This window comes from Oncorhynchus gorbuscha, linkage group LG04, assembly GCF_021184085.1.
Source record: "Oncorhynchus gorbuscha isolate QuinsamMale2020 ecotype Even-year linkage group LG04, OgorEven_v1.0, whole genome shotgun sequence".
Taxonomy (NCBI): Eukaryota; Metazoa; Chordata; class Actinopteri; order Salmoniformes; family Salmonidae; genus Oncorhynchus; species Oncorhynchus gorbuscha.
This window is the reverse complement of record NC_060176.1, coordinates 41,343,467-41,415,228: the sequence shown is the minus strand read 5'-3', so window position 1 is coordinate 41,415,228 and position 71,762 is coordinate 41,343,467. Positions and strand designations below refer to the sequence as shown.

Below are 71,762 nucleotides of genomic sequence, written 5' to 3'. Positions count from 1 at the left end.
CGGGAGGCCAAAACCCCCCCAATTTAATACATTTTAGAACAAGGCTGTAATGTAACAAAACATGGAAAAAATCAGGTCTGAACACTTTCCGAATGCACTGTATATACAGCTGAAGTCGGAAGTTTACATACACCTTAGCCAAGTACATTTAAACTCAGTTTTTCACAATTGAATCCTAGTAAACATTCCCTGTCTTAGGTCAGTTAGGATCACCACTTCATTTTAAGATTGTGAAATGTCAGAATAATAGTAGAGAGAATGATTTAATTCAGCTTTTTATTTATTTCATCACATGCCCAGTGGATCAGAAGTGTACATACACTCAGTTAGTATTTGGTAGCATTGCCTTTAAATTGTTTAACTTGGGTCAAACGTTTCGGGTAGCCTTCCACAAGCATCCCACAATAAGTTGGGTGAATTATGGCCCATTCCTACTGACAGAGCTGGTGTAACTGAGTCAGGTTTGTAAGGCCTCCGTGCTCGTCCACGCTTTTTCAGTTCCATTTTGAAAACCCATTTCCGACCAAACTTTAACTTCCTGACTGATGTCTTCAGATGTTGCTTCAATATATCCACATACTTGTCCTCCCTCGTGATGCCATCTATTTTGTGAAGTGCACCAGTCCCTCCTGCAGTAAAACACCCCCACAACATGATGCTGCCACCCCTGTGCTTCACGGTTGGGATGGTGATCTTCGGCTTGCAAGCCTCCCCCTTTTTCCTCCAAATATAACGATGGTCATTATGGCCAAACAGTTCTATTTTTGTTTCATCAGACCAGAGGACATTTCTCCAAAAAGTACGATATTTGTCCCTATGTGCAGTTGCAAACAGTAGTCTGGCTTTTTTATGGCAGTTTTGGAGCAGTGGCATCTTCCTTGCTGGACAGCCTTTCAGGTTATGTCGATATAGGACTCGTTTTTACTGTGGATACAGATACTTTTGTACCCGTTTCCTCCAGCATCTACACAAGGTCCTTTGCTGTTGTTCTGGAATTGAGTTGCACTTTTCGCACCAATGTACGTTCATCTCTAGGAGACAGAATGTGTCTCCTTCCTGAGCGGTATGACAGCTGCGTGGTCCCATGGTGTTAATACTTGCATACAATTGTTTGTACAGATTAATGTGGTACCTTCAGGCGTTTGGAAATTGCTCCCAAGGATGAACCAGACATCAACAGGTACACCTCTGATTGACTCAAATGATGTCAATAAGCCTATCAGAAGCTTCTAAATCCATGACATAATTTCCTGGAATTTTCCAAGCTCTTTAAAGGCACAGTCAACTTAGTGTATGTAAACTTCTGACCCACTGGAATTGTGATACAGTGAATTCTAATTTAAATAATCTGTCTGTAAACAATTGTTGGAAAAATTGCTTATGTCATGCACAAAGTAGAACCAACTTGTCAATTTGTGGAGTGGTTGAAAAAACAAGTTTTAATTACTCCAACCTAAGTGTATGTAAACTTCCAACTTCAACTGTAAGCCCTGCTAAATGTGGAAATTTGCAAAGGATTTCTATCTTAACACTTATATCAGAATGTATATGGAATTTTTGTTATTCTGTCCTACATTCACTAAGCTGAAAAATCTACAAAAGTATTTTTTCTGTAAATTATTCTTGGACCTTAGTTCTTCAAAAGAGGTAAGTGTTTTCTTGATATAGACAACCAATGATCTGTATCCATGTATTTTGTCACGAAAAGTTGCCGACTGTGCATGTAATTGACAGCTTTGGAAAGAAAAAACTCTGACGTTTCCAATATATTATCTGTGAGTGCCCCAGATCTAATGCTACAGGCGAAACCAAGATGAAATTTCATACAGGAAATGCCCCAGATTCTGAAGGCGCTATGTTCCAATGTCTCCTTATATGGCTGTGAATGCGCCAGGAATGAGCCTGCACTTTCTGTCGTTTCCCCAAGGTGTCTGCAGCATTGTGACGTACTTGTAGGCATATCATTGGAAGATTGACCATAAGAGACTACATTTACCAGGTGTCCGCCCGGTGTCCTGCGTCGAAATTATTGCGTAATCTCCAGGTCCATGCGCGTTCCATTTCTTCAGAGGAGAAACCAAACAGCCACGAATGTTTATCATCGATAGATATGTGAAAAACACCTTGAGGATTGATTCTAAACAACGTTTGCCATGTTTCTGTCGATATTATGGAGTTAATTTGGAAAAAAAGTTTGCGTTGTAATGACTTAATTTTCGCGTTTTTTCTTACCCAAATGTGATGAACAAAACAGAGCGATTTGTCTACACAAATAATCTTTTTGGAAAAACTGAACATTTGCTATCTAACTGAGAGTCTCCTCAAATGAAAACATCTGAAGTTCTTCAAAGGTAAATGATTTTATTTGAATGCTTTTCTTGTTTTTGTGAAAATGTTGCATGCTGAATGCCAGGCTTTATGCTATTCTAGGCTATCAATACTCTTACACAAATGCTTGTTTAGCTATGGTTCAAAAGCATATTTTTAAAATCTGAGATGACAGTGTTGTTAACAAAAGGCTAAGCTTGAGAGCTAATATATTTATTTCATTTAATTTGCGATTTTCATGAATAGTTAACGTTGCGTTATGCTAATGAGCTTGCGGAGAGAATTACACTCCTGGATACAGTTTTTTTTTGTAGCCAAACGTGATGAACAAAACGGAGCGATTTGTCCTACACAAATAATCTTTTTGGAAAAACTGAACACTTGCTATCTAACTGAGAGTCTCCTCATTGAAAACATCTGAAGTTCTTCAAAGGTAAATTATTTTATTTGAATGCTTTTCTTGTTTTTGTGAAAATGTTGCATGCTGAATGCTAGGCTTAATGCTATGCTAGGCTATCAATACTCTTACACAAATGCTTGTTTAGCAATGGTTCAAAAGCATATTTTGAAAATCTGAGATGACAGTGTTGTTAACAAAAGGCTAAGATTGAGAGAAAATATATTTATTTAATTTCATTTGCGATTTTCATGAATAGTTAACGTTGCGTTATGGTAATGAGCTTGAGGCTATAAATAGGATCCCAGATACGGGATTGCTCGTCGCAACAGGTTAAAATAGCAATCTGATTTTCGTTTTTGATATCCTTGATATCCTGCACAATAAGTAATCACGCCCGAGTGAGATCAGAGAGCTTGTCAGCATGACGGAAAACCCCTTTTGACCAAGAGTGCATAAAGGCTTGGAAGAGAAATCAACCTTTAGACCACTTTCAGAGGCATTAGCTACATGTTAGAAAGGGTTGAAACTTTGAACCTCAACACAAGGTGAAGAAATAAACTCACTTTTCTTTAGACCAGAGAGAAGAAGAGCTGCAGCTCATGTCCATTGTGGTCCGAATCCTGAATACCAACACGATCTAATTAGCTATCCTGAGTATGGTATCTAGGAAAGTGAATTCAAGTAGAACCACCCTATTACTCTCTTCAAACCATCGTCTACTACGTTGCTCTCATCACCCCACTGGGGATCATCAACACAGCTGATTAGCCTATCTTCAGAGGACCAATCTTCCAGAACGAGTGGAAGGCAACACCACCTTTTAGTTCTGCTCCAGACTACATAACAAGTCATTGAAGCCACGGACAAGAAGGACATTGTGACCTCAAGTCCAGGAAAGTCCAGGAAAGGCCAACCGAACCCCTTTCTGAGAAGGCTAAATAAGATAAACGACGAACGAAGGCATTTAACACGTAAACACCTTCATGATTTCTTACTCCAAATGGGCGGTGGTTTGTGTGCAAAGTATATGATTAATGGGAGAATAGTTACAGAATGTATCCACAATAAGTGTCCATTTTTCTCTATTTCTCTTTTTCCCCCATCTCCTTGTAATCAGTGTCATGTTTTGTCAGCCCACTAGGGACCTTTGTCTCATGTAAATTATTTATGTTTATTCTGTGTTATGACTTAGTACTGAATCATGGGGAGGGATGACATTTCTGCAGATCCAAGAAGGTTACGATTGTTCAGAATGATGATATGACGAGAGGTTATGATTAATATGTTGACTGTTTTATGGATGTTATAGGTAAAGACCTTATAGAGTTTAATTCGGGAGATGGTAACTCTTTAAACAACTTCTTCCGTGGTCCCCCAAATCCTAATGAGTTAATTATTACATTACTAGTGGATTAAATAAATAACAGTCATTAGATTAATGAAGGTAAAGTCACGACAGAGCTTTAATCCTCCCAAATAGACTCTAATCATTTTGTCTATGGATTTAAACGTATAGACAGGTATGGATAGTGTTAACATGCTGATGATGCAACTCAGTTTAGGAGCTATGACCATCTTTATAACCTGTATCCTACCCCATAATGAGATTTGTATCTTATCCCAGCTCTGAAACTGGAGTTGAATTTTGTTCAATTGTGGGTCAAGGTTTTCAGAAATCATGTTCTCTAGACCACAATCCCCAGGTATCTCCAGTTTTGAGGGACTCATTGAAACCTCCAGCTGAGGAGGTCATTTCTCAGACAATGTTTTGATAGAGGCATTACTTTATATTTTGTCCAGTTTACTTTATAGCCCGATATCTCTGACAATGCATTTACTAGATCCAGTAAAGGCGATATGGAGAGTTGGGGGTTTGACAATAGTAATATGTTGTCTGCATAAAGCAGTAGTTTATTCTCCCTACCTCCCATATTAACCCCTTTCATTGACTGATGCAGCCTAATGGCTTGGGCTAATGGTTCTAACACTATAATAAATAGGAGAGGTGAGAGACAGTCACCTTGTTTCTGGCCTCATCCTATTGAAAATGAAGATGATCGTTTGGGGCGTTGTACATAAATTTAAAAATATTCATTAAAGCCCTGTACAAAATCCAAATGTATGTATAGTACAATGCAGATAATCCCACTCCCAACCCACCCTATCAACGGCTTTCTCTGCGTCTAGGGATAAGGCTGCCACTGAAGTATCCAAATATTTTGCATTCCAGATAACATGCAATAGGCACTAAGATTATCAGATGAAGTTCTGCCTTTCACAAATCCTACTTGCTCTGGATGATTTTCTTAATGATATGATTCACCCTCATAGCCAAAAGTTTTATCACAATTTATCAAAGAAATTGGACGGTAGCTCCCATGCTCATAGGGATCCTTTTTGAGGATCAGGGTTATTACTGCATCACCCATAGAAGGTGGGAGCTCACCTGTGTCAATCAATGTGTTAAATGTTGCTGTTGTGGAAATTCTTACACAGGGACACTCAAAGTCAATCTTAATATGAATCATTGTTTATTATTTTGTTTCATTCGTGTGACCGACCAATACTGAGATATATCTTTCGTTCTCAAAACAAGGTCTGGGCGTGCTGTCATATTGCAGATACTGATAATGAGGATTTGTTCAGTCAGCCACTTGCATGAACACAAAAATTGGTTTATAGAACAGCACATGAATAGAACATATAAATGAGTTGTAAGAAAAGCACATGTATAGATATCACTGGGTATCCCATCCAACCCTGGAGTTTTACGACTGGGTGCTTGTCTTATAGATTCGGTCAATTCCTGTCTTCCTTTGGTTAGTTGAGGAAGGTTCAAATTCTGAAAGAATGTCTCTGATTTCTGCATATCTAAAGGACCGTCTGAAGTATAAAGTTCCTGATATATACCTCAAAATATATTATTTATTTCTTTATGATTGGTAATCAGCTTGCCTGTCTTATTTTTGATTCAACCTACTTGCTGATCTGTTTCTCTAGATTTCAATTGACAGGCCAACAGTTTTCCTGCATTTTCACCTGATTCGTACCATCTCTGCTTCAGCCTGTACAGGGAATATTCCGCTTTTTTACTGAATAAAGCATTCAGCTCGTATTTGGTTTTCGTCAGATTTACCAGAGAAATGTTGTTAGGATTGAACCAATATTCCCTCTCCAGCATTTTGAGCTCTGTTTCAAGTTTATACATTTTCTGTTGATCTAATTTCTAAATAGTAGCTGATCGTTGTATCATTACTCTGCGTATGTAGGCTTTAAATGCTTCCCAGACATGCACCTGTTTCGCACGATTGAAGTTTGTTTCAAAGAATATCGTAAAGTGTGTTTTAAGGAATTCGCAAAACGCCTCGTCCTGTAAGAGGCTGGTGTTCAATCGCCAACATTGACATTTTTCTCGTTCTTCGCCTATTCCAAAAGTCAGATCAATGGGTGCATGATCTGTCAAAGCTATCGTGCCCACACTGCAAGCACTCACTTTATCTATGAGAGTGTGTGAGGTCAGAAATGAGTCGATGCGTAAATAAACAGTGTGCCTATTCGGAATGAATGTGTAATCGCGAGTGGATGGATTGATCAATCTCCATATATCATAAAGACCAGCATTTTTACACAGGGTTTACATTGCTTCTTGAGTTTGAGTTCCTGGTTAGGCCAGTTTTGATTTATCTAAAACTGCATCAGGGGACCTGATTATAGTACCAGAGGAAAAATAACCAAAATCCAGTATTATTTTGTTAAGTTGAAGGAAGAAGTCTGGATCCTCCTCACTCAGAGCATAAATATTTCACAATATCATATTTTGTCCTGAAAACGTCCCTCTTCGCCCTTTAAACTCTTTTTCCACTTGAACATTTATACTTTTGAAAAATAGAATAGAGACACCTCTTTTTTTCCGGGGTTGAATATATTATTGTAAGCACTGCCCACCCATCTGTCTCCCACACTAGGAGCATCCTTCTCCAGCAGGTGGGTCTTGGAACATTTAAAACAAATATGAACCCTAATCCGTTCACATATTCCACGACGTAACTTTCATCACATTGGTCGTCACATCTGAAAGGTTGTAAATATATTATCACCAAAACATGACGAGTGTTAGAATACTTGAAATCAATGCGTTTCTGATAGCCACTGCTATCCAATCAAAGAAAGTGAACCACTGGTAGTGCCCCTCACCTAGAACACTGAACTTCCCATAGAACAAATATATCATAAACATATCTCAACCCCATAAGATACAAAAAAAAGATCTTCCTCCCCCCCTAAACTAGGCCTTCATCTGTGTGAAGTGTCCCGAGGGCTTCCGAGCACTTATGCTCCTACTAGAATAAGAATGTTTTACCAATGCCAAATATTAGGCATAACCATATCCATTTTCAAATGACATAGATCAACCAAAAACACTGAACATAAAGACAGGCTGATCATTATTCTCACAAACAGAAGAGATTACCTTTCTCATGTAGACTGATAATAGCTGACTAATTCCATAAGGCAGGAATGTAAGCAAAGAACAAACACAAAAGGGAGAACGGTATAGGTCATAATAATGATAAAAAAGCAAATATTTTGGGTTGTGCCCATCACGCATGGCATCAACATGCCTGTTGTGGCCTATATTGACCCACTATTGCTGCTGTTATATGAGTGAAAAGTTAAAATAGTAGATACAGTGGGTAGAACAAGTATTTGATACACTGCCGATTTTGCAGGTTTTCCTACTTCCAAAGCATGTAAAGGTCTGTAATCTTTATCATAGGTACACTTCAACTGTGAGAGACGGAATCTAAAACAAAAATCCAGAAAATCACATTGTATGATTTTTAAGTAATTAATTTGCATTTTATTGCATGACATAAGTATTTGATCACCTACCAACCAGTAAGAATTCCGGCTCTCACAGACCTGTTAGTTTTTCTTTAAAAAAGCCCTACTGTTCTCCACCCATTACCTGTATTAACTGCATCTGTTTGAACTCGTTACCTGAATAAAAGACACCTGTCCACACACTCAATCAAACAGACTCCAACCTCTCCACAACGGCCAAGACCAGAGAGCTGTGAAATGCATCAGGGTTAAATTGTAGACCTGCACAAGGCTGGGATGGGCTACAGGACAATCGGCAAGCAGCTTGGTGAGAAGGCAACAACTGTTGATGCAATTATTAGAAAATCCTTGCTGCAGTGTGTGCAAACCTGGTCAAGAACTACAGGAAACGTATGATCTCTGTCATTGCAAACAAAGGTTTCTGTACCAAATATCAAGGTCTGCCTTTCTGATGTATCAAATACTTATTGCCTTATGGCAAGGATAGCTGTAGTGCAAGCCCAGCTTCAGACGCAATCGTTAGGCAAGGGTAATTTCAGTGTAGGAAAGGATGAAACCGCGTCTGTGCCACCAGTAAGTACAGATAGTAACGTTAGTACAAATCCCCTCGCACGGTCCCCGCAGCCGGACAACTTTCTCATGGCTTCTGGAGAGAAATGCTGTAGGAATGCTCAACCGGTATCACTCATTCAGCCGACAGAAACTTTCAACTGGTTTTCCCCATTAAGCAGCGAATCAGAGTCTGAGGCCGAGCCTTCTCTGGTCTCTACTCCTCCCGTTACGGGTTCTGAGATGCCGAAGCTTCCCACCATTAGCTCTGACAAATTGAAAGCCCTAGTCATTGGCGACTCCAGTATTAGACTTAAAACTAATCATCCAGCGATCATACACTGTTTACCAGGGGGCAGGGCTACCGACATTAAGGCTAATCTGAAGATGGTGCTGGCTAAAGCTAAAACTGGTGAGTGTAGAGAGTATAGGGATATTGTTATCCACGTCGGCACCAACGATGTTAGGATGAAACAGTCAGAGGTCACCAAGCACAACATAGCTTCAGCGTGTAAATCAGCTAGAAAGATGTGTCGGCATCGAGTAATTGTCTCTGGCCCCCTCCCAGTTAGTGGGAGTGATGAGCTCTACAGCAGAGTCTCACAAATCAATCGCTGGTTGAAAACTGTTTTCTGCCCCTCCCAAAAGATAGAATTTATAGATAATTGGCCCTCTTTCTGGGACTCACCCACAAACAGGACCAAGCCTGGCCTGGAGGGGTGCTCTCATCTTATCTACCAACATAGACAGGGCTCTAACTCCTCTAGCTCCGCAATGAAATAGGGTGCAGGCCAGGCAGCAGGCTGTTAGCCAGCCTGCCAGCCTGCCAGCTCAGTGGAGTCTGCCATGAGCACAGTCAGTGTAGTCAGCTCAGCTATCCCCATTGAGACCATGTCTGTGCCTCAACCTAGGTTGGGCAAAACTAAACATGGCGGTGTTCGCCTTAGCAATCTCACAAGGATAAAGACCTCCTCCATTCCTGCCATTGTTGAAAGAGATTGTGATACCTCACATCTCAAATTGGGGCTACTTAATATTAGATCCTTCACTTCAAAGGCAGTTATAGTCAATGAACTAATCACTGATCATAATCTTGATGTGATTGGCCAGACTGAAACATGGCTTAAGCCTGATGAATTTACTGTGTTAAATGAGGCCTCACCTCCTGGTTACACTAGTGACCAAATCCCGCAAAGGCGGAGATGGTGCTAACATTTACGATAGCAAATTTCAATTTACAAAAAAAAACATGTTTTCGTCTTTTGAGCTTCTAGACATGACATCTATGCAGCCTAATCAATTACTTTTTATAGCTACTGTTCACAGGCCTCCTGGGCCATTTACAGCGTTCCTCACTGAGTTCCATAAATTCCTGTCGGACCTTGTAGTCATAGCAGATAATATTCTAATTTATAGAATATTAGAATATATTCTAATATTCTAATTTTAATACTCACATGGAAAAGTCCACAGACTCACTCCAAAAGGCTTTCAGGGCCATCATCGACTCAGTGGGTTTTGTCCATCATGTCTCTGGACCTACTCATTGTCACAGTCCTAGTTTTGTCCCATGGAATAAATGTTGTGGATCTTAATGTTTTTCCTCATAATTCTGGACTATCGGACCCCCATTGTATTACGTTTGCAATCGCAACAAATAATCTGCACAGACCCCAACCAAGGAGCATCCAAAGTCGTGCTATAAATTCTCAGACAACCCAAAGATTCCTTGATGCCCTTCCAGACTCCCTCTGCCTATCCAAGGACGTCAGAGGACAAAAATCAGTTAACCACCTAACTGAGGAACTCAATTTAACCTTGCGCAATACCCTAGATGCAGTTGCACTCCTAAAAACTAAAAACAACTTAATTGAGGAAAATAAGAACAATCCGAAATGTCTTTTTGATACTGTCACAAAGCTAACTAAAAAGCAGCATTCCCCAAGAGAGGATGGCTTTCACTTCAGCAGTAATAAATTCATGAATTTCTTTGAGGAAAAGATCATGATCATTAGAAAGCAAATTACGGACTCCTCTTTAAATCTGCATATTCCTCCAAAGCTCAGTTGTCCTGAGTCAGCACAACTTTGCCAGGACCTAGGATCAAGAGAGACACTCAAGTGTTTTAGTACTATATCTCTTGACACAATGATGAAAATAATCATGGCCTCTAAACCTTCAAGCTGCATACTGGACCCTATTCCAACTAAACTACTGAAAGAGCTGCTTCCTGTGCTTGGTCCTCCTATGTTGAACATAATAAACGACTCTCTATCCACCGGAGTTGTACCAAACTCACTAAAAGTGGCAGTAATAAAGCCTCTCTTGAAAAAGCCAAACCTTGACCCAGAAAATATAAAAAACCTTCGGCCTATATCGAATCTTCCATTCCTCTCAAAAAAAATGTAAAAAGCTTTTGCGCAGCAACTCACTGCCTTCCTGAAGACAAAAAATGTATATGAAATGCTTCAGTCTGGTTTTAGACCCCATCATAGCACTGAGACGGCACTTGTGAAGGTGGTAAATGACCTTTTAATGGCGTCAGACAGAGGCTCTGCATCTGTCCTCATGCTCCTAGACCTTAGTGCTGCTTTTGATACCGTCGATCACCACATTCTTTTGGAGAGATTGGAAACCCAAATTGGTCTTCACGGACAAGTTCTGGCCTGGTTTAGATATTATCTGTTGGAAAGATATCAGTTTGTCAATTTGAATGGTTTGTCGTCTGAAAAAACAACTGTAAATTTCGGTGTTCCTCAAGGTTCCGTTTTAGGACCACTATTGTTTTCACTATATATTTTACCTCTTGGTGATGTCATTCGAAAACATGATGTTAATTTTCACTGCTATGCGGATGACACACAGCTGTACATTTCAATGAAGCATGGTGAAGCCCCAAAATTGCCCTCGCTAGAAGCCTGTGTTTCAGACATAAGGAAGTGGATGGCTGCAAACTTTCTACTTTTAAACTTGGACAAAACAAAGATGCTTGTTTGAGACGACTGTCCCAAGAAACAAAGAGATCTTCTGTTGAATCTGACATTTAATCTTGATGGTTGTACAGTCGTCTCAAATTAAACTGTGAAGGACCTCAGCGTTACTCTGGTCCCTGATCTCTCTTTTGACTAACATACCAAGACTGTTTCAAGGACAGCTTTTTTCCATCTATGTAACATTGCAAAAATCAGAAACTTTCTGTCAAAAAGTTATTCTGAAAAATTAATCCATGCTTTTTTTACTTCTAGGTTAGACTAGAAGTAATGCTTTACTTTCCGGCTACCCAGATAAAGCACTAAATAAACTTCAGTTAGTGCTAAATACGGCTGCTAGAATTCTGACTAGAACCAAAAAAATGGATCATATTACTCCAGTGCTAGCCTCCCTACACTGGCTTCCTGTTAAGGCAAGGGCTGATCAAGGTTTTACTGCTAACCTACAAAGCATTACATGGGCTTGCTCCTACCTATCTTTCCTGATTTGGTCCTGCAGTACATACCTACATGTACGCTACGGTCACAAGACGCAGGCCTCCTAATTGTCCCTACAATTTCTAAGCAAACAGCTGGAGACAGGGGTTTCTCCTATAGAGCTCCATTTTTATGGAATGGTCTGCCTACCCATGTGAGAGACGCAGACTCGGTCTCAACCTTTAAGTCTTTACTGAAGACTCATCTCTTCAGTGGGTCATATGATTGAGTGTAGTCTGGCCCAGAACTGTGAAGGTGAACGGAAAGGCTCTGGAGCAACGAACCACCCTTGCTGTCTCTGCCTGGCGGGTTCCCCTCTCTCCACTGGGATTCTCCGCCTCATTACATTTCATTATAGTACAACGGTTTGATTTGTCTAATCTTAGCAATTTATTCTTAGCTAGCTACATAGCCGTCTTTGTATCAAAGATAATTGCGTAATTATCTTATTTCGTCGTCCTAACGTAGTCTACACTGCTATCTGCCCAGCAGCTAGCCAGCTAACAAACGTCCACCGTCTACCGAATAGCAGCACTGTAGAAACTATTACACTCAACTGAACGACTTGATTAGTGTAGTGTTAGCTAGCTACATAGTTGTCTTTGCTGTCTTCGTATTCAAGATAATTGTGTAGTTTAGAGTGTGTAGTCTTAGAGTGATTATCTTAATTTACCGAGGTTAGCTAGCCAGCTATTTGTCATCCTTAACATAGGAGACACTGCTAGCTAGCCAACAACTAGCCAACGTCTACCGAATAGAACTTCCGCACTCAACAACCCGGTCGCATTCCGCTTCGCTCCACAGGTAGTATCACATTTTCATTTCATCTCATCACAGTACAACGGTTTGATTTGTTTGATCGTAGCTAGCTACATAGCCGTCTTTGTATCAAAGATAATTGTGTAGTCTAGAGCGACTTTCTAGGTTAGCTAGCCAGCTATTGTCGTTCTTTTAACGCAACGTAACGTAATTAACACTGCTAGCTAGCCAGCTAGCCCCCGAATAGCAGCACTGTAGAAACTATTACACTCAACGGAACGACTTGATTAGTGTAGTGTCAACAACGCAGCCACTGCCAGCTAGCCTACAAAGTCAACAACGCAGCCACTGCTAGCTAGCCTACTTCAGCAGTACTGTATCATTTTAATAATTTTAGTCAATAAGATTCTTGCTACGTAAGCTTAACTTTCTGAACATTCGAGACGTGTAGTCCACTTGTCATTCCAATCTCCTTTGCATTAGCGTAGCCTCTTCTGTAGCCTGTCAACTATGTGTCTGTCTATCCCTGTTCTCTCCTCTCTGCACAGACCATACAAACGCTCCACACCGCGTGGCCGCGGCCACCTAATCTGGTGGTCCCAGCGCGCACGACCCACGTGGAGTTCCAGGTCTCCGGTAGCCTCTGGAACTGCCGATCTGCGGCCAACAAGGCAGAGTTCATCTCAGCCTATGCCTCCCTCCAGTCCCTCGACTTCTTGGCACTGACGGAAACATGGATCACCACAGACAACACTGCTACTCCTACTGCTCTCTCTTCGTCCGCCCACGTGTTCTCGCACACCCCGAGAGCTTCTGGTCAGCGGGGTGGTGGCACCGGGATCCTCATCTCTCCCAAGTGGTCATTCTCTCTTTCTCCCCTTACCCATCTGTCTATCGCCTCCTTTGAATTCCATGCTGTCACAGTTACCAGCCCTTTCAAGCTTAACATCCTTATCATTTATCGCCCTCCAGGTTCCCTCGGAGAGTTCATCAATGAGCTTGATGCCTTGATAAGCTCCTTTCCTGAGGACGGCTCACCTCTCACAGTTCTGGGCGACTTTAACCTCCCCACGTCTACCTTTGACTCATTCCTCTCTGCCTCCTTCTTTCCACTCCTCTCCTCTTTTGACCTCACCCTTTCACCTTCCCCCCCTACTCACAAGGCAGGCAATACGCTCGACCTCATCTTTACTAGATGCTGTTCTTCCACTAACCTCATTGCAACTCCCCTCCAAGTCTCCAACCACTACCTTGTATCCTTTTCCCTCTCGCTCTCATCCAACACTTCCCACACTGCCCCTACTCGGATGGTATCGCGCCGTCCCAACCTTCGCTCTCTCTCCCCCGCTACTCTCTCCTCTTCCATCCTATCATCTCTTCCCTCTGCTCTAACCTTCTCCAACCTATCTCCTGATTCTGCCTCCTCAACCCTCCTCTCCTCCCTTTCTGCATCCTTTGACTCTCTATGTCCCCTATCCTCCAGGCCGGCTCGGTCCTCCCCTCCCGCTCCGTGGCTCGACGACTCATTGCGAGCTCACAGAACAGGGCTCCGGGCAGCCGAGCGGAAATGTAGGAAAACTCGCCTCCCTGCGGACCTGGCATCCTTTCACTCCCTCCTCTCTACATTTTCCTCCTCTGTCTCTGCTGCTAAAGCCACTTTCTACCACTCTAAATTCCAAGCATCTGCCTCCAACCCTAGGAAGCTCTTTGCCACCTTCTCCTGAATCCCCCCCCCCTCCTCCCTCTCTGCAGATGACTTCGTCAACCATTTTGAAAAGAAGGTCGACGACATCCGATCCTCGTTTGCTAAGTCAAACGACACCGCTGGTTCTGCTCACACTGCCCTACCCTGTGCTCTGACCTCTTTCTCCCTCTCTCTCCAGATGAAATCTCGCGTCTTGTGACGGCCGGCCGCCCAACAACCTGCCCGCTTGACCCTATCCCCTCCTCTCTTCTCCAGACCATTTCCGGAGACCTTCTCCCTTACCTCACCTCGCTCATCAACTCATCCCTGACCGCTGGCTACGTCCCTTCCGTCTTCAAGAGAGCGAGAGTTGCACCCCTTCTGAAAAAACCTACACTCGATCCCTCCGATGTCAACAACTACAGACCAGTTTCCCTTCTTTCTTTTCTCTCCAAAACTCTTGAACGTGCCGTCCTTGGCCAGCTCTCCCGCTATCTCTCTCAGAATGACCTTCTTGATCCAAATCAGTCAGGTTTCAAGACTAGTCATTCAACTGAGACTGCTCTTCTCTGTATCACGGAGGCGCTCCGCACTGCTAAAGCTAACTCTCTCTCCTCTGCTCTCATCCTTCTAGACCTATCGGCTGCCTTCGATACTGTGAACTATCAGATCCTCCTCTCCACCCTCTCCGAGTTGGGCATCTCCGGCGCGGCCCACGCTTGGATTGCGTCCTACCTGACAGGTCGCTCCTACCAGGTGGCGTGGCGAGAATCTGTCTCCTCACCACGCGCTCTCACCACTGGTGTCCCCCAGGGCTCTGTTCTAGGCCCTCTCCTATTCTCGCTATACACCAAGTCACTTGGCTCTGTCATAACCTCACATGGTCTCTCCTATCATTGCTATGCAGACGACACACAATTAATCTTCTCCTTTCCGACTTCTGATGACCAGGTGGCGAATCGCATCTCTGCATGTCTGGCAGACATATCAGTGTGGATGACGGATCACCACCTCAAGCTGAACCTCGGCAAGACAGAGCTGCTCTTCCTCCCGGGGAAGGACTGCCCGTTTCATGATCTCGCCATCACAGTTGACAACTCCATTGTGTCCTCCTCCCAGAGCGCTAAGAACCTTGGCGTGATCCTGGACAACATCCTGTCGTTATCAACTAACATCATGGCGGTGGCCCGTTCCTGTAGGTTCATGCTCTACAACATCCGCAGAGTACGACCCTGCCTCACACAGGAAGCGGCGCAGGTCCTAATCCAGGCACTTGTCATCTCCCGTCTGGATTACTGCAACTCGGCGCCCTGCCTGTGCTGGGCTCCCTGCCTGTGCCATTAAACCCCTACAACTCATCCAGAACGCCGCAGCCCGTCTGGTGTTCAACCTTCCCAAGTTCTCTCACGTCACCCCGCTCCTCCGCTCTCTCCACTGGCTTCCAGTTGAAGCTCGCATCCGCTACAAGACCATGGTGCTTGCCTACGGAGCTGTGAGGGGAACGGCACCTCAGTACCTCCAGGCTCTGATCAGGCCCTACACCCAAACAAGGGCACTGCGTTCATCCACCTCTGGCCTGCTCGCCTCCCTACCACTGAGGAAGTACAGTTCCCGCTCAGCCCAGTCAAAACTGTTCGCTGCGCTGGCCCCCCAATGGTGGAACAAACTCCCTCACGACGCCAGGACAGCGGAGTCAATCACCACCTTCCGGAGACACCTGAAACCCCACCTCTTTAAGGAATACCTAGGATAGGATAAAGTAATCCTTCTCACCCCCCCTTAAAAGATTTAGATGCACTATTGTAAAGTGGCTGTTCCACTGGATGTCATAAGGTGAATGCACCAATTTGTAAGTCGCTCTGGATAAGAGCGTCTGCTAAATGACTTAAATGTGAATGTAACCCTATCACAGGGGCTGAATCCCTGGCTTACTGGTGCTCTTCCATGCCGTCACTAGGAGGGGTGTGTCACTTGACTGGGTTGAGTCACTGACGTGATCTTCCTGTCTGGGTTGGCGCCCCCCCCTTGGGTTGTGCCGTGGCGGAGATCTTTGTGGGCTATACTCGGCCTTGTCTCAGGATGGTAATTTGGTGGTGGAAGATATCCCTCTAGTGGTGTGGGAGCTGTGCTTTGACAAAGTGTGGGGGGGTATATGTCCTGCCTGTTTGGCCCTGGGGTATCATCGGAGGCGGCCACAGTGTCTCCTGACCCCTCCTGTCTCAGCTTCCAGTATTTATGCTGCAGTAGTTTATGTGTCGGGGGGCTAGGGTCAGTCTGTTATATCTGGAGTACTTCTCCTGTCTTATCCAGTGTCCTGTGTGAATTTAAGTATGCTCTCTCTAATTCTCTCTTTCTCTCTTTCTTTCTCTCTCTCGGAGGACCTGAGCCCTAGGACTATGCCTCGGGACTACCTGGCATGATAACTCCTTGCTGTCCCCAGTCCACCTGGCTGTGCTGCTGCTCCAGTTTCAACTGTTCTGCCTGCGGCTATGGAACCCTGACCTGTTCACTGGATGTGCTACCTGTCCCAGACCTACTGTTTTCAACTCTCTAGAGACAGCAGGAGCGGTAGAGATACTCTTAATAATCCGCTATGAAAAGCCAACTGACATTTTCTCCTGAGGTGCTGACTTGCTGCACCCTCGACAACTACTGTGATTATTATTATTTGACCATGCTGGTCATTTATGAATGGGGTACTGTGTGCAGGTGGGTGAATTCAGGGTGTACCACAACAAAATGTGAATAAGTAAAGAGGCATGAATACTTTCTGAAGTCACTGTAGCTGAGTCACATCACACACTACACATAAGGCTACATTCAGGGGTTAAATTGGGAATTCAGAGGGTTAGAATTCATTTTTTAGGCTAACACCATAGAGAATGATAGAGGCCTCTGGTGGGATTGAGGGCTTCCAACCATTTTAAAGCAGTCAAAGTAATCAACTGGGTGGAGATTCCTATGAGTTGTAGCCTTAATGATACTGCTCATGCTGTCGCAGATGCTATAATGGCACAGATATGAAGATGAGTCCTCTATCTAGCTCTATGGCTAACCCTAACAACTTCATGTCCACTCTCCAGCTCAACCCTAAACGTAGCTTCATATCCACTTCCCAGCTCAACCCCTAGCCATAAACCTATCCATAACCCTGAACCTGTCATGTTTTGTCATTTATTATCTTGTCTTGTCCCTGTGCTTCCCATTCTATTCGTTTCCCTCTGCTGGTCTTATTAGGTTCTTTCCCTCTTTCTATCCCTCTCTCTCCCCCTCCCTCTCTCACTCTCTCGCTCTCTCTTCTCTCTATCGTTCCGTTCCTGCTCCCAGCTGTTCCTATTCCCTAATCAATCATTTAGTCTTCCCACACCTGTTCCCGTTCCCGATCCTTTCCCCTGATTAGAGTCCCTATTTCTTCCTTTGTGTTCCGTTCCTGTCCTGTCGGTTCCTTGTCTAGAATTCACCGTGCTGTGTTTGTGTATCGCCCTGTCGTGTCGTGTTTTCCTCAGATGCTGCGTGGTGAGCAGGTGTCTGAGTCTGTCTGGTTCAAGTGCCTTCCCGAGGCAACCTGCTGTTCACCTGCTGTTCAAGATCGAGTCTCCAGTTTGTCCTCGTCATTTCGAGTGAAAGTTGTGTTTTTTGTTTGTATTTACTTTACTGGATTAAAGACTCTGTTTTCGCCAAGTCGCTTTTGGGTCCTCTTTCACCTGCATGACAGAACCAGTTACAGTGTATGACAGACAGACTGAAAGACATGCAGGCAGGAAGGCAGACAGACTGCCTGATGGACAGACAGACAGAAAGACTGCCAGACGAGAGGGGATACATTCACATCCCTAGTCAAATATGAGATGCATATTCCAGCAGAGTTCCCACCTGCTTATTCAGAGCAACCAGTATACTGGCAGCCTGCAGGGGATAGATATGCATACAAACTTGCCAGCTGCCTCCTCCTTCAAGGACACACTGACAGCTGATCTATGTCCACAATTATAAGTGGATGTAGTTTCCACACACTTGCACATTCCTGTACGCTCCCTCCATAACAAAGTCGGGGATCCATTCTGCATTTCTTTATGGAGGCTTTATTCAAAACTATACTAGAAGGCTATTTCATGGCTATTTCATGAGAAGCCTATTTCATGGCTATTTCATGAGAAGGCTATTTCATGAGTAATTATCAGTTTAGAGTGTAGAACTTGGCAACACTGTGTGTGTGTGTGTGTGTGTGTGTGTGTGTGTGTGTGTGTGTGTGTGTGTGTGTGTGTGTGTGTGTGTGTGTGTGTGTGTGTGTGTGTGTGTGTGTGTGTGTGTGTGTGTGTGTGTGTGTGTGTGTGTGTGTGTATGTCTGTAGCTCGGAGTTAAAGATCCTCAGTGGTCAAACCTTGTCACATGAAGCGATATATTTAAAGGTATATTCAATGATATGACATCTATATATATACATCCACATAAACAGCAGGACAACTGCCTTCTTACAGACGTCAACAACAACAACACAATTCAAACCAAAAAAAGGCAACTTTGTCAACATACATACTTGACCCCGCACACTGTAATTGGTGGAGATGCCAGCAGTGCCAGACATGTGAGGGGGAAACAGATCTCTGTTGCCCTCCAGTGTTTCTTATCTCAGGCAGCAAATGCATTGGGGCAGGCACATACAATTGGACTATTGTTGAGTAATAGTCTAAAACTGCTTCCTCTCTCTGTGTGTTCTTTCCCTTGCCTGCACTGACAAATGACAACTGGGAAGGTGAAATACCTGCTTGACGTCCTCCATATTGCTTTACCTTATTCTCTATTTTCAGAGGAAACGAGGAAACCACTTTAGACTGTTTCTCTTTCAGAATTATAGTTGTATTATCCTAGGGTCACAAAGAGAGAGGTTTTGGCAGAAAAACTGTGATGCAATACTGTATGTTCTCCTTCTCCACAGGAATCTCTCTCTCTCTCTCTCTCTCTCTCTCTCTCTCTCTCTCTCTCTCTCTCTCTCTCTCTCTCTCTCTCTCTCTCTCTCTCTCTCTCTGTCCAACACATTGTAAATAAATCTCCTGGTTCCTTGGAAAGGAGAAAAAAAAGTTCCTTACAAGAATCCCTTCCCACAAGTATCTGACCCCTTTGGGGGAAGGGGTCAGTGTGTGTGTGTGTGTGTGTGTGTGTGTGTGTGTGTGTGTGTGTGTGTGTGTGTGTGTGTGTGTGTGTGTGTGTGTGTGTGTGTGTGTGTGTGTGTGTGTGTGTGTGTGTGTGTGTGTGTGTGTGTGTGTGTGTGTGTGTGTGTGTGTGTGTGTGTGTGTGTGTGTGTGTGTGTGTGTGTGTGCGTGCGTCTATGTCTGTAGCTCGGAGTTAAAGATCCTCAGTGGTCAAACCTTGTCACATGAAACTATATATTTAAAGGTATATTCAATGATATGACATCCACATAAACAGCAGGACAACTGCCTTCTTACAGACGTCAACAACAACAACACAATTCAAACCAAAAAAAAAGGCAACTTTGTCAACATACATACTTGACCCCGCACACTGTAATTGGTGGAGATGCCAGCAGTGCCAGACATGTGAGGGGGAAACAGATCTCTGTTGCCCTCCAGTGTTTCTTATCTCAGGCAGCAAATGCATTGGGGCAGGCACATACATTTGGACTATTGTTGAGTAATAGTCTAAAACTGCTTCCTCTCTCTGTGTGTTCTTTCCCTTGCCTGCACTGACAAATGACAACTGGGAAGGTGAAATACCTGCTTGACGTCCTCCATATTGCTTTACCTTATTCTCTATTTTCAGAGGAAACGAGGAAACCACTTTAGACTGTTTCTCTTTCAGAATTATAGTTGTATTATCCTAGGGTCACAAAGAGAGAGGTTTTGGCAGAAAATCTGTGATGCAATACTATATGTTCGTTCTCCTTCTCCACATGAATCTCTCTCTCTCTCTCTCTCTCTCTCTCTCTCTCTCTCTCTCTCTCTCTCTCTCTCTCTCTCTCTCTCTCTCTCTCTCTCTCTCTCTCTCTCTCTCTCTCTCTGTCCAACACATTGTAAATAAATCTCCTGGTTCCTTGGAAAGGAGAAAAAAAAGTTCCTTACCAGAATCCCTTCCCACAAGTATCTGACCCCTTTGGGGCAGGGGTCAGGTGTGTGTGTGTGTGTGTGTGTGTGTGTGTGTGTGTGTGTGTGTGTGTGTGTGTGTGTGTGTGTGTGCGTGCGTGCGTGCGTGCGTGCGTGCGTGCGTGCGTGCGTGCGTGCGTGCGTGCGTGCGTGCGTGTGTTTGTGTGTGCGTCTATGTCTGTAGCTCGGAGTTAAAGATCCTCAGTGGTCAAACCTTGTCACATGAAGCGATATATTTAAAGGTATATTCAATGATATGACATCCACATAAACAGCAGGACAACTGCCTTCTTACAGACGTCAACAACAACAACACAATTCAAACCAAAAAAAGGCAACTTTGTCAACATACATACTTGACACCGCACACTGTAATTGGTGGAGATGCCAGCAGTGCCAGACATGTGAGGGGGAAACAGATCTCTGTTGCCCTCCAGTGTTTCTTATCTCAGGCAGCAAATGCATTGGGGCAGGCACATACAATTGGACTATTGTTGAGTAATAGTCTAAAACTGCTTCCTCTCTCTGTGTGTTCTTTCCCTTGCCTGCACTGACAAATGACAACTGGGAAGGTGAAATACCTGCTTGATGTCCTCCATATTGCTTTACCTTATTCTCTATTTTCAGAGGAAACGAGGAAACCACTTTAGACTGTTTCTCTTTCAGAATTATAGTTGTATTATCCTAGGGTCACAAAGAGAGAGGTTTTGGCAGAAAAACTGTGATGCAATACTGTATGTTCTCCTTCTCCACAGGAATCTCTCTCTCTCTCTCTCTCTCTGTCCAACACATTGTAAATAAATCTCCTGGTTCCTTGGAAAGGAGAAAAAAAAGTTCCTTACAAGAATCCCTTCCCACAAGTATCTGACCCCTTTGGGGGAAGGGGTCAGGTGTGTGTGTGTGTGTGTGTGTGTGTGTGTGTGTGTGTGTGTGTGTGTGTGTGTGTGTGTGTGTGTGTGTGTGTGTGTGTGTGTGTGTGTGTGTGTGTGTGTGTGTGTGTGTGTGTGTGTGTGTGTGTGTGTGTGTGTGTGTGTGTGTGTGTGTGTGTGTGTGTGTTTGCGTGTGTTTGCGTGCGAGCGAGAGAGAGAGAGAGAGAGAGAGAGAGAGAGAGAGAGAGAGAGAGAGAGAGAGAGAGAGAGAGAGAGAGAGAGAGAGAGAGAGAGAAATATAATACTCTGGAATGTCCACAGCCACAGAAAGCTCATTCAAACTCTCAACATGAAGGTAGGATGATTCACATCGATACACTATTTACTCCTTCTAATATACTCAGTTGATTTCGCAGGTAAAAACAATATTGTTGTATAGTCGTTAGGAATTTAGACTCAGGCTGTTGGAAAGTTGTGAAATACAAAACAGAATTGAATTGCAGCATTCCTCTCCTCTCCTTAGGATCGTCTGTCAGTCTCTCTGATCTGTCTGTCATGGCTCTTCTTTGGGATGTTCTCACCCAGTAATTGTGTGGAGCCAGTGCATTGCCAGTGGGGATCCTACGGAGACTGGTCAGAGTGTGATGGCTGCACTAAAACACAGGTTAGAAATCAAACCAATCATCCGAAGTCATGCCTGTGAGCTCCACTGGACTCATGAATGGCAACCAAGTAGCATACAGTGTATTCCCCTTTATTGAAATTAGACCAATGTTGGGGTATATCGATGTGTTTTAGTCTAGGACTCGTGCCATGGTGGTATATGCCCAGTTTGGGGGGAGCCCATGCAGTGGAGGGTCCACTCAGACCCAGCCCTGTGAGACTGCTCGAGGCTGCCCCCTGAAGGAAGGCTGTGGAGGGAGGTTCCGCTGCCGCTCAGGTAATTAAATCAAACTTTATTAACAATGCATTTCAAATCCTCAGTAAGTTTTACAACAGAATGTAAAATAGAGTCAGTAAGAAAAATGCTGAGCACAGAACATGAAATATTAACATGCGTGCGTGTGTGTGTTTCCTGGGTGCTACAGGGAAGTGTATCAGCCAGTCTATGGTGTGTAATGGAGATCAGGACTGTGAGGAAGACAACCAGGATGAACTGAAGTGTGGCCCAGACAAGACATTCCCTGTTTGTAACAATGACAAACCACCACCCAATGTTGAGCAACTAGGACTGGGGTGAGAGCTGGGGTATCATTCTCTCCTTCATCCCCTCCCCCGCTCTCACTCTCTCGCTCGCTCTCTTTCTCTCGCGCATTCTCTCACACACACACACACAATCCTGGGCATCTGTGGTGATGTGCGGTGCCTTCTCCTTGAATTTCCAGATTTGATGCAGTGACAGGAAAACAGAGAGGAAGTGTGATCAACACTAAGAGCTATGGAGGCCAGTGCAGGACTGTCTTCAGTGGGGACAACAAGGTCCTCTACAGGCTGCCCCAGAGCACTCTGAGGTACAACTTTGAGGTAAAAAGTCCCACAGTTAACATACTTGTGAAAATAAACATTTGTAAAGAGAGCACATAGGACTGAATATATGTGAGAATAGAAATTGCAACAGGGTGATCAAATTAAGATCCTACATCTGTCTATGATTCCTATCTGTACAGGTCAAAGTTCAGAATGATTTCAGTGATGAATTCTACACCAGCTCCTGGTCCTACGCCAAGGACGTAGTCAAGAGAGAGACAACGACGGGTACAACCACAGGATTCAACAACTATGACTTACATAAGACGGAGGAAAAAAACAGGGTCTGTTGGAGCTGCATGATGAAATGTCTTCTATAAATCTTAGTTTTAATTAGGAGATATGCTGAGCTTAAGAGATGCCTTTCTACAGACCCCTGACCTTTGCAATAGCAGTGCATGTGTGAGGAGGACTGTACCTGATATCCATTGTTATCATTGTTTTCATTCATTGCCTTCCAGAGTTTAGAATTATTGACTCATTATTTAATCTACTTAAAACAAATATTTTCCAAAACTGTGATAAAGGTATTGTGAGATGATCTATTTTGGTTTGTTTTTGCTCTGTAGAACAACCACCTATTGGTGGTAAAGAACAACGTGGAGGTGGCTCAGTTCCAGAACCATGCCCCAGGATACCTCTCTCTGTCTGAGGAGTTCTGGAAGGTTCTGGCCACGCTCCCTACTGTGTACGACTACGCTACCTATAGGATGGTGGTGGAGAGGTTTGGAACCCACTACCTGTCTGAGGGGACCCTGGGTGGATACTTCCACGCCTTACTCAGCATCGACCAGGAAACAGCCACACAGATGGGTGAGACAATTGAGGCAACTCCAGCTGAGACTGAGGCTGCCCTAATGTTGACACTGCAGGCATATCATTCTTGTGACAACAGTAGTGGGAGTAACAGTGCAATAGCTTGAACACATCAACTCTGTTGGTTTACACTGCTTGGTCCAATGGCCCAAGTGGTTGGAAGATGAGGCTCGCAACAGATGGTGAAGAAGACTTTGAACAAAGTAAATCATAGCGGTTGAATCAAGCCGTCAGAGCTGAATTGGATGTCCTTTTATATAGTATAGTTTGGTTCCAACTTTTCCTTGGCAAGTGCTGATTTGTTGTTGTTACCGTTCTCCCTTCTGCTTCTGCAGCCAAGGTCACGTGGAAGTATAATGAGTGTACCAAGACCAAACACCGGATTCTGTTCATTTCATGGACAACCGAGAAATGTAGAAAGGATGAAAAGGAATATACACTACCCAACCCCCCATGTAAGTTTATTTAAGCAACAATGTAAAAACCAAAATAATTGACGATGTACAATGTAAGATGTGTGAAATTTTACAATGGCTATCAAGTGGTCTCTTACTGTAATTCTGAAGGCTCAAGACTCAATGGAATCAAATGAATCAACAGTATTTATTGATATTTACAGTCAATATACTATATATATTCACCATACAGAAGCCCTTGTGGTCGCTCATCATGCAATGTAACTGTACAAGCTTCCGCCACGAAATCCTGACCACTCTAATCACTGATGCCTTTATTGCTTTAATAGCCATCAAGAGGTCTGACACGGTAAAGAAGGTGGATGTGGAGGGAGGGGCCACTGCACACATTGCAGCCCTCAAGGCTCTGGACCTCAGCACTCCAGGTAGAAACTGGGATATGTACAAGAACTGGGCGGAGTCTGTGCGGACCTTCCCTGCAGTCATCAAACGAAAGGTGAGAGAGGTACAGGAGAAAGATTATTGGTGGATGAAAACGATATCTGAGCCGGCGTCATTGGTTGAGGGCAAAGCCGTGAATTACACAAGGTAGAGCAAAACAGGTTAAGTAATGAAATGCTACATTTAAAAAGGACTACAGAGTCACGTTACAGCTTTTGAAACAATAGTTCATCCTTTTGTCTTGGGAAAAGGTTTGCTATATTGGTTCCTCCCTGTGTTTGGTGTGAATGGTTCCAGATGAGGCCTCTTTATGAGTTGGTGAAGGAGGTGCAGTGTGCTGGGATGAAGAGGCTCCACTTGAAGCGTGCCATAGAGCAGTACCTGAATGAGAGGCACCCATGCCGCTGCAAGCCCTGCAGGAACAACGGCCTAGTAGTGATGGCTGGGGATAAGTGTAGCTGCATCTGTAAACCTGGGACAGACGGACTGGCCTGTGAGAAGGGGAAGGAGGTGGAGGGGCAGGAGGGTAGGTGATATTTGACACGTTGTGTGGATACTCCAGATGATGGCATTTGTGTATTCATTTCTCGCAAACTTGAAGTTTGCTTGGGCGCTTTTGCAGGCATTCTCTACATTCACATCCAGATTACATATGGACCCATATCTCCTCTCTCTCCGCCCTTCCTTTCCCTTTCACTCTGTGTCCTTCTTTCACCCCAACTCTACATTCCATCACTCTCTCTGTCCCCCTCCCTCCCTAAGGGGTGATACATGGCAGCTGGTCTTGCTGGTCTGGCTGGACTTCTTGCTCCGGAGGTCAGAGGTCACGAACACGTGCATGCAGTAACCCCGCCCCTCAGAGAGGCGGCCATCACTGCAACGGAGAGTTCAGGGAGACGACAGGCTGCGATGACGACCAAGACCTGCAATACCTCCAGTCAGAACTACTGCTGCTTCTCTACTTACTTAGTGATACGACTTTATACATGAACACTACACAACAAATAAATGACAAGGCATACTTAACGATAACAAAGACAGCTGACAAGGAAAAACTCTGTCGTTTTGCTCCTGAACAAGGCAGTTAACCCACTGTGTTCTTAACTGGCTTGCCGAGTTAAATAAAGGTACAAGTGAAAAAGTATTATCCCACTGTTACTGACCTTGCTGAATGCCTGTTTGTTTGTGATTAATTCCAGGACCATGGAGCCTCAGTGCTTTGACCTGACCGTCCCACCTAAGGAGACTTGCAGGAGCCCACCTCCTCTCCCTAATGGCTATGTCCTGGTAGGAATTGATGGACAGATAACCACTAATCTGTCTGTTTCCTTCAGTCCCACTGCTGGAGAGATACAGGGCATGCAGGCTTTTGCTCTAACCTTGCACTAACACAACTGATTCAGGGATTCAACTAATCCCAATGTCGTTGTGCAAGGCTGGCTCCAAAAGCCTGAAAATCATCCTGCTGTTTTGTAGCCATTTCAACCTCCTTATTATAACACCGTTCCTCCGTTTGTAGATATCGTCATCTGGATAGGTTGGACTGTGTTTGACCATAATCTGTGCTATTAAACTCAGGATCCAAAAGATGTGTATCTGGTGGGCAGTAAGATTGAATACACCTGCATAGAGGGCTACCATCTGATTGGAATAAGGATCGCAGAGTGCACTGTTGCTCTGACATGGAGCACACCTTTCAAAGAGTGCAAGAGTAAGTAGTGCTTCAGTGACAACAGCCCTCTGCATTTGCGCCATTTTGAATTGTCAAGAGATTGAAGCTGGAATCCGCATTGGGGGGAAAAAGCGCCACTGGTTTCCCCAGGCACTTTCGTTATTGTGTTGTTGTTGTTATTGCACGCACACACACAGGAATCCCTCCCTGGAACACACGCACACACACAGGAATCCTTCCCTGGAACACACGCACACACACAGGAATCCTTCCCTGGAACACACGCACACACACAGGAATCCTTCCCTGGAACACACGCACACACACAGGAATCCTTCCCTGGAACACACGCACACACACAGGAATCCCTCCCTGGAACACACACACACACACACACAGGAATCCCTCCCTGGAACACACGCACACACACAGGAATCCCTCCCTGGAACACACGCACACACACAGGAATGCCTCCCTGGAACACACGCACACACACAGGAATCCTTCCCTGGAACACACGCACACGCACACGTACACACAAAACCAAACACACACATCATTATGATAACTTCCCTCACCTTCATTCAGGCTCCAGGTGCCATGTCCCATCCCTTCTAAATGATGTCACAGGCTCTCCCTGGCAGCCCACCTATGACATAGGGGAACGTATCCCACTGTCCTGCCCTGAGGGGAGACACATAGTGGGAGACAAAGAGATCATCTGTGACTCCAGTCTGCACTGGTCACCGGACCCCAACACCATCACATGTAGCCAGGGTAGGTTGATGCATAATTGTTTCAACTTTGAACTCCTACCCAGATATCAACCTATGTAGAAATGTGTTACTATTTGTCAGTTTACCTGAATGTTGGTATTCTCTACCCTCGGCTAATCCAAATGAAATAACATGTCTTTGTTGTCCTTTATGAATTCAGCACCGAAAACGCTTGATCACCTTGACGGCCCAGCAGGGCAATGCAAACCATGGGAGAAACTTGCCAAAGACAAATGTATCTGCAAAATGCCTTATGAGTGCACGTATGTTTTACCAACCTTTGTCTATATGCAACTTTAACGACTCTAACTACTTGCAGATATAGAGGAAGTAAGCTCCCTTTAATAAATGTGAGAAGTGGCTCCTTTTGACTGCATATTCTGCATACTCTAAATATTCCCTATGCTTTCTCAAATGTCACCATAGGCACAGATCTAAAATCTTGACCATTAGGAGAGGAAACACAAAACTGACCCCACATCAGCAGTTTCAGGGTTTCAGCCCAAGCTAACTATGTTGCTCTTTTGTTCAGGTCTTCTCTACAGGTGTGTGCCAACAATCTTGAGAATGGTCGGACAAATAGACTGAGCGTGTGCAAGATGCACACCTTAAATTGTCTGGGAAGGAGCTACAACCTGGCAGAGGACAGCGCCTGCGAGTGGCCAACCAACACTACTTCACCCTGCACCGACTGCCAGCTATGGGAGACTTGTGACGGTACGACTCCGGTTTAACTTGAATTTAAATTGTATTCAACATTTTTGTTACACAGACAAGTAAAGGCTGTAATATGAATTTCTTTGCTCTTGCACTGTGTGTGTGTGTGTGTGTGTGTGTGTGTGTGTGTGTGTGTGTGTGTGTGTGTGTGTGTGTGTGTGTGTGTGTGTGTGTGTGTGTGTGTGTGTGTGTGTGTGTGTGTGTGTGTGTGTGTGTGTGTGTGTGTGTGTGTGTGTGTGTGTGTGTGTGTGTGTGCGTGTGTGTGTGTTCCCATGTATGTGTGCAAACTGCACCAGTTCTCAAGGCCATTGTCCTTGTCTCCTTCTACCAGGACAAACAAGCCAGTGTCGCTGTAAGGACTGGGCTGAGTGCTCAGATCCAGGGTTGAGTGTCTGTGTCCGTATGGGGGATGATGCTAACAGTGCCACCCAGACACTGAGCGAGTGTGAGGCAGGACTGAGGAGGTGTAAAGGAGAAAAGGTGTCAGTTGTCAGCATACTACCTTGTAGCGCTTAAGAATCGTGTCCTCTCCTCCGACTCACCATGTCTGTGATAATGACAGTTGTTTTACCCTATCTCTGTTTTTTTATATCACTCTTCAAAAGCATTGCTTTGAAGACATTAAAGCCATTGAAGTATATTAACCACCCATTAGACTTGTTCTTTCTGTATGCTTTTTGAATGGATTGATAATGCTTATTTTTGTGCCAATAAACAAAAACAAGTCACAACAGGAGAGTAAGAGCTAATTCTACTCGACCAATGTGTCCGATTTTTTATTTCTTGCCTTATCCAATTTAGAGTTCCATACAATAAATAAACAGTTTGCTTGAACCATTCAAAAGATTGACAAGTCACAGAGGGCAGAAATGTATCTTAGGTAAACATATCATTACATCATAGAATAGCACCACATTCTGCCCACATCTCTCTACATGCTGTTGGTTTAGTATTGGATGTTCTGTACGTGTTGTTCTGTTCCAAATTACCCAGACACCCCTTAATCTGCCAAGAATTCCACTGTGACTGACACTCCATCCCTGTTCTTGACTAGCTGCCTGTTAGCTCTGTGAAAGGCAGGCCAGGCATATGTGTGTGTGTGTGTGTGTGTGTGTGTGTGTGTGTGTGCGTGCGTGCGTGCGTGCGTGCGTGTCCGTGCGAATGCTTGTGTGCACACAAGCTGCAGTACACACTACCATTACACTCAAACCTCCATTACTGGCTGCAAAACAACTTTTCCTTAAATTCAGCAGCACACAGATGTATCAGAGATTGAATGCAGCCACACACACACTTGGAATGATTTACAAAGTAAATATCCAACTATTAAGTTATTATCAAAGATATAAAAGCTGGAATTACAATCAAACCCACACTTTTTACCCAGTGTGTTAACAAAACACTGTCTGCACACACGCACACACGCCTGCAGGCATGCACACACAGTTCTTACTCCGAATTAGGAAATTAAGCATTTCTCATGAATACCTTTCCTATGCACTTCTCAGTAGTTGGTATTCAGATTTATCTTATGAAGGTGCATAACGGGCTCTGCAGATGTGGTCCCATTGCGCACGCTGAATAAATGTTATTCAACCGCTGAAAACTCTTCCAATTGTTGGCCAACAGATTCTCTCCTGGAGTTTTCATTCAATAGGCTTTTCAGTACATTTATCTTAAGCCATCCCTTTAAATACGGTGTACCTTTTAGTTAGGATTTTGCCAAAAGACTAGAATATATCGATAGAACAGGTTCAGAATATTAGGGACCAATGAAAGAAAGCCATTTAAATATGTGCACATTGTTCCAGGGAATTATATTCTGTTTATGCGTGCTTAACTCGGGTCGGAATCAGGCCCAACCTAATATGCAGACACACAGTGACCTCCAGTGGTATGTTCAGTTCTGTGCACTGGTGCAGAAAGCAGCTGGAGACTCATATACACCCTTTTCCCAGCTGCGTCATGAAAAGTTGCACGTACAGTTCCAAATCAGAAAGCGGTTTATTTACATCAAATCAAATGAAAATGTACAGTGCCTTGCGAAAGTATTCGGCCCCCTTGAACTTTGCGACCTTTTGCCACATTTTAGGCTTCAAACATAAAGATATAAAACTATTCTTTTGAGAAGAATCAACAACAAGTGGGACACAATCATGAAGTGGAACGACATTTATTGAATATTTCAAACTTTTTTTAACAAATCAAAAACTGAAAAATTGAGCGTGCAAAATTATTCAGCCCCCTTTACTTTCAGTGCAGCAAACTCTCTCCAGAAGTTCAGTGAGGATCTCTGAATGATCCAATGTTGACCTAAATGACTAATGATGATAAATACAATCCACAAGTCTCCGTATAAATGCACCGGTACTGGGATAGTCTCAGAGGTCCGTTAAAAGCGCAGAGAGCATCATGAAGAACAAGGTACACACCAGGCAGGTCCGAGATACTGTTGTGAAGAAGTTTAAAGCCGGATTTGGATACAAAAATATTTCCCAAGCTTTAAACATCCCAAGGAGCACTGTGCAAGCGATAATATTGAAATGGAAGGAGTATCAGACCACTGCAAATCTACCAAGATCTGGCCGTCCCTCTAAACGTTCAGCTCGTACAAGGAGAAGACTGATCGGAGATGCAGCCAAGAGGCCCATGATCACTCTGGATGAACTGCAGAGATATACAGCTGAGGTGGGACACTCTGTCCATAGGACAACAATCAGTCGTATATTGCACAAATCTGGCCTTTATGGAAGAGTGGCAAGAAGAAAGACATTTCTTAAAGATATCCATAAAAAGTCTCATTTAAAGTTTGCCACAAGCCACCTGGGAGACACACCAAACATGTGGAAGAAGGTGCTCTGGTCAGATGAAACCAAAATTGAACTTTTTGGCAACAATGCAAAACGTTATGTTTGGCGTAAACGCAACACAGCTCATCACCCTGAACACACCATCCCCACTGTCAAACATGGTGGTGGCAGCATCATGGTTTGGGCCTGCTTTTCTTCAGCAGGGACAGGGAAGATGGTTAAAATTGATGGGAAGATGGATGGAGCCAAATACAGGACCATTCTGGAAGAAAACCTGATGGAGTCTGCAAAAGACCTGAGACTGGGACAGAGATTTGTCTTCCAACAAGATAATGATCCAAAACATAAAGCAAATTCTACAATGGAATGGTTCAAAAATAAACATATCCAGGTGTTAGAATGGCCAAGTCAAAGTCCAGACCTGAATCCAATCGAGAATCTGTGGAAAGAACTGAAAACTGCTGTTCACAAATGCTCTCCATCCAACCTCACTGAGCTCGAGCTGTTTTGCAAGGAGGAATGGGAAAACATTTCAGTCTCTCGATATGCAAAACTGATAGAGACATACCCCAAGCGACTTACAGCTGTAATCGCAGCAAAAGGTGACGCTAGAAAGTATTAACTTAAGGGGGCTGAATAATTTTGCACGCCCAATTTTTCAGTTTTTGATTTGTTAAAAAAGTTTGAAATATCCAATAAATGTCGTTCCACTTCATGATTGTGTCCCACTTGTTGTTGATTCTTCACAAAAAAATACAGTTTTATATCTTTATGTTTGAAGCCTGAAATGTGGCAAAAGGTTGCAAAGTTCAAGGGGGCCGAATACTTTCGCAAGGCACTGTATGTAAATACAATCACGTCCGACTTTAGATGCAGCTCATACAAGTTAGCGAACACGTAATCAATTGGTTATCATCTACACCATCGCAGATGTCATCGAAGGCTTGATTACCTAGCAAGCTGCCAATCTAGCAAGCCAGCAAGCAGGGGAAAATATTACAAATGGAGCTAAATAAAGCCAGGAGAATAATATACTTGTTAAACATAGCTATAGCCATCAGTCTTGTGTGTTTACATCACTCATTGGTCATCACTCATTGCTAAGTTTGTCAAGGTCAAGAGTTTATAAGCTACTGCAGGGCTTTTTATTGCATGCATATGCTTGCATCGCTTGAACGTGACATTTGCTTATGAACAAAAAATGTATCTCTATACTGCAAGACTGGCATGGCCAATAGAGGAGTTGACTAACAGAGGCAGAATAATAGAAGAAAAAACACTCAATGACAATAGTGTTTTTACTTATGTTGTAGCTAAATGAGGGCCTATCCCCAATAGGCTAGCCAATGTATAATTTGAACAATGGATGTCCAATATTTCTTCCAAAATACTGCATATTTTTGTCCTGTAATTCACCAGGCCAGCTGGACCTTCTCAGTGGGCTTGGCTGTGCTGACCTCAGGCAGACATGTGTGTCTGTGTGTAGGGGAGTGGAGGGTGGGGGCAGTGGGGTGTGTGTGTGTGTGTGTGTGTGTGTGTGTGTGTGTGTGTGTGTGTGTGTGTGTGTGTGTGTGTGTGTGTGTGTGTGTGTGTGTGTGTGTGTGTGTGTGTGTGTGTGTGTGTGTGTGTGTGTGTGTGTGTGTGTGTGTGTGTGTGCGTGAGTGCGTGCGTGCGTGCGTGCGTGTGTGTGTGCGTGCGTGCGTGCGTGCGTACGTGTGGGTGCGGCTTGCAACATCTGTCCGACCCATGTGAGAGAGTGATACCAAACATTTTTGTTTCAAGCGAGCAATGTACCAGAGCACGAACCCTTGTCCTGAGACGCCCTTGTGGGATTTTTTCCCAGACAAATTGTCTTCTCATTACTTCCTGTATCATTGAGGGAAGGAAATACATTGGTTCTGATCATTTGGATTAGCCCAGTATCAATCTAAACTTGACACATGATTCTGAGGATTTCTTATAACATTTGTATTCAAATTGATAATCTCTAGATGTTCACATGACATTACGTTGTATCTTCACATCTGTTGGCTAAATCTAAACTGAGCCTATGAGTTTGAATATGGATGAGCTGTCTCCACCCAGCGGATAGAACACTCCTTCACAGGAATCTGGGCTTCTGGGCCATTTGGGAATTGATGCATGGGACAGTGCACACTGTCATTGGGACAATGATGTAGACAACAGGGAAACAACACAAAGATCTTAAAGCATGCCACTGAGACATGGAACCAGACTGCAACTTGGCTCAAACGTGCCCGAACATCTTCTAGAAAGTAGGAAGGCCAATTGATTTGAGCCAGTTGATCATTGTAATATCATTTGAAAATACTACCAATACTTCCCGAGGAATGCTGTCTATGAAAATATAGTTCCAGAAGTGTGTGGTGCCTCATTGTTTCTTCTTATAAGGCCCGATTCAGACGTAGGATAAGTAAATCAACATGTGTCACTTAACATGTGCTACTTTGAAAGAAATGTCACTTAACATGGACACTTAAAGACTCTTCAGAACCCATAGCGGCCGTCAACGGCCATCCTTTGAACTACTATAGCGAACGGCCTTGCTTTTCTAATAATAATACCTTTGTCAATATTTGCAAATGCACTTGCTAACAACCTGTTGTCTTATTCGCGTGGCTGCTGTCATCGATCAGAGACAGGAAACAGGGTATGCTCAAAATGACAGCGCTGAAGCGGCAAAGACTTTTCACTGTGCATGAAGCTGTATCTATGTTGGATGGTGATGAAAGCGATGATGATGTCGAGGTGAGTGAAGTAAGTAAACAGCAGAAACACGTTTGCTGTTGTTGATGTTTGATGCTGTGAAATTTGGGGAATAGCTCACAGATGATTAAATCCTGTCATCGTCAACAGGTCGATACAGGCGGGCACATCAGCGGTGGAGCAGTGTTTAGCTGTAGGCCCTGTATAGTCAGCTAACCGGTTGGTCTTGGTTCTACCGAAGTAATTCACATGGAAACGACCCAAGCGTCGTGCTATAGCTGGCTAGCTAGCGAGCTAACTGTCAGGTTTGTCTGTCAGGCTACGCTAGCTAGAAAAGCTGTGTGGCTGTAAATGTGTGCTTTGCTCGTGAAGCGTCAAGCTGTCACTTCCATTACCTAACATTAGCAATACAGACAACCAGCTAACTAGACACAAAATAGAGATGAGTCATTTGTGTTTATCTGTTGGACTTGGTTGTCATGGTTTGTCATGTTTGCTAGTTACAGATATTCATTTTTCTTATTATTTGATAGCTTGCTTAACTGTCGTGTTATGGAAGAAGCCTGCACAGTGGAGCTCAAATTATATTGATTTTCAGTGATGTATCTTTACATAGCCAGCTAACAAGTTGTTTGTTTTGTCCTGTTTCTACCAGTGCTATTCAATTGGAAACTGTCCCAGTTAAATAACTATTCAACTAGTTGTCTGTCAGGCAAGAAAGCAAGAGTTGAGTGGAGTCAGCAGCATTGTGCTTCGTTCGCAACGCTTTCACTTGAACGGCTCACTCCCCCCTACAAAGACTACCAGCTAACTAAGTCATCTGACCATGGGTCTTGAAGTGTGTGTACCAGATATAGCCTTTACGGTTATACTCTAACCCTGCTGGTCATCTATGAACATATTTATTTATTTGTGTGTGCTCTACCCTGTCTGATTATCCATCAGTCTGAAAAAAACATATAGGCACACAATGAACAGAGAAACAATCTTCACCACTAAGGGCTTTATAAAAATGATTTTGATTGATTGATTGAATGCAAGTGCTGTGTGTGTGTGTGTGTGTGTGTGTGTGTGTGTGTGTGTGTGTGTGTGTGTGTGTGTGTGTGTGTGTGTGTGTGTGTGTGTGTGTGTGTGTGTGTGTGTGTGTCATGGGATTTAATTGGCTGAATGAAAGTGCTGTATAGCATTATGATTTAGTTTAGTACGACACTTGCAGTATATATGGATATATAGGATCCCCATTAGCTATTGCACATGCAGCATATGTGTATGGCTGAAAGAAAGAAAGAAAGAAAGTGGAAGGGAGAGAAAGAGAGATTGTTTGTGTGAGTGAAAGAGAGACAGAGAGAGAGTGAGAGTCAGGTCTCAGCAGCAGAAGGCAAGGGGGAGAGAATTTAGAGATGATTGGAGGGACAGAGATGTAGAGCGAGGAGGAAGTGGAGCTAGAAAGATAGTGGAGGGAGAGAGGAAGAGGAGAGTGAAGAGGAGAATCAATCAATCAAATGTTTTTATAAAACCCTTCTTCCATTAGCTGATGTAACAAAGTGCTGTACAGAAACCCAGCCTAAAACCCCAAATAGCAAGCAATGCAAGTGTAGAAGCACGTTGGCTAGGAAAAACTACCTAGAAAGGCCGGAATCTAGGAAGAAACCTAGAGAGGAACCAGGCTATGAGGGGTGGCCAGTCCTCTTCTGGCTGTGCTGGGTGGAAATTATAACAGAACATGGCCAAGCTGTTCCTAGATGACCAGCAGGGTCAAATGGAGGAAGAGAGGAAGAGGAGAGTGTAGAGTGAGAGGAGAATGGAGGGGAGAGGAAGAGGAAAGTGTAGAGTGAGAGGAAGAGGAGAATGGAGGGAGAGAGGAAGAGGACAGTGAAGAGGGAGAGGAGAGTGAAGAGGAACATAGAGAGGAACATGGAGAGGGAGAGGAAGAGGAGGAAGAGGGAGAGCACACCATAGATGGGAGCCTAGGTGTCCACGGAGTGCATCTTCCCCAAGTCCAACCATTCACCCTTGTACCACACAGCTTACTTCATGCAATGTGTCCATCCCATTTGTTGAGTTTGGATCCGAATAGCTGCTTAAAGCGGTTGTGGCATTTTGCTAGTTATGTATGTTTTGTATCTTCTCTTTTTTATCAGTGTCCATCTTTGTATACTTTTTTGTTTTTCTCTGAATATTTCCCTATTTAATACTGAATTTTATCCATACTAAATGTTATTTTGAGAGGTTATCTACATTTTTAAATAGTCTCTGAATAGTTGTTTGCATTTGTACATTGTCACAGAAGTTTGAAGCTTGTCAAATAGTCTACTTTGTGTGGGTGCGTTTAGATTTTTAATCTGAATCTTTATCTAATACTTGTTGCAATTAATGAATTGTTGTCAAATTACTATTTTGACATTTTGTGCCACTTTGTAGGATGAGGCCGTTCTTGAAGAAGTTTCATGGCATGTTGGAGGCTTAATGCAAACACTCAAGTGACCGTGTGACATTTGTCCTACATATCGTATAGGTAAATTGTGTAACTTTTTTAATGGTCTTAGAACAGTTGTGTATGGGATTTTCTCTCCTTATCTAATACTTGTGGCATTCACTGAATTGTCAAAGTAGGCTACCATTTCAACATGTGTCAGGCCTGGTCTGTACTAAATCTTATTGAGAAATAGTCTCTGAATAGTTGTTAGCATTTTTACATTGTTGCAGAAGTAAGAATCATTGTCAATCACGTAGCCTACTTTGTGTGGGTTTTGAAATACTTTCTGAATATTGTCTGGTCACATTTTATATTTTTTAATACATTATACTTGGTAAATTTTACTATATTGTTTGTTGTGGTGTTAGTTTTTTGATAGTGTCTTTACAAAGAAGACAAAATGAATTATTCCGATTGTTGTCATATTAAAACCTCTTAAGGATTTTATTTTGTTGCTTACAACCTCATGCTAACCACATTAGCCTACGTTAGCTCAACCGTCCCACGGGGATTACACCAATCCTGTAGAGGTTTTAAAGTCTTAAAATCCTGGACTGCATCTTTAAGTAAAGGTCAACTTATCTCAAGTCTGAATAGGGCCTTATAAAGAATTAAAAGAGACTAAAAAAACAGATCAGTCAGTTTAAATAAAAAAAGTTTATTAACAATGTAAAATAACATAACTTTTTATTTCAGCTTTGACTACAATACTGTACCTTCTCCATTGCCCTACACATTTAGCATTATTATTAATAAGCAAGACCCATGCTGAGTCCCCACTGCCCCGCACTGACTGTGCCTTAGAGAGAGACGCCACCTGCTTATGCCAACCAAGACTTCACCACACTATCCCAACCTGGAAAATAATTCAGAGCGCATCGCTTAGAGAGTATGTATATACACAATTCTAAGGTCTCAATTTAAAGATAGATATTGCATGTGCAAAGGAGTTTCTTTTTTGAGTATTGTATAGTATATTCCTCCTTGAAGATGGAAAGTAAAAGTTGGGTGCAGGTGTTTTGTTCCTGGAAGACTAAAATAAAAGGTCAGTACAGAAAGTACAGGAACGGCAAGAAATGGAAAACAGAGCGAAACACAAGACTTTCTGTGCTCTGGTCTGCTCCATACCTTCTATCTAGCAGTGTGTCCATATATACTGCATGTGTTGTACTTGGTAACATTGTTTTTGACACCAACTTGCAGATCATAGTGTCCCACACACACCATTCATTCATCAATTCAGCTTTATGGAAGAAAATAAAGTTGACAGTAGCTATGTTTCCATTAACTTGTCAATTTGTTTCAATTTTACTATCTTGTGTCGATAAAAACAGCTGGGCACACTTAAAAAATTCCGTTAACCTAACGTGTCGAATAAAATGTAGTGGTTGAAGTGTTTCCATTACCCATTTAGGCAAATGACACATTAATAAATTGGCAACAGCCTGTATGCCAGCTGTTTGTTTCATGTCTCAGGTAGCCCGCAAAAGCCAGCATGGAAAGAATGCAATGATTTACTAATATTAGCCATATTTGAAACTTTCACTCCTGCAGATGTGAAATAATTGGATTGTGAAGCTTTCCTGCCAACCAGAAAAGCAAGGCGAAACAATTCAGGTATTCTTGAAAGTCAGGACAATATCTGCCATTTCCATTACACGTCGCAATATTTTCTTTTGCGACTTTGCCTTTGTCGAATAAACCTGGGTCAATGGAAACCTGCCTACTGTTTCAAATGGTCCCTTCTCTCCTGAAAACCTCTGACAAACAAAACTCTGACAAAAGGAAAATCAGTTGTAATACATTTAAAATATGTTTATGACTCTTCGTTTCATTACATTGCAATTACAATTCATCTTTGTATTACAAAATTAAATTATAAAAATGGGGTAGGTAGCCTTTTTAACAAAAGAGAGAAATGTAATCGTATATTGGAAATGGCAGTAATAGATCGGTGGGAGACACAAGTGGTGAAGGATTGTGGTTAATGGTGTCTTTGTTGCCAAAGTAATGCTTCACGTGATGCGTTGTTCATCACACATACATAACAGTGTCATAATTGCATCATACGGGTCATAACACGTTCCAAAACATGACATACTATGCTATTTCCGTTATGGGGCACTGTTATGACTGTCAATATCTTATGACACTATGTCATAAAGCAAATAAATATATTGGTCATGACAGGCAAATATCAGTCATTCTAGTTAACATAAGTTTTTATAAAAATGTTGTCACATTTTGGCATGTCTTATGACACTATGATTTTCTTTGGACACTTATGGTTGAGCCATGAACTACACTTCAAGTAAAACGTCACCGTTGCTCCTTCAACCCAGGAAGGCGGGGCCCTTAGCTGGTTACCAGGCAACAGAGCCCAAAGAACCGCCTCTTCCTCTGTCCGACCAGTGGGTAAGGAGTCAGGTTCAGCAAGCTGCTGTCATCTGGGTACAAACACAGACAAGACAATTAGAAGTTCAAACTCATCTCAAAGTCATTTCAACGGTGTATTTAACACACATAAGATCCAAGCATATAGAAACCCTATGTGCGCTCCAGTCGAGGCCCTACCTTGGTTCTTCAGTGGTAAAGGCATCGTCTCCCTGAGTTTACTGAGAAGGTTCTTCATCTCTCTCATGTCCCTATGAAATCATATTTACATAGTGCTAATATGTGTCTTGCTGATGTATTCAGAATTATGGTAATAACACCAACGCACGCACACACACATTATTAGGCCCACCTCTCAGTATTGTCTATGTCTGTGGCGACTAGCCAGCAGAGCTGATGACAATCCATTGGGGAGGAGGAGGTGTCTTCTAGAATGGGTATGTCTGAGCGCTCATCTACCTTACTGTCAATCCTGGAAGGCCCACAGGAATCTTTCCCTGGAACACACACACTTAATAATAATAGTAATGTAACAGTAATTACATGTTTTACACAGTAAACAGTAGGGGTGTAATAGTTCACCAAACCCAAAGTTCGAGATATATATATAGAGAGAGAGAGAGGTTTTGGGGTCACGGTTGCAATACAGTGGAAAAATTAAATTCAACAGTTCTTTGGCATAATACGTTAAATTAAAAAGCACCCTATTTGTGGCCCAAGTCCAGTTTATGTGACATCATTCACAATGTTCCTGGCATTGTCTATTGTGACAGGGACTGTTATTTTGGGCCTCGAATAAAGGTCTAAAAAGCTGGACTAGTTCTGAAATGGGGCTTTCCCACCCGGACAAATATGCATAAATACATTTTTCAACCTAGACGTTGTCGGATCCGATTGAGGGAAGCAGCAGAAAAGCCCATTTGTAAGCTCTTTTATTAACTAGACCTGATACAGTGCAAGGAAGAGCAGGCTAATTGAGTCTGCATGGGCCTTCTTCCTGTCCTACAGTTACAAATAACTACACTTCCATTCAGATTAAATAGCAGCCTACCTGTTGGCTCTTGTTAGTTATAGCATATACTTCTCATTTAACTTTTAATTCCTTTTCATTATGTGCACATAGGCTGTAGTTGTTTTAACGTATTCAGCTCAGATTTACTTACGAGGTAATGGCATGCAACACAGCGTAGGCAAAGCCTACAAGCCTAGTGTTTTTATTTTTTTGTAAACAAAATAAATGATGTATTCATTCAGGTTCACAGTGTGGACCGAACTGAGGTCCTCGTGCCGAACCAATCGGTACAAATATGTGTAGCATTACAGCCCTAGTAAACAGTGAATTGTAGCTGAAATTGGATTGGATTTGAATCTGTGTAAAGATATCAAGTGTTCTCTAGCTGTCCTGTGCAGCTTCAGGGATCCCATCAGACAAGCAGACCTATGTAGGCTTCATGTCTCTGGCTATGATAGTGCTATAAAGGCTCTACGTCAGGTTATAATTTCATGTTGGTTTTTTTGTGAGGCATTCCCTACCTTTCCTGTGGAGCTGCAGGGACCCCAGCAGACAGACAGACTTGAGCATCTCCGTGATGTACATCTCCAGACAGCATTGCAGCTGGATGAAGAGCCTGCAGATCTCTGGGTGGATCTCTCCGTCCTCAGGCCTGTGGGACCAACACACAAATGGCAATCAATATCGAGATTACCCATGAGATAAGATGTTTACAAATGAATAAAAACATGAAAAAATGAAATGTCTTAAGTCAATAAGTATTCAACCCTTTTGTTATGGCAAGTCTACATAGGAGTAAAAATTTGCTTAACAAGTTGCATGGACTCACTCTGTGTGCAATAATAGTATTTAACATGATTTTCTAATGACTACCTCATCTCTGTACCCCACACATACAATTATCTGTAAGGTCCCTTAACCGAGCAGTGAATTTCAACCAAAGAGCAGGGAGGTTTTCCAATGCCTAGCGAAAAAGGGCACCAACACAACACATCATTGAGTACTACACTTAATATTTTTAAGCATGGTGTTGGCTGCATCATGTTACGCATCATGTTATGTGTATGACTCTAACACCATCATTCCGTTTGCAGACAACACAACAGTGGTAGGCCTGATCACTGACAACGACGAGACAGCCTATAGGGAGGAGCCAGAAAAACAACCAAAAAGGCTTCTCAACAGTTTTTACCCCAAGCCATAAGGCTCCTGAACAGGTAATCAAATGGCTACCCGGACTATTTGGATTGTGTGCCCCCCCCCCCCCCCCAGCCCCTCTTTCTACGCTGCTGCTACTCTCTGTTTATCATATACAGTGGGGCAAAAAAGTATTTAGTCAGCCACCAATTGTGCAAGTTCTCCCACTTAAAACAATGAGAGGCCTGTAATAATCATCATAGGTACACTTTTTTATTTCACCTAGTTGAGAACAAGTTCTCATTTACAACTGCGACCTGGCCAAGATTAAGCATAGCAGTGTGAACAGACAACAAAGTTACACATGGAGTAAACAATAAATAAGTCAATAACACAGTAGGAAAAAAAAGAGTCTATATACATTGTGTGCAAAAGGCATGAGGAGGTAGGCGAAAAATTACAATTTAGCAGATTAACACTGGAGTGATAAAATGATAATGTGCAGGTAGAGATACTGGTGTGCAAAAGAGCAGAAAAGTAAATTAATAAAAACAGTATGGGGATGAGGTAGGTAAATTGGGTGGGCTATTTACCGATGGACTATGTAAAGCTGCAGCGATCAGTTAGCTGCTCAGATAGCAGATGTTTAAAGTTGGCGAGGGAGATAAGTCTCCAACTTCAGCGATTTTTGCAATTCGTTCCAGTCACAGGCAGCAGAGAACTGGAAGGAAAGGCGGGCAAATGAGGTGTTGGCTTAAGGGATGGTCAGTGAGATACACCTGCTTAAGCGCGTGCTACAGGTGGGTGTTGCCATCGTGACCAGTGAACTGAGATAAGGCGGAGCTTTACCTAGCATGGACTTAGCACTTCAACACTTTACCTAGCACTTCAACTATGACAGACAAAATGAGAAAGAAAAAAAATCCAGAAAATCACATTGTAGGATTTTTAATGAATTTATTTGCAAATTATGGTGGAAAATAAGTATTTAGTCAACAACAAAGGTTTCTCAATACTTTGTTATATACCCTTTGTTGGCAATGACAGAGGTCAAATGTTTTCTGTAAGTCTTCACAAGGTTTTCACACACTGTTGCTGGTATTTTGGCCCATGCCTCCATGCAGATCTCCTCTAGAGCAGTGATGTTTTGGGGCTGTTGCTGGGCAACACGGACTTTCAACTCCCTCCAAAGATTTTCTATGGGGTTGAGATCTGGAGACTGGCTAGGCCACTCCAGGACCTTGAAATAATTCTTATGAAGCCACTCCTTTGTTGCCCGGGCGGTGTGTTTGGGATCATTGTCATGCTGAAAGAGCCAGCCAAGTTTCTTCTTCAATGCCCTTGCTGATGGAAGGAGGTTTTCACTCAAAATCTCACGATACATGGCCCCATTCATTCTTTCCTTTACACGGATCAGTCGTCCTGGTCCCTTTGCAGAAAAACAGCCCCAAAGCATGATGTTTCCACCCCCATGCTTCACAGTAGGTATGGTTTTCTTTGGATGCAACTCAGCATCCAACTTTTTACCAAAAAGTTATATTTTGGTTTCATCTGACCATATGACATTCTCCCAATCTTCTTTTGGATCATCCAAATGCTCTCTAGCAAACTTCAGACGGGCCTGGACATGTACTGGCTTAAGCAGGGGGACACGTCTGGCACTGCAGGATTTGAGTCCCTGGCGGCGTAGTGTGTTACTGATGGTAGGCTTTTTACTTTGGTCCCAGCTCTCTGCAGGTCATTCACTAGGTCCCGGGATTTTTGCTCACCGTTCTTGTGATCATTTTGACCCCACGGGGTGAGATCTTGCGTGGAGCCCCAGATCGAGGGAGATTATCAGTGGTCTTGTAGGTCTTCCATTTCCTAATAATTGCTCCAACAGTTGATTTCTTCAAACCAAGCTGCTTACCTATTGCAGATTCAGTCTTCCCAGCCTGGTGCAGGTTTACCATTTTGTTTCTGGTGTCCTTTGACAGCTCTTTGGTCTTGGCCATAGTGGAGTTTGGAGTGTGACTGTTTGAGGTTGTGGACAGGTGTCTTTTATACTGATAACAACTTTAAACAGGTGCCATTAATACAGGTAACGAGTGGAGGACAGAGGAGCCTCTTAAAGAAGAAGTTACAGGTCTGTGAGAGCCAGAAATCTTGCTTGTTTGTAGGTGACCGAATACTTATTGTCCACCATAATTTGCAAATAAATTCATTAACAATCCTACAATGTGATTTCCTGGATTTTTTTTCTCATTTTGTCTGTCATAGTTGAAGTGTACGTATGATGAAAATGACAGGCCTCTCATCTTTTTAAGTGGGAGAACTTGCACAATTGGTGGCTGACTAAATACTTTTTTGCCCCACTGTATATCTCTGGTTAATCAAGCCAAATCAACATATTTATTGAATTGTGTATTGGAGAGCAGTGGTAATCTAGTCAACTTCTGCAAAGTGGTCAAATCTTTGAAACAAAACCCCACCCTCTTGTTGCCACCGCAGGTTAGGACATACTAGTCCCATACTAGACCAAATGTTTGTGTGTAGTGTATAACCATTTTGATTCAGCTGGCCACCTGTTTGAAAGGATAGTCTATAAAAATGTATGTCATTCCAAAACAGGCAGTCCTTTTGTCACCTCAGAACAGATTGTGAAGAATGATGCTCTAACAGACTCCCATAATTTATTTTCATTTCAACCATTTGATGTCTATAATGTATTAAGTACCTTGCTAAAGATCGATGTAAAACATCCACAGGGTTGATTCACCTGACCCCTTCTTACTACCGCTCTCTGCCCCACTCATTGTTGAATCTTTAACCTGTATTTTTTACTTTAATTGCTACTGGTGTTATCCCTAAGATTTGGAAAGAGGCACATTCATGTCCTCCCCCTACATACAGTAAGGGCAAAAATCCTTACTGCCCAATCTTCAAGTTATCTTGACTAGACAAGGTATTAGAATCCCTGACCAAATCCCAGTTAACTTCTTGGCGAACCAAAATCGTTAGCGGGATCATTTATCAACATCCGCTGAATTGCAGAGTGCCAAATTCAAATTAAATTACTAAAAATATTTCATTTTTATGAAATCACAAGTGCAATATAGCAAAACACAGCTTAGCTTGTTGTTAAACCACCTGGTGTGTCAGATAAAGCTTTTTTTACAGTGAAAGCTACCCAAGTGTTTATGTAAGGACATCTCTCTCAGCAGACAAAACATTAAACAGCTAGCAGCAAAGTAGATTGGTCACGAAAGTCAAAAAAGCAATAAAATTAATCGCGTACCTTTGATGATCTTCGGATGTTTGCACTCATGAGACTCCCGAGTTACAATAAATGTTCCTTTTGTTCCATAAAGATTATTTTTATATTTGCGAGTTATGTTCAGTAATCCACAGGCTCGAGTGGTCACGACGGGGCAGAAGAAATTTCCAAATAGTATCCGTAAAGTTTGTAGAAACATGTCAAACATTTTTTATAATCAATCCTCAGGTCGTTTTTACAATAAATAATCGATAATATTTCAACCGGACAGTAGCTTTTTCAATAGGAGAGAAAATGTCTGCTCCAAGCTGTTGGTGCATACAAAACTCTGCTGGCACCCAGCCATCCACTGACGCGATGTGATCGTTCTCGCTCATTTTTCAGAATAAACGGCTGAAACTATGCCTAAAGACTGTTTACACCATGTGGAAGCCATAGGGAAAGGAATCTGGTTGATATCCCTTTAAATGGAGGGAAGGCATGCAATGGAACAGGGAGTTTTCGAAATAGAAGGCAGTTCCTCTTTGGATTTTCCTCAGGGTTTTGCCTGCAATATCAGTTATGTTATACTCACAGACAATATTTTGACAGTTTTGGAAACTTTAGAGTGTTTTCTATCCTAATCTGACAATTATATGCATATTCTAGATTCTGGGCCTGAGAAATAGGCAGTTTCATTTGGATACTTTTTTCAAGAACTTTTTAACTTCTCACTATTTTAAATATGTCCTAATCTGTTTTTAGATCTGGACATATCACTGTTTCAGCCACTATGCTTGTTTAAGATGTGTTAAATTACCTAGATCATATAAAACATTGTTCTGCCTTATTTATAGACCTTTACAAGGCATTTGACACCATTGACCCTTCCCTACTCATTCAAAAACTGGATAAGGAGTCTTGCAAATGGTTTAAGAACATTATGCCAAAACAGTTCTATTTTTGTTTCATCAGACCAGACCATGTCCCCATGTGCAGTTGCAAATCGTAGTCTGGCTTTTTTATGGTGGTTTTGGAAAAGTGTCTTCTTCCTTGCTGAGCAGCCTTTCAGGTTATGTTGATATAGGACTCGTTTTACTGTGGATAAAGATATTTTTGTTCCCGTTTCCTCCAGAATCTTCACAAGATCCTTTGATGTTGTTCTGGGATTGATTTGCTCTTTCTGCACCAAAGTACGTTCATCTCTAGGAGACAGAACGCCTCTCCTTCCTGAGTGGTATGACGGCTGCGTGGTGCCATGGTGTTTATACTTGCGTACTATTGTTTGTACAGATGAAAATGTTAACTTCAGGCATTTGGAAATTGCTCCCAAGGATGAACCAAACTTGTGGAGGTCTACAATTGTTTGTCTGAGGTCTTGGCTGATTTCTTTTGATTTTCCCATGATGTCAAGCAAAGAGGCACTGAGTTTGAAGGTAGGCCTTGATATACATCCACAGGTACACTTCCAATTGACTCAATGTTAATTAGCCTATCAGAAGCATCTAAAGCCATGACATAATTTTCTGGAATTTTCCAAGCTGTTTAAATGCACAGTCAACTTGGTGTGTGTAAACTTCTGACCCACTGGAATTGTGATACAGTGAATTGTAAGGGAAATAAACAATTGTTGGAAAAATGACTTGTGCCATGCACAAAGTAGATGTCCTAACTGACTTGCCAAAACTATAGTTTAAAAAAAAGGAGTGGTTGAGAAATGAGTTTTAATGATTCTAACCTAAGTGTATGTAAACCTCCAACGTCAACTGTGTATAGTGTACCCCTTATCTCACCTCATTTGCTCACATCGTATATAGACTTGTTTCTACTGTATTATTGACTGTATGTTTGTTTTACTCCATGTGTAACTCTGTGTCGAACTGCTTTGCTTTATCTTGGCCAGGTTGCAATTGTAAATGAGAACTTGTTCTCAACTTGCCTACCTGGTTAAATAGGTGAAAGGTGAAATAAAAATACATTTAACAAAAAAACTCACTTCCCTGCTGAAATATTAAAATCTGAGATACCAAATCCGTTGGGCAGGGTTGGTTTACTCTTGAGGTCCCACTTGTCTCCACAAAGTTTGGTAAATCCTACCTTTTGTTTTAATGGAACATAGTTATGGAATACCTTACAAAACAAATTACAACGGGATTCCTGTGGTAGATAGGGTCATTAAAAACTCTGTTGGCAAATAATTTAATACACAAAAAAAACCATGCATATCCATTGTGTGTTCTACGCTGCAATCACAAAAATGTACAGATCAGTCAGATCAAAAATCAAAGCTCACACAAGGCCACTCTAAACTGAAAGCAGAGTCTGAAACCGAAGTAACATTTCCAAGCTGAGGTTTTAAATGAAGGCTGTGGCCCATATCTGTGAGAGAGAACAATAGTTGTCTTTCAACACCAGGGACAGCGACAGCTTCTTACCCCGAAATGACTGACAGGCTCTGGTGTGCAGCTCTTGCCATCTCACAGCCTTTAGTTCGCGTCTTGTGCATCTCGGCCCGTATTGAGGGGCAGTCGACGGAGATCTCGCCAATGGAGATGACCAGTTCACGATACAGGGCCACAAGTGTGTTAAACTCCTGGACGATCTGGGGGGGGGGATGAAATAAACATGATTTAAGATTATTTGGACCTCTGATATAGGTTCCTCTGTCACGAGCCACAGCAAGACCTTGCAAAGTTCTTCCATGTAAAGTGCATTCGGAAAGTATTTAGATATCTTGACTTTTTCCAACAAATTTTACGTTACAGCCTTATTCTAAAATGGATGAAATGCCCCCCGATCAATCAACACACAATACCCCATAATGACAAAGCAACAACTGTTTTTTAGATTGTTTTCGCCAATTTATAAAAAATAAACTGAAATATCACATTTACATAAGTATTCAGACCCTTTACTCAGTACTTTGTTGAAGCGCCTTTGGCATTGATTACAGCCTTGAGTCTTCTTGCGTATGATGCTACAAGCTTGGCACACCTGTATTTGGGGAGTTTCTCCCATTCTTTTCAGATCCTGTCAAGCTCGGTCGGGCTGGATGGGGAGCGTTGCTGCACAGCTATTTTCAGATCTCTCCATGGATGTTCGATTAGGTTCAAGTCCGGGCTCTGACTGGGCCACTCAAGGACACTCAGAGATTTGTCCTGAAGCCACTTCTGCATTGTCTTGGCTGTGTGCTTAGGGTCGTTGTCCTGTTGGAAGGTTAACCTTCGCCCAGTCTGAGGTACTGAGCACTCTGGAGCAGGTTTTCATCAAGAATCTCTCTATACTTTGCTCCTTTCATCTTTCCTTTGATCCTGACTAGTCTACCAGTCCCTGTCGATGAAAATCCTCCCCACAGCATGATGCTGCCACCACCATACTTCACCTTAGGGATGGTACCAGGTTTCCTCCAGATGTGACACTTGGTATTCAGGCCAAAGAGTTCAATCTTGGTTATATCAGAACAGAGAATCTTGTTTCTCATAGTCTGAGAGGCTGTCATGTGCCTTTTACTGAGGAGTGGCTTCCGTCTGACTACTCTACCATAAAGTACTGATTGGTGGAGTGCTGCAGAGATGGTTGTCCTTCTGGAAGTTTCTGTCATCTCCACAGAGGAATTCTGGATTTCTGTCAGAGTGACCATTGGGTTCTTGGTCTCCTCCCTGACCAAGGCCCTTCTCCCCCGATTGTTCCGTTTGGCCTGACGGCCAGCTCTAGGAAGAGTATTGGTGGTTCCAAACTTCTTCCATTTAAGAATTATGGAGGCCACTGTGTTCTTGTGGACCTCCAATGCTGCAAAAAAAAAAATTGGTACCATTCCCGAGATCTGTTCCTCCACACGATCCTGTATCGGAGCTCTACGGACAATTACTTCGACCTGATTTTTGCTCTGACATGCACTGTCAACTTTGGGACCTTATATAGACAGTTGCCTTTCCAAATCATGTCCAATCAACTGAATTTACCACAGGTAGACTCCAATCAAGTTGTAGAAACATGTCAAAGATGATCAATGGAAACAGGATGAACATGTGCTCAATTTGGAGTATCATAGCAAAGGGTCTGAATACTTATGTAAATAAGGTATTTCTGTTATTTATTTGTAAAAAAAAAACATGTTATCACATTTCAACAACAACAAAAATGTTTTCGCTTCATCATTATGGGGTAATGTGTGTAGATTGATGAGGATAACATTTTATAATAAGAATAAGGCTGTAACATATCAAAATGTGGCAAAAGTCAAGTGGTCTAAATACTTTACAAATGCACTTTAGGTTAGATATTACAGGCTACTGTAAACATATGTGGCTTTCTAATGGGGAATTGTAAACATTTCACCAGCAGACACAGTCGCAATAGGCCTACTTGCGACAGTTGCCAGCACAACATATTGACTTGTAGGTTAGATCATAGCAATAGTCATCCTTTTTTCACAGGCGGGCTGTCAATTTAGCAGCTTTAGGTTTTTACAGTGGGCACACAATGAAGACTTCCGCACTGCAGGTTCAATAACTACCTTAGCTATTCAGCACCATCCTATGGACAGCAGCTCCACGCCTTTCAGTCCATTGTTCCTCTCTAAACCAGAGCATATATTGAATAAATTGACAGCCATTTCCAAAGAAGCACTGATCCCTGAACAGGGGTATTATTGTAACCTCCACAATACAAGAGATAGGCTAATCAATATTGATATAGGTATATAGGATATGAACTGACAAAGTGAACGTACCTATGTACAATTAATTAATTATTAATTGATGACAACACATTATGCTAAGTTCGGGCTATGTGCATCGAACGAAGTAGAGCATTGAATCCTTTGGACGGGACAACGCTTTTCATTTCTACCAGCGCTCGAGACTCAGGAGCATTCTGCTGTTCTCCGGGTACTGAGACTCAATGACGTTCACTAGTGCACAGTATGAGCGGGGAGAGAATACATATGGACGGTTCTGCAAACACCTGTCAAATCAGTGGCCATCTGCGTCCATTAAAACAGAGCCGTTAGACAACACTGTAAAGTAGGCGATATTGGAGATCACCCCAAATCCTCGTCCGTCGGGCATTCAACACTTGACGCTCCAAAATGTAAATCCCAATCAATGACAAAAAAACGTGTAAAAAAACATGAGCAGGTAAATTTGTATTCTCTGCAACAACCGCAACGCAAATGGATTTAATTTGCACCAGACAATAGGCCCACATACAATGGAGGGGTGCATTTGCAGTTTGTTGCAGTTTAAACAGCCAATATCAGTGCAAACGGATGAAATTACTTTCAAGAAAGAAAGAAAGGGGTGGATGAACACGCGACTTTAGCTGCAACATGCAGAGGAAATAAACATTGTGAGGTAAATGGCGCGAGCTCGATACCTACCATTCTACAGTCTGTCACGGCGCGCTGGGCTTTGCGTGTGCTCTCCGTGCTCTCCCTCCTCTCCGGGTCTCGGTAGGAAGCCTTGCCGATCTGGAAGATGTTCCCGGCGGATCTGGGGCGGTTCTTGCGCCCATTCGGTGCAGAACTCATGCATACACATCCAGTAGTAAAACAGCTCTAATACAGAACGTTAAACCCCACCACCACCAATATCCTGTTATCTCTGTCGTTTGTGGGCTAGGCTGTTTTGGTGACGAGACAGTTTATCTGTGGTTTATTATTGCTCTCTCTCTACCTCTCTGCTGTCTAAGAAAACGCTGATATTTTTTTCTCTCTAAGAAAAAGTCTAAGAAAGTCTAAGAAAAAGCAGAAATGTTTGCAGGCATTCCTCAGAGCGCAGAAGTACCGGATGAGCGCTCGCGACTCCTCTCCGCATTGCCTCGACTGCAAAGGGGGCGCGAGTCACCTTCACTACAGCTGATAGTATACGGTAACCGAAGCCTATGTACACACCCGACCCGGGATCCAGCTAGCTGAAGTGTCCTTCCTAGCGCACCGTCGCCGTGTTGGTCGGTGGAAAGTAATCGCATTCACTGGCATTCACCAAATGCAACCATTTCTTATAATTGCGCGTTTCCATTAAACACAAATAAGACGGATTGAATAGGATCTTCAGCAATGTATGCAAACCCTCTCTTTTGGAAACGCAAAAACGTTTAAATAAAAAAAGCAATGTCACTTAATGCAATTCTAACACCTGCTTCATCACTAACCCACTGGAAACCGACTGGAAATCTATTCCTGGTTGCCAATATGCCGATTTTGTTCCCAAGGTCTTTTTCTTCGAGTTTCTCCAGCGTGTATCTAACCTTGCCTTGGTGAGACAAGAGACGAGCGGAGCAGTTGCTACAGGCCTGACGTGGCTGGCAACACTGCACACCCATAGGGCAGGAATACTAACTAATTATACCCAGCAAACCAGACTCACTGATATAGGCTAGCCTATAGGCTCGGGTGAAATGTGTATTCTCGTTAAATAGACTAGCCTAGGCCGAACATGGACATTGGTTATAATATGAAACAACTAACTGTAGGCCAATTTGAAAAAAATAATTAAAGGTATGACTATTAGGCTAAGTCTGGTTCATCCCAGTTTATGGGATGAACCATGGGATGAAATTCAAAGAAATTTTCGTTTTGTAAGTTTAATTAATTAACGTTAGTTTGTGACATGGTCAAATATCAGTTAAAACAGGATATCGAGATGACGCCTGGACCTTTATGTGTCGACCTACAATAGATTCAATTCAGTGTCCAAAGTGCATTGCTACAACACCGCTTGCACCTGAACACAGTGTTTTGCGTTTGTTGATTATTTTGTGTTGTTGTCATATTTAATTACCTAGGCCTGCCGGTATAAATTGTAGAAATGCGTTGGTTGCTCATTGCGTCCCTTGCGCTCCTCTTCAGGGTGAGTGACCATTTATCTCCAAGGAGACAAATTCAAGTTAACAACACGCAGTTGGCTCTAGTGCGTCCTCTACGCAAAAACAATTGAAAAAGACAGGAGAGCAAGTTCTGCAACAATCACCAGCAGTAGCCTAATACAAATGGATGACAATCTCTCAAGTTTGGAAACAGAGGTACCATGTAAGAAACCGGAAGTAGTTCTCACTATTTTACACATTAATTATGTGACCGAAATAGAAGCAAGTCCAGAATAACTGGTTGGCGGAGCCGCAAGGTAAAGGTTAGCTAGCTAACGTTTTGAAAAAACACTTAGGCCTAACTAACTTGAACTTCCGTTGGCTGGATCAAGTCTGGTTGAAATTTCACTCTGTCTAACGTCGGGCAATCTAGCTAGCCTTTGTAAACATTCGAATTTCACAAAACTAAATGTTAACTATGGTTTTCTCCCCCAGGTTTGCCACTGCTCTAAAAGTATTACAGTCGCTAAATCCGTTGATAGTTTTCAGTGGTGACTGTCTGAGCCCTTCCTTGCTAAGCACAGTCACCAAGGGAAAGCATATGGTAGATGTTCTAAATAAATTAGGAGTCCACTGTGCTGTGTATGGTAAGTGCTTCTCTCCAACCATGCATTACTACTTAATTGTACACAAAAATAATCCTGAGAGGATCCCTTTCTCCAAATTCATTACACAGAGTGCTCTCTCTCTCTCACTCACTCACACAGAGATCCTGCAAAACTAATAAGGGCTCAATTCAATCCGGATCGCGGTAGTTCAGTTTTACAGGGTGATTGAAATTTAAAGGCAATGTTCCCCTTTTAGCGGAGACTGCATTCACAGTAAATTATGCATTGGTTGCCTCAATTGGAAATCACGTTTACATTTCTATTATGGAATCTGTAACACTTCAGCTTTACAGATTGAATATAGCCCTTAATGTTGTTTCATTGTCTTCATCTAAGGCAATCATGAATTTGACTTCGGTCTGGACCTCTTGGAAGAACATACTAAAATGATGTCCTTCCCATGGTTCATTAACAATGTGTATGACAGGTCAGTTTCACCGAGCAATACTAGGCTATATATACCAGTGGGTTAACACACTTGTGCGCACAATACTTTGCAAGTGTCAATAAATCTTCAGTTGTACCTAAAGGGCTATTTGTTGTTTTACATCCAGTGTTTCATTTTAATGTAAACAAACAGCAATTGTGCACTCAAAGGTTCACTAGTGAAACGTTGGTCCATGGCGTGGTCAGCAGCATCCTGGAGTAGAACGGCCTGTGAAGATCGATTTCATGGGCCTGGTAGAGGAGGACTGGATGGATACCCTGGGCACTGTGGACAAGAACGACATCAAGTATATAGACTTACGTGGAGACAGCAGATCGGCTGTCTGCTGAGCTGAGGGACAAAGGGGCTGACCTGGGCATCACACTCACACACATGAGGTGGCGTAATGGCATCAGGCGAGCATCCAAGTCTAAAGGTGTGGATCTCATCCTGGGAGGACATGACCATGAGTGCAGGGTACTGGAGGTCAATGGGATTGGGATTGTGAAGAGTGGCTCAGAGTTCAGTTACATTTCGAAGAGTGATGTTGTGAAGGGCCAGGATTGGACTTTCAAGTACAGCTGTGTAAAGATAGCCACAATGAAAGACCGTGAGGAAGATGCAGGAATCCGGCAGAGTGTGAAAGGATACACTGATAATATGCTGGTGATTTTCTGTTGTTGCAGCTTAATTTGCTTACAGTAGTGTGTGTCTGTGTTACTAGCCTGGCCAGATGCCACTAAGCTGACGTTTTATGAATTGATGTCACTGTCTCAGCACATGCTTGGAGAGGTCCTGTGCCACATAGAAATGGCCTTGGATGGACGCTATGCCGCCGTGAGATGAGCAGAGTGCTACCTGGGTAATCTGGTCATCTATGCCATGCTGGAGGCCACTCATGCTGACGTGGCTTTTTTAAACTCAGGTTATAACAACTTCCATTTTCTTTATGTTTCAGTCACAGGCATAGTTTTGGCTTATATGAAATATTACCTCCATATTCTATTTTCCTTCTTATTTTTTACAGAGCAGACTTGTTGAATACAGAAAGAGTTTGGCACCCAGGTTAGAAACAAGCTATCAATCTACAGATGTAGGATCTTCATTTGATCACTCTTTTGTTACTGCACAGCAGGAAATGCAAACTTCTAGTGTATTTGAGGTTTTAAAAGGCTTCTAAAGTTTGTCATTTCCTTTTGAAATGTCAGACTTGATTTGCCCTAAAAAAAATGTCCATTAATTATAATCCACATAATAGTTCACATTTCCTGTTGCTGCAGGGCTTGGAGAACGGAATCCGCAACTACCTTGCTCTGGATGGAAGGTAGTGCACTGGAACACAATGGAAAGGCACCAAAAGCACATTATGAGTGAACTGGTTTGATTGTGGTTGCTATTTTAGTCTCACAGACAAAGTGATCACAAGGGTTCTTGAAACATATTGCATTTTCTTTCAGATTTCCCCAGGTTTCTGGGATCCATTTTGGCTTTGGTCTCATTGGAAAACCTGGCAGTCATCGCTGAGACTGTGAAGGTTCAAGGTAAGTCTGGATAGACAGAAAGTATGTGGGGCCATGAAATCATTTTTAACGAAGGTATAGTGTATTCTTCAGCTTCATATTAGCACACTCAGCCACAGCCACTGGAATAGCAGTGTACCCATTCCCTACGCCAGCCGGCTAATAAAAATGTCAAAAAATGAAGTAGTCTATTAGTTTGCAGTGGAAGATGCAGTAGTTTAAGTGGACAGGTAAAATTGTCTCACAGCAGTTTAGCAAGCAGCCATTTGGCTTCAGGGCAATGGATACATTGACAATAGTCTCCTTTATATCCTCTCCTGTTTTGTCCTCAGGGCAACGATGACTACACCATGTTCAGTGGCGGACCTCATAGGCACATAAGGCACGTTTTATGAATATATGTCACTCTGTCTCAGCACATGCTTGGAGAGGTCCTGTGCCACATAGACGTGGCCTTGGATGGACGCTACGCCGCAGTGAGACGAGCAGAGTGCAACCTGGGTAATCTGGTCATCTAGGCCATGCTGGAGGCTACTCATGCTGAGGTGGCTTTTTTAAACTCAGGTTATTACAACTTCCATTTTCTTTATGTTTCAGTCACAGCCATAGTTTTGGCTTATATGAAATATTACCTCCATATTCTATTTTCCTTATTTTTATTTTTTTTACAGAGCAGCCTTGTTAAATACAGAAAGAGTTTGGCACCCAGGTTAGAAACAAGCTATCAATCTACAGATGTAGGATCTTCATTTGATCACTCTTTTGTTACTGCACAGCAGGAAATCAGATCCTGTCAACCGTCCTTATCAACCACTTTGAGTCTGGCCGGATAGTCAGATGCATGAAGAGGTGCAAGTCTGGTCACATGATGGGCCTTATCAAGGTGTCCAGAAGCCCCTCTGTGTCTGGTGAGCACAGCTGCTTCTGTCATTCATAACACTCATTTCCAAGAGCTGACTAATGTCCTACCTGTCCTGTTTTTCATTACTGTGCTGATCACATCTCTGATTGAGAGCTAACCTGGAGTGTGTACTGATGGTGTTTCTGCGGCCATTGAGAGATCCAAGAATGAGAGTCTGGAGGGAGAGGTGGGAGTGGCTCTGGTGCCCGTAGTGGAGGGCAGGATATTCCACGTCCAACCTGAGGGCCATTCAGAAACAGAAAGCTAACAGTAGGCAGGGCTGTTCCTCGTCTGAGAATTCCACAGAGCTACTAAGCCACGGCTCCATAGTCACCGTGGGAACCAGGGGACATTACATCAAGTCTTTTGCATCTCTCATCTACTGCTTGTTTTTTTATCAGCCTCATAAACGAGGCAGATTGTCAATAAACACTTGGACAGAAACATGAGATTAAAGTCATTCATTGTATTACTTCCAGGAACATTGTGCAATTCATTGACATTGCACCTGAAATTACTCAATTAAATGTGAACATCGAAAACTAGTATATTACCAAAAATGTATTTATTTTGAATGATAAGCAGAGAGGGTCTACATTTGTGACGTAAGACGGTGTTGGTGTATCAGCATTTGAATGGAGGAAATAAGAAGAAGTGTCTACATGTGTCCATGATAACATTACAGTAATAAAGTCAGTATACTGAACTACATGTTTTTTTGCTGGGTTTTATTTGATTCAAACGAGTGAAAAGAAACAAGTCACAGGGGCCCTAAATTCAAAGAGTATGACCAAAACGTCACCAAGCAGAATAGGCCGTATAATAGTCCAAATTAACATCCATTACAGCAGTGTTCTTTCAACAGTAGAAGCAGGGAATCACTGATTTTGCAGCCAAAATGTTGTCAAGATAATTTGCCATAAAGAACCTTGGCCTTGCACATTGACTGAGACGCTCATTACAAAGGAAAACATCCAGTCATTTCCTGTTTACTGTAAGGAATTGTACAAATCAATTGTACAATACTCACGTTACCCAATACTCTAATAGCACAACTGCTGATTTCAAGAAATGTTATTGTGAATACTTGGAATTACAAAGACGACACACACAAGGAGTGCTCTGATGCCAGAATGAAACAGAAATTACACAATGACCACGAGAGGCACTTAGAGCCGAAGAAAATGAATTGGATCCGCAATTCACTTCAGACGCATTGCTGAGAAACCCATATTTTTTAAATGAGCAGTAGAGGAAAGGCCGAAAAATGAAATTCAAATAAAAAAAATATTACCTGTATGTAACTGTTTTCTGTGTATATCAGTCAAATAAACCATTCGAAATGCTTGAGAAGAGTTATACTTCTGGCAGGAGTGAAGGTGGCTTACAAATTGCTATAAGATCTTGCTTGGGACATTTTGGACTAAGGTTCTACGTATCTGCGCAAAGCATCGTTCTGAGATATCACATCCAAGATCTCAGCAATATTTTGTTGTGAATTTTTCTTTCAAAACCCATTAAGGTCCCCACTGTAAAGGTACGTAAAGTGCAGACTATTAAAATCCTAAGACATTTGTAAAAAATGAAAATAAAATAAAATAAAATGTAGGGGGTTGCAATTGCAGATAGAACCATATGGCTCTGAAATGTCAAGCTGGGTTCAGCCATAAGATTCTATATGGTACAGAATACTAAAATGATTGAAGTTTCAATAGAAAAGTACAGACATTTAAGGATTAAGTAAAGACAATACCCTTCCCTCTTTCTAATGCTATCATAAAAAATATAAATTCATGTTCATCACACATTTGTTAAAGAGATTGTTCCCTAAAATGACAAATACACTATATCCTATGGATAACCAGCAACATTGTTAAGTTTAGCTCTGGATGAGTAAATGATATAGTTTTCTGGTCTCTGACACCCATTTTTTAGTTATCAATAAAACGTGGTAAGTGTGTGATTTTTGTGAAATACTCCTTCCATTGAGACTTTCGTGTTGATATAGAACAAGACAAAAACATCAATGCCTCTCCTAAGGGCCTTAAGAATGCAGGCACCTGTATTTATTATTTATTTTGCCATGAAGAGCTTACGTTATGGCAATTCTTCTGAAAAAAAACAAATGAAAACAAAATCTAAGTAATTTAAAAAGAGGACCAGAACATGTTATATGAATAATCAAGGACTTGGGACCATAAGGGTCTATCTACAAAATGCATTGTTTTGAGATCATTAGTATTTCTCAAGTCCCAGATCTCAGAACTGTTTTGTGATTTCTTCCTCTTTCATGACTCGATAAGTACATAATCTTAAATATTATTATTTTTGATTGACAACCCAGCATTGTGTGACTGGATTGCATATATAACCGTATAGTACCAAGTTAAAAGGTGTTTGCACAGACAGAACTTTCAGATTTTTCATTCTTTCAAAGTAAATTAACTTTAAAATGTTTTTTTTTATCAGACATACCTCAAATGTAAAGGACCACCTAAAGAGCAACCCTACGTGAATAACATTTTTTTTTAACCAAAATGTCAGATAGGTCCCAAGGTCACAAAATTTCCAAACATACTAAAGACTTAGAATCAATCCAGGTACCTTTTTGTGTTTTTGTGTTTCCATTAAACTTGAAACAGTGCCTTAGTGATATTATAGGTTGACTGTTTAGAGATCATGCACTTCTCCAATGCCTCCCATATGGTACCCTCTTTCCTCAATTTAGTAGGGTTCAACTGGAACACTGTTGGTTGTATTCTACCAAGCATATCTCCAATTTGTCTGTAGCTTACTCTGTCTCCTCCTCTCCTCTCATCCATCCATCCATCCATCCATCCATCTATCCGTCCATCCGTCTACCCATCCATCCATCCATCCATCCATCCACCCACCCACCCACCCACCCACCCACCCACCCATCCATCCATCCATCCATCCATCCATCCATCCATCCATCCATCCATCCATCCATCCATCCATCTGACTTTAGAAAGAAGGGAAAAAGAAGTAGCAGAGAAAGCAAAAGATGATGAAGCCGATGACCCAGTTGACAGAATAGATATAGATAATGACCATGTCAATGTCAAAGCGCCAGCCGCGAGAATTGTCCTCAAAGTCCATGGCATCTAGACGGTACCCCCCGTGGGGAAACTGACGTCTGGCTATTGGACTAGCTTGCCTCTGGAAACCTGGAGAAGGGTTGGAATGACAGGGGAAAATCGGGTTATTCCAACTTTCCTTCTGCATCTACATTAATCTTGGAATAGAACGTGTGCAGTAAGTAATAAATAATAATTCTGTAATCATAAAATATTGATTAAAAAACAAATAAATACATTACCATTTGGTCAACTTATCTCTACACCAAGTTTAATTTCCAACTGCAAAAAAATATATAACCAATAAGCTTGCTTAATCAAGTCTATACAGTAGAGTCAATAACCCTCACCTCCAAAAATACGGAAAAGTTTTCTGCAGCTTGGGAGCGGCCATTTTGCACAGCTTGCCTTCTGGAAAGTTTGTTTCCGGGAAAAGTATTCCTTTGGGAAGAACGTCCGTGCTGTGTGGTTCAACTCTACAACACAGACAAAGAACAATAAAAGGCCCTTCATTGGTTTACTATCTCATTCTCTTAGTATCAAACACCATCACTGTTTATCTCTAACTAGTTGGGTAGATTCTGGTCGATATTTTAAAATATTTTCTAATAGTTAAATGCTTTGTATTCATGTGTGATCCATACAGGAATCACCATTTTTGGAGATAAAAGAAGTGTTTGATTTGAAGTCGTTCAAGGCACAGCTACTGCTGTTCCAAGTTTGACCTTGGCTTGGATAATCAGCAGAATAATCCCATTTCAAAACCACGCTGTCCAATCATCCCCAAGCACCCTTAATGGGTATGAGGGTCTCACTAGTTACCCTTAGCGCAAAAAATCAACTGCATTCAATCACCTTGCGCAATCTATCTGCAATTAGTGTGCCACGAGTTAATAGTTTGTACTTGTGACCCATGTGAACGTAGCTCGGCTACATAAGCTTTGCTGTGGCAGGTTTGACCCATTTTGAAACCTGTCCTCGTTCAGTTTATAGCCTTCCATCGTATTCATGTGTTGAAATAGAAGGCTGATTCTGTTGTATTGTCTGGCCAGTGCTGAGCCCAAGGTGTGTAACATTCCCTAGAGGAACTACAGGATCAAAAACACAGATAGTAACGCCTCAGTAATGCACCATGTCCAGATAAGTACGTTTGCCTTGATCGGTTCACGATCTGTACAACACGAATCGTCATAAATGCAGTACAGCTGTTCACATTTGAATTTCATGACAACAAGTCATTCCATTTTGTGGACGACGACAACTGTGGCGTGTGCTCAAGTGAAGTAGTATGTTCCAATTCTCTACAATGATATCCTTTCCTTATCTGTGTCCCTTTGTGACCATTTGATACGTGGAAGTACTGGATGGTTCCTAGCCTTGGTACCAGTCCGTTTAGCTCCTCCACTCCTTGTCCTCCCTGTCGTATGGCTAAACAGACTGGTACCCAGGCTAGATGGTTCCAGCACGGCTCTTTCTACTGCAGTATAGAGCAGTGGTCACCAGAGAGACCAGGAGAAAATGACTTGGATACTGTGCTCACCCGTCTGGAAGAAGACGTGAGTGATGGTAGTCCTGCAGAGTGGGCAAGGGGTGTTGGTTGGGCTGTTCTTAGCCAGGGTACGGAGGCAGGGCTCACAGAAGATGTGGTTACAGGGGTGGCACATGTAGGGGCTGAAGTAAACATCCAGACACACAGCACAGATGAAGCCCTCTCTGTCCCCGGCACTCACATCATCATCCTCCTCACTGCTGCTCGATGGGTTCCCAGTCGAACTCTGCAGAGGCACAGAACACGCCGGCGGAGTTGCTTAGTTATTTCAAAAGAACAGGACAAATGCAGACGGATCAGTTGGGTTTCCTGCGGAACTCTAGGACAGAAAATGGCACAATGACACAACCCATTCAACCCATTCAAGGTTGTAATATAACCCACATAACCTTTTGAACTCTTTATGAATCTCAGATGAGGCTAGCAGTAGCCATTTGTGAGAATGTGTTCTTTTCCCCCTGAGATTCCATTCCATAATGCGTTTTATTCCCCCGATATTCTATTCCAGTAATCTATGTTTGATGTGTGGGCAGGTGTACCGGTGCAGGCCTGATGAAGGGGGGGTGAGTTGAGGGTTTGGTAGATATGAAATAAAATGTTTAAATTAGGTGACGTAAGCCACTGTTTGCAATGATGCTAGGCCTACATAATCTTCCAATATATTATTCTGACAAATGTCAGTTAGTCAAGAATTTTGCCCCTACTGCACATCACAGTGTACAGTATACAGTAGAATAGTGATGAATCAAAGCTTTTATAGAGAGCTGCTTTTGTCCAGTTATTAAAAGTGAAGACAGTCTGAGTCCAATAAGTGAGTTCCATTATTAACTTGGAGATGGGTTTGCATTAACAGGTACTCTAAATCTGGGAAAAGTCTGACACCCCACTGAGCCATTTATAGGCCTGGCACCTAATTTAGGTTTGAACTGGGGCAGTAGAGACAACTATTTTGCTGGGGGGAATGGCTACAGTGGTGCAGATGAGATGTTACATATTTGGTAGAAAATAAGAAGCAGACAGCCCAGTTCTTCAGACACTCTAGGTCAGGGGTTTCAAACCTTTTCACTCAGGCCCCCGCATTGTGGAACACAAAAGCACTGTTCATGACAAAAACTGTTCACACCTCTCTTGTTGGCGGAGAGAAAATGTTGCAGGTTAAAAGCTTATTTAGCGAAATTCTACATTTGAAAAAACAAGCTAAAATGGGCAAGTTGAGTTGTTCTGGACATTTCTGACAAGTTATAAATAGCTCTCTAAGGTGTGCAATGACTGACATAACTAGAGGAAAATGAATGACACACCTTGTGTATTCTACTATTATACCTTTCAAGAGAAAATTGAAAAGTTCAAAGCAAGGCTGCAGACACACACACACACACACACACACACACACACACACACACACACACACACACACACACACACACACACACACACACACACACACACACACACACACACACACACACACACACACACACACACACACACACACACACACACACACACACACACACAGGGTGGAAAGAAGCTCTCCCAGAGCTGAGCAAAAAAATACAGTACAGCCAGCATTCACAAAGACACAGCTAGAATGAGTACAAGATTAATCTTGTCACAGAATACAGCATAACACATACAAAATAACTATCAAAATTACTTCATGTGTACTGGGTCGTTCCATGAAATTGGTGCCTTTTGAGTACCTGTGATACGCCAAATGACCAAGAGTTTGTGGACAACTGCTTGTCGAACATCTCATGTTGGAAGATTAGGCCTGGCTCGCAGTCGGCATTCCAATTCATCCGAAAGGTATTCGATGGGGATGAGGTCAGGGCTCTGTGCAGACCAGTCAAGTTTTTCCACACCGATCTAGACAAACCATTTCTGTATGCATGCTGGTCTAAGGCACTGCATCTCAGTGCAAGAGGCGTCACTACAGTCCCTAGTTTGAATTCAGGGCAGCGCACAATTAGCCCCCCGTCATCCGGGTTTGGCCGGAGTAGGCCGTCATTGTAAATAAGAATTTGTTCTTAACTAACTTGCCTAGTTAAATAAAGGTAAAATAAAAAATGTATTGTGTACGGGACCATTGTCATGCTAAAACAGGAAAGGGACTTCCCCAAACTGTTGCCACAAAGTTGGAAGCACAGAATCACCTAGGATGTCATAGTATGCTGTAGCATTAAGATTTCCCTTCACTGGAATGAAGGGTCTTAGCCCGAACCATGAACAACAGCCCCAGGCTATTATTCCTCCTCCAACAAACATTTTTGCTTGGCACTATGCATTCGGGCAGATAGTGTTCTGGCTTCCGCCAAACCCAGAATCGTCTGTCGGACTGCCAGATGGTTTAGCGTGATTCGCATTTCCACTGCTCCAGAGTCCAATGGCGGCGAGCTTTACACCACCAAGCTGACGCTTGGCATTGCGCATGGTGATCTTAGGCTTGTGTGCGGCTGCTCGGCCATGGAAACCGATTTCATGAAGCTCCCGACTAACAGTTATTGTGCTGACGTGGCTTCCAGAAGCAGTTTGGAACACGGTAGTGAGTGTTGCAACCAAGGACAGACTATTTCTACGCGCTACGTGCTTCAGCACTTGGCGGTCCCGTTCTGTGAACTTGTGTGGCCTACCACTTCGTGGCTGAGCCGTTGTTGCTCCAAGCCATTTCCACTTGAGAATAACAGCACTGACAGTTGACCGGGGCAGCTCTAGCAGGGTAGAAATTTGACGAACTGACTTGTTGGAAAGGTGGCAACGGGTGCTGCTGAAATAGTCGAATCCACTCATTTGAAGGGGTGTCCACATACTTTTGTATATATAGTGTATAATGATAGTAGCCACAACTACAGTGTGTTTTTAATTTAGTGCTCATAAAGTCTGACCCTGTGGACCCACAGTGTATACAGGCCTTTGTTTTATCCCAGTATATATTTTGCCTTGGAGTAATGTCCAACTCAGTACAAAAGTTTAATTTCCACTCACAGCATTCAAACTGGCATCTTCAAATAATGTAGTCATCTAGCCAACTCCATAACTCCATCCATAGCAAGTTACTCGTAACAATGCACAAAACCAATCTCATAATCATATGGCCACAATTATATCAGCTAGGAGAACATTGTATGTGTAATGTGCATGGCAGCTTCTACATATGCTAATTGCCATCATGGCCACAGAGAATGATGTCAGAAACAAAACAACAGCCAGTCACAATCATTCCAGTCCAGCAACGTGACTGTGGATCTGCACCGGCCAATCCAACTGGAATCTGTTCTTTTGTTTGGGTGGTTTTGAAGGGCTCTCTGCCCAAGCGTCATCATGCAGCCAATTCAGATATAACCCCACTTCAACTGCACAGACAATGGCTATTGAGTCAAGCTGGCCGCTGATGGGGCTTGTTTAGAGTCAGCGGGACACCCACACTCACATACACGGGCGCGCACACGCACAGGCCACATGCACACGTACATGCACAGTGGAGGCTCCTGAGGGGAGGACGGCTCATAATAATGTCTGGAGCGGTGCAAATGGAATGGAATCAAATACATTGAAACCATGTGTTTGATACCATTCCACCTATTCCAGCCCCCCCCCCCCCACACACACACAATTAAGGTGCCACCAACTTCCTGTGATGCCCACACATGCACGCAGGCACACACACACATACACGGACATTGATGGGCCTCTCGAGAGTCAATAATCAGCCCACACAGTTACTCAACATGTAATGCAGAGAGAGAGAGAGAGAGAGAGAGCGGGAGAGGTGAGGGAACAATTAACTTTGTTCCACAGCATAGTAAGGGGTTGCCTTTTTTTTGTCAATAAATGCCTCATACACTTTGGGTAAAATGAACTTCATGTACCTACACCACCCGCTTTGTCTACATACAACAAAGCTCCGTCCTTGCTGTGACTTGTTTGGCACAGGGACATGTTGGCTAAAGAAACAAAACCGAAACCTTGTCTATTGAGACACATTGGCTGTTTGCTACAGAGCTGAACCATTTACATACAGTGGGGCAAAAAAGTATTTAGTCAGCCACCAATTGTTCAAGTTCTCCCACTTAAAAAGATGAGAGAGGCCTGTAATTGTCATCATAGGTACACTACAACTATGACAGACAAAATTAGAAAAAAAACTCCAGTAGTCAAATGCTACAGTGTGCAAAAACACACACGGGCAAGTCGTCACACACACTGCACACAGCGCACTGCTTGGTATTTGTGTTAATGACACACTGTTGTAGTAGAGCTAAAGGTTTGTCTACAACAACCCAATGTCCTGAATTGTTCATAGGGTTCATAGCTCTTTCTTTCAGTCAAATGACCTAGTGGCCTCATGGGTGGAATGTTACTAATATTTTTCATGACGTCACAATTAATAAACACTATTTCGAAAAACAATTCCGAAAATCTGGTGTTTCTGTGTCAAACAGTTTTGTTATATTTAAGTCTTCTGTGATGTATATAAAGTGTAATATTGGGATGCAAACTCAAAATGTAATACATTTCAACTCTATATCTGACATGGTAGAGGAGTCTTCTTCTCTTTTTATCACATAACCATCTCTGTGTGGTGTATGCTTTTGTGTCAGAGTAGATTTGTTGAAGACTACCAAGAAACACTGTGTGAATCTGATTTAGACCACTGCAGTAAAAGGTTAACCGGATCAATAAAGTAATTTAAGCTTGTGTGAGAAGCGTTAATGGCCTTTGTATTTAAATGAATCGGATATTTCACTTCCATACAGCTGGTGCTTTATCAGGAAACAAGAAGTGATGGCTTCAAACTGTGGTCAGTCAAAGGAAAAGATACACACAGCCGACTGTCCATACCACGTCACTTCAACACGGAGAATTGGAAAAGGTACATACGTTGATCACTGAGATTCCAACCTATTTTCACCTTCTCAAAAAATTTGGCTGAATTGCACTATGCTTTCAACCATCTAAAAGCACAAGCAAATTCCAATGGGAAATCCTGTCTGATTGTTGGTTGAGTTGTCACCTACAGTAAAACACTGCACTTTCAACCATTCCAAATCACAGCAAAGTTCAAATGGGAATACAATCTTAGCTATTTCGTTTGTTTATACAGCGACGTAATGCATTATCACTGCGCTCCGTCTAATAGCGCAACCAAATGACCTGGATTGCATTAAAGTGCATGGTGCAAGGGATCGAGGTCGTTTGAGATTCTGTGCAGATTCTTTTAGCAATTGTGAAGATTTCCACAGACCTGCGAGCCCGAACATGCACCCTTTCTATGATTACATTAAGACGACGTGTTGGTACAGTAACCTCAAAATGGGGCCATTGATGTGTTACTCGTTTTAAGGTTGAATAAATACTGTTACATTAGTTTGTAAGATAGCCTCAACATAAAGCAATTTACCGTCTTACAAAAGTAATATTCAATTGTATTTGGTTGACAACGCAACCAAATATCAACATTTAATAGAGATGTATCGACTGCTTGGATTGTTAGAGCTGAGCTGCTGGCTTAGTCTGATTCTTTTATTTCGTTAACCTTTATTTTTGGTTGAGATGGAGACGTGAAAGCAACAAATCATTTGTTAACTTGTTGCCAGTTAATTGGCTATTTACCTTATTGCAAATGTGATATTGAATTGCCTTTGGTTGCCAACGCAACCAAATATCAACATTTGAAGGAGAAGATTCTTCTGCTTGGACATCTGTGCTTTAATTCCAGTTTGTCTAGAAATGAATCATTTATATTTGGACTCACGTCTACATTTCAAACACAAATCAAAGTTAAAGAGAAGCACTAAATCAAGTCAAATCCAACTTCAAATGCACTTTAAATACAGTTTGACTTGATTGAATCATATTCTTTAACTTTGGTTTTGGTTTTTAAATACAGTTTGACTTGATTGAATCATATTCTTTAACTTTGGTTTTTGGTTGAGATGGAGACGTGAATCCAACACATGTATTAGTAACTTTTAGATTACATTGGAAATCAAACAAAGTTTGAAACCCTAGGCCTATATGCATTGTCTATTTACAGTTGAAATCCTGGGCCTATATGCATTGTCTATTTACAGTTGAAACCCTGGGCCTATATGTATTGTCTATTTACAGTTGAAATCCTGGGCCTATATGTATTGTATATTTACAGTAGAAACCCTAGGCCTATATGTATTGTCTATTTACAGTTGAAATCCTGGGCCTATATGTATTGTCTATTTACAGTAGAAACCCTAGGCCTATATGTATTGTCTATTTACAGTTGAAATCCTGGGCCTAAATGTATTGTCTATTTACAGTTGAAATCCTGGGCCTATATGCATTGTCTATTTACAGTTGAAATCCTGGGCCTATATGTATTATCTATTTACAGTTGAAATCTATTTACAGTTGAAACCCTAGGCGACTGGGCCTATATGTATTGTATTGTCTATTTACAGTTGAAATTGTCCTGAAACCCTGGGCCTATATGTATTGTCTATTTACAGTTGAAACCCTGGGCCTATATGTATTGTCTATTTACAGTTGAAACCCTGGGCCTATATGTATTGTCTATTTACAGTTGAAACCCTGGGCCTATATGTATTGTCTATTTACAGTTGAAATCCTGGGGGGCCTATATGTATTGTCTATTTACAGTTGAAATCCTGGGCCTATATGTATTGTCTATTTACAGTTGAAACCCTGGGCCTATATGTATTGTCTATTTACAGTTGAAATCCTGGGCCTATGTGTATTGTCTATTTACAGTTGAAACCATAGGCCTATATGTATTGGCTATTTACAGTTGAAACCCTAGGCCTATGTGTATTGTCTATTTACAGTTGAATCCTGGGCCTATATGTATTGTCTATTTACAGTTGAATCCTGGGCCTATATGGCCTAGTTGAAACCCTAGGCCTATATGTATTGTCTATTTACAGTTGAAATCCTGGGCCTATGTGTATTGTCTATTTACAGTTGAAACCCTGGGCCTATGTGTATTGTCTATTTACAGTTGAAACCCTAGGCCTATATGTATTGTCTATTTACAGTTGAAATCCTGGGCCTATAAGTATGGTCTATTTACAGTTGAATCCTGGGCCTATATGTATTGTCTATTTACAGTTGAAACCCTGGGCCTATGTGTATTGTCTATTTACAGTTGAAACCCTGGGCCTATGTGTATTGTCTATTTACAGTTGAATCCTGGGCCTATATGTATTATCTATTTACAGTTGAAACCCTAGGCCTATATGTATTATCTATTTACAGTTGAAACCCTAGGCCTATATGTATTGTCTATTTACAGTTGAAACCCTAGGCCTATATGTATTGTCTATTTACAGTTGAAACCCTAGGCCTATATGTATTGTCTATTTACAGTTGAAACCCTAGGCCTATATGTATTGTCTATTTACAGTTGAAACCCTACCCTATGGCCTATATGTATTGTCTATTTACAGTTGAAATCCTGGGCCTATATGTATTGTCTATTTACAGTTGAAATCCTGGGCCTATATGTATTGTCTATTTACAGTTGAAACCCTGGGCCTATATGTATTGTCTATTTACAGTTGAAATCCTGGGCCTATATGTATTGTCTATTTACAGTTGAAACCCTAGGCCTATATGTATTGTCTATTTACAGTTGAAACCCTAGGCCTATATGTATTGTCTATTTACAGTTGAAACCCTAGGCCTATATGTATTGTCTATTTACAGTTGAAACCCTAGGCCTATATGTATTGTCTATTTACAGTTGAAACCCTAGGCCTATATGTATTGTCTATTTACAGTTGAAACCCTAGGCCTATATGTATTGTCTATTTACAGTTGAAATCCTGGGCCTGGGCCTATATGTATTGTCTATTTACAGTTGAAACCCTGGGCCTATATGTATTGTCTATTTACAGTTGAAACCCTAGGCCTATGTGTATTGTCTATTTACAGTTGAATCCTGGGCCTATATGTATTGTCTATTTACAGTTGAATCCTGGGCCTATATGTATTGTCTATTTACAGTTGAATCCTGGGCCTATATGTATTGTCTATTTACAGTTGAAACCCTGGGCCTATATGTATTGTCTATTTACAGTTGAATTCCTGGGCCTATATGTATTGTCTATTTACAGTTGAAACCCTGGGCCTATATGTATTGTCTATTTACAGTTGAAACCCTGGGCCTATATGTATTGTCTATTTACAGTTGAAATCCTGGGCCTATATGTATTGTCTATTTACAGTTTACTATAGTTGTCTATTTAAGTTGAAATCCTGGGCCTATGTGTATTGTCTATTTACAGTTGAAACCCTGGGCCTATATGTATTGTCTATTTACAGTTGAAACCCTAGGCCTATATGTATTGTCTATTTACAGTTGAAATCCTGGGCCTATATGTATTGTCTATTTACAGTTGAATCCTGGGCCTATATGTATTGTCTATTTACAGTTGAAACCCTGGGCCTATGTGTATTGTCTATTTACAGTTGAAACCCTGGGCCTATGTGTATTGTCTATTTACAGTTGAATCCTGGGCCTATATGTATTATCTATTTACAGTTGAAACCCTAGGCCTATATGTATTGTCTATTTATAGTTGAATCCTGGGCCTATATGTATTGTCTATTTACAGTTGAAACCCTGGGCCTATATGTATTGTCTATTTACAGTTGAATCCTGGGCCTATATGTATTGTCTATTTACAGTTGAAACCCTAGGCCTATATGTATTGTCTATTTACAGTTGAAACCCTAGGCCTATATGTATTGTCTATTTACAGTTGAAACCCTAGGCCTATATGTATTGTCTATTTACAGTTGAAACCCTATGTATTGTCTATTTACATTGTAGGCCTATTTACAGTTGAAACCCTAGGCCTATATGTATTGTCTATTTACAGTTGAAACCCTAGGCCTATATGTATTGTCTATTTACAGTTGAAATCCTGGGCCTATATGCATTGTCTATTTACAGTTGAAAATCCTGGGCCTATATGTATTGTCTATTTACAGTTGAAACCCTGGGCCTATATGTATTGTCTATTTACAGTTTAATCCTGGGCCTATATGTATTATCTATTTACAGTTGAAACCCTAGGCCTATATGTATTGTCTATTTACAGTTGAAACCCTAGGCCTATATGTATTGTCTATTTACAGTTGAAATCCTGGGCCTATATGCATTGTCTATTTACAGTTGAAATCCTGGGCCTATATGTATTGTCTATTTACAGTTGAAACCCTGGGCCTATATGTATTGTCTATTTACAGTTTAATCCTGGGCCTATATGTATTATCTATTTACAGTTGAAACCCTAGGCCTATATGTATTGTCTATTTACAGTTGAAACCCTAGGCCTATATGTATTATCTATTTACAGTTGAAACCCTAGGCCTATATGTATTGTCTATTTACAGATGGATCCTGGGCTAAATTACTTCTCAAATGCTATATAGGCCTAAATCACATCATTTATGATATATGATTGATAAAGTATGGTTACGTTTAATTTGCTCTGTTGAACCTACTCTTTGGAATGACCCATAGCAACAGTGAATATTTTAAGTGGACATTCCTCAACAGTCATTCTCATCATAGCACATTGGTAGTAGTCAGTGACAAATATCAAAGCTGTGCAGGGCTGGGCTATGTTAATACTCTGGATGAGAAACCAAAGCTAGATCAACTCTCCAGTATGAGGTGCTGTCCAGACTATAGTTTGTTTTCTTATCGTGGATATTACGTTGAAGATCTGACATTGTTTCAAAGGTAGAGAGAGATTCAACATATTTTATACAAGGAGTGTCCATGTTGAAAATTAGTTACTGTGATGGCATAATCCTGTGGTTGAAATTGTACCCTCAAAACAACATGTCAATCCTTTTTTCAAATCCAATGTATTTGCCACCTTGATTCCACGTCATAATGAGTTGACAAATGACTTTGAAACAACATTGGTAATAACCAGTTCGTGCCCAGTGGGAGTATATTGTTGAGCAGCAATAGTCTTGTATTAAAGGGGAAGTTCAATATTTTACAACTTAATGTTAGATGGTTCTTCACCCTGAAAGTAGTCTATAGGTCAGGAGAAACTGTAATACATGGTTCAGTTTTTTTTGCAACTGCCACTACTAACTTTAGCCAACGCTAGTTAAAAAACAATTGCGGTCTCTCTCACCTGTCTATTCTCCAGCAGCTGGCTCTGTCTCCATCTCTCTCTCCTCCTCTGCCTCTTCCTCAGACTCTTCACCCTGTTCCTCTCTCTTTTAGTCATCCTCCTATCCATCGCTGCTGGAGCAGGGGACAAGGGCACAGCCGTAGTCAGCGTCTGAGTCACCACCCCTATCACACCACTACCCCCTGCCTCTCCTCCCTCCTCCTCTTCCTCTTCTTCTCCCTCTTCTTCCTCATCCTCTACCTCCTCCAGCTCTAAGCTGCTGTGGGAGAAGAGGCGTGTCCGAGTCCTTCTTCTCGGGGACAATTGGCCAATCCCAATCCCTGGCTCTACCCAGAATGCACCTGGCTCTCTAACCGTGTACATGCCACATCGCGTTTCCGTGATGTCCATCCTTTGCGACAGTCTCCTTGGTGACAGAGTGGAGGTTCTGATTCGGATGGATGGGCGGAGTAGGGTGGGAGAGTTGGAGCCGGAGGCTTGGCGTGGAGACCTGAGTGTGGTGCTAGATTGTTGGTAACTGGCGTGGGGTTGTCCAGGTGATGGTAGTCCTCTCTGCAGTCTCCCCTGACCCTCTGGAGCCTCCATGGTGTTAGTCTGAAGAGGGTTAGAGTTACCGTTTGGAAAGCTTTGTGTCCTGCCCCTCCAGTCCTCTCTGTCCCTGTCCCTGTTTCTATCCCAGTCACTAGCTCTCTCTCTCTCTTGGTCTCTGGTCTCTCTTTCTCTATTTCTCTGGCTGTCTCTTTCTCTGTCCCTGTCCCTCTCATGGTCTCTATTTCTCTCACCTGCACTCTCTTTATCTCTGTCCCTCTCTCTCTCTCTGTTTCTATCTTCTGCAGTTCCTTGTTCTCTGTCCCTCTCCCTATCACAGCCTCTATTCCTCTCTCCTGCTCTCTCTCTGTCCATCTCTCTGTAGTCCTCACTACGAGCCGTTCGATGTGCCTTTCTCCCAGGTAGCGTCGGCCTTGCTATCTGCTCCACCCCGGCTGAGCGAGCCTCGCTCTCTGGTCCACCTGGATCTACGTACCTTAACCGAGGCCTGACCTCTAGACACAGGGCTTCAGCCACACACCCCAGCTCACCATCACTGTCTTCTCCACTACCACCACCACCCACGTCATCACCAGCAGCAGCACCATAAAGTCTAGTGGCTCCCACACGCGAGCACATGACCCAGCTCTCTCAGCCCTCACCAGTACACCTGGTATATGCCCACCCAGACTACCCTCTCTTCTAATCCAATCACTCCAGATGGCCACCTATCTCTCTGGTCCTCTCTCCCTCTCTCTCTCTCTTTCTCCAGTTGATATTACTCTCTGTCCCTCTCCCTGGTCTGGTCGTTGGTGGTTCTGGATGCCCGGGCCTATAGCTCTCTCAGGGCTCAGGGGAGCGTTCGAGCACACCTTCGACCCCCAGATGTTCACAGATTTGAGCAGAGCAGAGCAGCCACCTGCCCTACTCTGGTGACCCCCTGGGACATACTGCACTGTTGACAAAGCTATAGCCCCCCTGGTGAGCCCCAGCACAATATGGGTGCATTCAGTCTCCCAATTGTCCTGCGGGGCCTATAGAAAAACATGCAGCCACACAGCACAACAATGCAGCCATTGAACACAAAAACAGAAGGCAAAATAACCAGAGTTTTTGTTTTCAACAAACTTGGTCAGCTCTTTCACTTTCTGGTTAATCAGCAGGGTGTGTGTGTGCGTGTGTGTGTGTGTGTGTGTGTGTGTGTGTGTGTGTGTGTGTGTGTGTGTGTGTGTGTGTGTGTGTGTGTGTGTGTGTGTGTGTGTGTGTGTGTGTGTGTGTGTGTGTGTGTGTGTGTGTGTGTGTGTGTGTGTGTGTGTGTGCGTGTGCGTGTGTGTGCATGCATGCGTGTGTGCGTAAGTACATTTCAGTGGAATTTCAACAAGGCAGAAACAATAAATGGATGAGTACATTAACTTGTGTATTTTAATCGTAGTGATTCATGTTGCATTACCATAAATACTTTAATCAATGAGTAACTGGTGATCTTATAACTTTTGAGGGGGGAATAAGAGACAACATTTCTTTAAATAGCATTTAGTGTGTGGTGGGCAGTCAAGGTGTTTGTTTGGGAAACTGAAAATGAAAATTGTCAATATTATAATCATAAATTAGAAGGTGCAATTTAAAATGGTTATATTTTTTGTAGTACATGTAAAAGCAATGAGTGAGAGGCCCATTCAATCTGTGAGAGAATAGCCCAGCCAGTTCCTGTGCAGCAAATCCTCCACGATGTAAAATGCAAAGGCTACCAGGGTAGAGGGCCTACCACATGCCACCACTAGTCCGTTGGTGGGAAACAGAATCAGAATCGTTCATAGTGTAACGTACACAAAGTCCACGTGTTGGGCAGGACTTTATTTTACGGTATAGACATTATGTAGGCCTACCTAACGGCATGGTGAAATGGTAATTACACAATGATAACTAAATGTAGGCCTATTATTACTTGTTTCTATGGGATTTACCACTTGACACTCATACGATCCCATCTATGCGCAGCATGTAGGCATTTAGCCTATCGGCAACAGACAGTGAAGATGACTCCCACGACAGAGAAATGACAGGATAGAGAACATTCAAAAGAAAAGCTTGCGTGTTCAGAAGGTGTGAAATGTTCATCTTACTTCAGTATTTATGTTTAAGCAGAACACGGGTATGGAAATCATAAGTAATATAACAGGCTAATATAACACTGTTGAAAACAAATCGATTCCAGGTCTATCATTGGTTTAATAGGCTATTGAGTACGTTTGGAAACATGAAAACTCATATGTGGGTGTTGGTTTGTTACATGACCTTGGCTAAAGAAAGCATGGGATTTTAAGAAAAGCGCGTGAGCGAGTTCTCTCTCTCTCTCTCTCTCTCTCTCTCTCTCTCTCTCTCTCTCTCTCTCTCTCTCTCTCTCTCTCTCACTCTTTCCTCAATAGTGCTTTAGAAACCACACTGAGCTCTGGCATAGTTCTCCTTCCTTGCAGCAGATGGCAGCAGATTTCTGTTCTGGACTCGTGCATGGAGCTGTCCATGGTCTTTGAAACACCACGCGGTCCGGTCCACTCATTTTGAGGATGGGCCAAATTTTTTCAATCACACTATTAAAAATGACATATATTATGAATTAAATACCATTTATACTTCAATTATTATATATCACATTGTGGAATGTTCCAGATAAATCTGTCTTATTTTTCTTTTGATGTCATCTGTTGAAGAGAATTACTCCCCCTCTATCCAATGTCCGATGAGATTAAACGCATTTTCAGTTTGGATTCAATTAAATAAAAAATCAATCGACAAAAAACAAGTTACTTGTAATGCAGAAATAGTTACTCCTTAATGCAGAAAACGGCTTTAGTTGCTTGCATAATTTGATGAGGCTACAGAGGTAGATAAGAATCGAAAGGCTATGAGAAAAGGTTCAAAAAGAAGATACACAAGTCGAAAATGAAA

General features: G+C 42.4%; 3 protein-coding genes and 2 long non-coding RNA genes across 6 annotated transcripts; 3 read left to right on the top strand and 2 right to left on the bottom strand.

Annotated features, from left to right (window-relative positions):
* Positions 1-21,221: 21,221 nt before the first annotated feature.
* Positions 21,222-28,098, top strand: c7a (complement component 7a). Its single transcript, XM_046346798.1, has 17 exons — positions 21,222-21,357; positions 21,526-21,666; positions 21,801-21,942; positions 22,091-22,238; positions 22,388-22,526; positions 22,670-22,813; positions 23,099-23,342; positions 23,681-23,800; positions 24,091-24,257; positions 24,500-24,728; positions 24,965-25,139; positions 25,402-25,489; positions 25,781-25,913; positions 26,463-26,651; positions 26,811-26,913; positions 27,183-27,367; positions 27,699-28,098. The coding sequence occupies exons 1-17, from the start codon at positions 21,352-21,354 to the stop codon at positions 27,881-27,883; spliced, it is 2,538 nt and encodes an 845-aa protein (XP_046202754.1). The 5' UTR covers positions 21,222-21,351; the 3' UTR covers positions 27,884-28,098.
* A 4,746-nt stretch (positions 28,099-32,844) lies between these two features.
* Positions 32,845-39,607, top strand: LOC124034075. Its single transcript, XR_006838506.1, has 3 exons — positions 32,845-32,955; positions 35,326-35,419; positions 39,297-39,607. It is a non-coding gene; the product is annotated as an uncharacterized LOC124034075 (long non-coding RNA).
* rgs7bpa (regulator of G protein signaling 7 binding protein a) lies at positions 36,019-50,318 on the bottom strand. The gene is made up of 6 exons (XM_046346796.1): positions 48,539-50,318; positions 45,594-45,760; positions 39,308-39,438; positions 38,127-38,271; positions 37,955-38,025; positions 36,019-37,827 (listed from the first exon to the last, which is right to left on the bottom strand). The coding sequence occupies exons 1-6, from the start codon at positions 48,686-48,688 to the stop codon at positions 37,736-37,738; spliced, it is 756 nt and encodes a 251-aa protein (XP_046202752.1). The 5' UTR covers positions 48,689-50,318; the 3' UTR covers positions 36,019-37,735.
* Positions 49,282-54,026, top strand: LOC124034074. Of its 2 annotated transcripts, none has more exons than XR_006838504.1 (6): positions 49,282-51,985; positions 52,088-52,125; positions 52,341-52,384; positions 52,518-52,601; positions 52,913-53,144; positions 53,360-54,026. It is a non-coding gene; the product is annotated as an uncharacterized LOC124034074 (long non-coding RNA). The 2 variants fall into 2 exon arrangements; XR_006838505.1 differs by having other exon boundaries at positions 53,357-54,026.
* A 2,400-nt stretch (positions 54,027-56,426) lies between these two features.
* On the bottom strand, positions 56,427-69,051 carry rnf180a (ring finger protein 180a). Its single transcript, XM_046345184.1, has 4 exons — positions 68,289-69,051; positions 58,123-58,357; positions 56,933-57,058; positions 56,427-56,672 (listed from the first exon to the last, which is right to left on the bottom strand). Exons 1-4 carry the CDS (start codon positions 68,871-68,873, stop codon positions 56,470-56,472), a joined length of 1,149 nt encoding a protein of 382 aa, XP_046201140.1. The 5' UTR covers positions 68,874-69,051; the 3' UTR covers positions 56,427-56,469.
* Positions 69,052-71,762: the final 2,711 nt, after the last annotated feature.

Bases quoted from the DNA above. Each gene is read 5' to 3' on its own strand.
- rnf180a (XM_046345184.1), bottom strand. From the start codon at position 68,873: ATGGAGGCTCCAGAGGGTCAGGGGAGACTGCAGAGAGGACTACCATCA. The intron at 57,059-58,122 runs GTGAGCACAGTA...TCTGTGTTGTAG, and splicing joins TCACGTCTTCTTCCAGACGG to AGTTGAACCACACAGCACGG. The intron at 56,673-56,932 runs GTGAGGGTTATT...ACCCTTCTCCAG, and splicing joins ACTTTTCCGTATTTTTGGAG to GTTTCCAGAGGCAAGCTAGT.
- c7a (XM_046346798.1), top strand. The intron at 24,258-24,499 runs GTGAGAGAGGTA...GAATGGTTCCAG, and splicing joins CTGCAGTCATCAAACGAAAG to ATGAGGCCTCTTTATGAGTT. The intron at 24,729-24,964 runs GTAGGTGATATT...TCCCTCCCTAAG, and splicing joins GGAGGTGGAGGGGCAGGAGG to GGGTGATACATGGCAGCTGG.
- rgs7bpa (XM_046346796.1), bottom strand. From the start codon at position 48,688: ATGAGTTCTGCACCGAATGGGCGCAAGAACCGCCCCAGATCCGCCGGG. The intron at 45,761-48,538 runs GTAGGTATCGAG...CCCCCCCCCCAG, and splicing joins CCGTGACAGACTGTAGAATG to ATCGTCCAGGAGTTTAACAC. The intron at 39,439-45,593 runs GTAAGAAGCTGT...TTGGTCCCACAG, and splicing joins AGCCTGTCAGTCATTTCGGG to GCCTGAGGACGGAGAGATCC.